Here is a 72,089-nt window from a genome sequence, read left to right on the forward strand (position 1 = left end):
GGAGCTGAATATCGTGAAGTAATAGCTTCTCTAAGAACTAGAGAAAATCCTATCGGATTTGATGATCTTCACGATCTCCTTTCTGATTTTGAAAGTTATTTAAAGAGGGATACACCTGTGCAAGAAACTCCTCTCATTGCCACTGCAAACACTGCACACAAAGGGAAACAATTCTACAACAAAACACCAAAACAGTACCACAATCACACAATGTCCAGACCAACATCACCGGGCTTCTCAAGGCGTGTAGTGTGTCAATTTTGTGACAAACCAGGCCATACTGCCAAGGTCTGCTACAAATTGCATGGCTACCCTCCAAAGCATCAACCACCTACTGCTCTTCATACTAGGGCCATGCCTTCAGGTGCAGCAGATTGGATCCTAGACTCAGGGGCTTCCCATCATATAACAAATGAGTTGGACAACCTGCACTTGTCTCAACCTTACACAGGTTCAGATCAGCTTCTGGTTGGTGATGGATCTGGACACACCATCTCTAACATTGGTAAAATTATTTTACAAACTCCCTCTCAATCATTTCATCTTTCAAATGTTTTACATGTGCCTAAAATTACTCAAAAACTATTGTCTGTTTCATCTCTATGTCACACTAATCCAATTTCCATTGAATTTTTTTCTGATCATTTCTTGATAAAGGATTTGAAGACAAGAGAACCTCTTCTAAAAGGGCAGCATAGCAATGGACTCTACCACATGCCCCATCCATCATCATTACCACAGGCATTTGTCACAACCACACACACTCCTCCACCATGGCATCACATATTGGGGCATCCATCTGATCGCATACTGAGACATCTCCTACCATCTCACAAAATAAAGAGCCACCAACAACCTTGTCTATCATGTAATAGTGTTAAGAGTCACAAATTACCTTTTTCCATTTCCAGTATCAAAACACAAAAACCATTAGAACTTATATATACTGATGTATGGGGTCCAGCCCACATCAAGTCTTTAGATGGTTTCTCCTATTATTTACTTCTTGTTGATCACTTCACCAAATATGTATGGCTCTATCCATTAAGAAATAAATCTGATGTCTCCAATTTATTTCCCACATTCAAAAATCTTGCTGAAAACTACTTCAAAGAAAAAATCATTTCATTGCACTCTGATAACGGAGGAGAATTCATCAAACTAAAATCATTTCTCCACACACATGGCATATCCCATTTCACCACAGCACCACATACACCTGAACTCAATGCTACAGCTGAAAGGAGACACAGACATGTAGTTGAAACTGGAAGAGCCTTACTAAATATGTCAAACCTACCACCCGAATACTGGTCCTTTGCGTTCAAGACAGCAGTGTACCTAATCAATAGGTTACCAACTCCTATCCTCAACATGAAATCACCATATCAAGTCTTACACAAGAAAAACCCAACAACATCACATCTTCATTCCTTTGGATGCCTTTGTTTTCCTTGGCTGCGACCTTATGTCTCAAATAAACTTCAATCCCGATCTCAACCTTGCATATTCTTAGGATATGCAGAATCCCAATACAGTTATTTATGTCTTGACCCAACAAATCACAAAATATACACCTCTAGGCATGTCAAATTTTTTGACCACATTTTCCCATACAACCAACTTGTCAAATCTACACCACCACCATCTCTAAGCATACCCAACATACCACAGCCCCCTCATACCATCATACCTATCCTTCAACAACCACCACTTGAGCCACACGCTATGCCCCATGAAGAGGAGGATCTCTTGGCTTCAAATACAATGTCAGGTAATGATACTCATCCACCTAATCTTGTTACTACACCTATTGTCACTCCTAATACCTCTACAGCCCCTACTACTGAAACAAACCAAATCATCACAAGGTCGAAAAATAATATATTCAAGCCAAAAAGGATGTACACTGCATCAAAACACCCTCTACCTGAGAATTTGGAACCTTCAAACATCCGTGAGGCAATGAAACATGCCCATTGGCGTCAGGCAATTGCAGATGAATTTGAAGCCTTAATAAGAAATGGCACATTCTCACTCGTACCACCTAAGGCAGGGCAAAACATTGTTGGATGTAGATGGTTATTTCGTATCAAGAGAAATAGTGATGGTTCCATTGCTCGCTACAAGGCACGTCTTGTTGCCAAGGGTTTCACACAATGTCCTGGCATTGACTTCAAGGAGACATTCGCACCAGTTGTTCGCCCACAAACAATTAAGATTATTCTTACCTTAGCAATCTCTCATCAGTGGTCGATGCACCAACTAGATGTGAACAATGCGTTCTTACAAGGAGCTCTTACGGAAGAGGTCTTCATGGACCAACCGCCAGGTATGAAAGATACAACACATCCCAACTATGTATGTAAACTTCACAAGGCCATCTATGGCCTACGTCAAGCACCAAGAGCATGGCATGACTCACTGAAGGAATTTATTATTGCATATGGATTTCAAACAAGCAAAAGTGATCCATCATTGTTCATTTATCACTCGGGTGATACCAAGGCTTACTTTCTAGTCTATGTAGATGACTTGCTGCTCACCGGTAACAACTCTACATTCCTTCAAAGCTTCATCAAGGCACTATCTCAACGATTTTCGTTGAAAAATATGGGACAACCTCACTACTTTCTGGGCATTGAAATCATACCAACAAGCTCTGGAATTTTTCTCTCTCAACACCGGTACATTCGTGACCTCTTACAAAAGTTTGACATGGAGGGGGCGAAACCATCTCCCACACCACTTTCCTCCACAGCAGTGCTACAACTTCACGATGGTACATCATCCACCGATGCAACGGAGTTTCGTAGAATTATCGGAGGACTTCAGTATCTTAATCTTTCTCGTCCAGACTTATCATACTGCATCAATAAGTTGTCCCAATTTATGCATAAACCAACCTCCCTTCACCTACAGCACTTGAAACGCATCCTTCGGTACATCAAACAAACCATTAATCATGGTCTCATGCTACACAAAACTGCTGCAAACAACTTGTTAGCATACTCTGATGCAGATTGGGGTGGGAACAATGATGATTGCACATCTACCTCAGCTTATATCATTTTCTTCGGAGGCAACCCAATTTCGTGGCTCTCAAGAAAACAAAGAACTGTAGCACGGTCATCTACTGAGGCTGAATATCGTGCAGTTGCTACCGCCACCACTGAGATCATGTGGCTCCAAAACTTACTGCATGAACTAAGAATACCCATACATGACCCTCCACGACTATTGTGTGACAATGTGGGTGCCACATACCTTTGTTCCAATCCTGTACTTCACTCAAGAATGAAACATATATCATTAGATTATCATTTTGTCAGAGAACAGGTTCAAACTAACAAGCTCATCGTAACACATGTGTCTACCAAGGATCAGCTGGCAGATTTACTCACTAAACCACTTCCCACAACAAAGTTCACTGAACTCATGTCCAATATAAAGGTCGTTGATGGAACCTTCATCTTGAGGGGGCGTAATGGACCAATGAAAGAAACAATTTGAATTGGTCATCAAATAATTAAATGAGAGTTATTGGTTATTATTAGCATTGATTCTGTCAAGTAGTTAACAAACAGTAGCTATAGTTTAGGCATCATTCTAGCTATTTCCATTCAATTATCATCATGTATTATAGTTATATATATACTGATGTAAATCTCTGTAAAAGCATTTCATACGAGTGAATAATATACTCTTATACTATTATCCCTCATGGTCAATTTCTGAAATCTAGTTTGAAAGGAGAAGACATAGCTATCAAAATTCCGGAGGAAGAGTACAAGATTAGTCTTGAATCATGTAAAAACCATCTTCATGGAAGGTTGATTTTGTCTAAAGGAGATCCTCTCCTCCCCTAAAACTTCAAGATTTGCGCGGTAAATTAGACACTTTTTGGAAGCCCTTAAGTAAATGGAGAATTGTTTCTTTATGAAGAGGTTTCTATGAATTTATTTTTTCTTCAGCTGAGGATGTACATCGTGTTCGTACAATGCTTTCTTGGAATTTTAAGCCAGGTTTTCTAAAACTTTTTGCTTGGACTCCTGTCTTTAATCCTCATAACCACAAACAAACAACAGTTCAATGTTGGATTCGTTTTCTTGATTTTCCACAAAAATATTAGAGTCCCAATATTATCTTTGCTATTGCTAGTTGTCTTAGAACGCCAATGTGTTTGGATGTTGCAACAAGTAAGTGCCCTCTAGAGAGATCTTTTGGACATTTTGCTAGAGTTTTAGTTGATATTAATTTATCTTCTAAAATCAGACATAAATTGTTAACGTTGAATATGAAAATTTGCCTCTTTTCTGTTCGCATTGTCATAATATTGGTCATAGTTTTTCGTCTTGTTAAAGTGGATCAAGAGAAAAGGGTATCTAAGGAGAAGCATAAACGCACGGCACGAGGAATAAGTCTCAGAATGAAGATTTAAGAAAGGAATCAGTTGAATGTGAAAATGCTACATGTGTTGATAATAATCCTCTTTTAGTATTTGTTGATTGTTTGAAAACCACTGTCGATGGGAATGTTGTGAGTATTGACGTGTTGCATCAATAAGACTTGGGTTCCCAAGGTAATGAAAATTTGCGTGGTTTAGTTGATATAGATATCATTGATCAAGGTAAAATTGACAAGAATCAAGATGGAGATTCAAATTCAGATGCTCAACAAGCTATGAATTTTCTTAGTGAATCTTGGGCTAACATGGATAAGAGAGATGAGATTCTTGATTTGGATGAAAACACTAGTCAACCATTTCAATTGGTGGTTCCAAGAAATAGGAAGCACAATAAGAAACTGCCTGAGGCATGCAAAGGTTTAAAGGTAGGTGCCTCCAACCGTACGCCTCACTAGTTTCTTTGATATGAATTATCTCATGTGTTTTTGTTGTCTATCTTTTATTTTTTTCTTGCTTTGTTCTTCTTGAGGGTTTTGATTTTGCCCCCCCTCCTCTTTGTACTATTTTCTTTTGTTTAATATATTTTGACCTTTATTTAAAGAATATCATCTCAATTAACAAAAACATTAAATTACTCAATTAATTTTAAACAATTATAGTAAATAGTCATTTTAGTTTAACTTTATTATTTAATATTAAATTATAAAATTTAATATGTTTTTGATCTTTTAATTTTTTACTTCTCTTTAAATTTTTTTAAATATTGAAACTATAAATATTTTATTACCAATTTTAGTATATATTTTTCTTATAAAAGGTTCACATTAAATATTTTAAATAAGAGAAATGCTATCGAGTGTTCTCGTACACTGGTTAAGAGATTAAAAAGGTAAGTTGAATATTGTTTAATAGATTAAAAAGATAAGTTTTATACTTAAAATATATGTATTTAATGCATTGAAAACATAAATAATTAATTTTTTTAAAGAGTATTGTGTGTATTCGATGTAATGAATATAAAATATTTTCTTTATTTAGAATGTTTAACCAACGCCCTAGGCACTAGTTAGCATGACCCTTTAAATAACTTTTTTATGACGGGATAAAATAGTTAGATTATACTATTAAAATTGAATTATTAATTAAATTAAATTTAATAGTTCTGTCAAAAAGATTTAATAGTTAATTTATTTTTTAAGCATATAATTCCTTTTTAAAATATAAAGGGGATAACCAATCGTTAGTTGGTCTAGTGGTGGTGATTGGCGCTGGACTTGGTAGGGAGAACCACGGTTCGATCCCCCGCAACTGCGATCGGGAGTGGGATGGAACCACTTGATGCCAGAACTCGCCCCCACAAAAAATTGGGTAGTGTATATTCCACCCATCACATTGCATCATTTAATTTTATTTTATTTAATTATTTATTAAATAATATACTTTTGTTGTTTCCAATGCATTTTACATTAAAGGTAACTCTACCAAACTTTTTGTGTTGGGTAGATAAGAATTCACCAAATATAAAATATATTAACTACGCTGAAAAATACTAAGACATGTTAAAATATAATTAATGATCGTGTTATTATTTTGGTATGAAATGAAACAAAATTTTAAATATATGGTAAAATGGTAGTATTATTTTGTATATTTTTTTACCATACAATTATTATAAGTTTATGTTTAATTAATACAAATTTTTCAGAGAACCTTATTACTTATTACATTATAATATGTACAATATATAAAAAATTTACAATTATAAATATCGTAATATATTAAAATATTATCGATTATATTAAATTTTAAATTTTTGATAAAATATTATTCTATATTTTATTCCATATCCTTCGATATTTGAAGCTATTTCTATTATTACAAATATGATAATATATTAAAAAATATTTATTTATATTGAATTTTAAATTATTGAGAAGATGTTAATATTATTTTATATTGTATATACTATATGTTCATATGATGATTACAATTTTGTGTAATTAGATTAACTATTGATACAAGGGAAAAGATGAACTATTGATACAAATATAGAAAAAATTGTGTATTAAATTAAAGATAATAAAATTTTAATAAATTTTGGATTTTCTAATTGTTAAAATTATTTAAAACAGAAAAAATGAAACTTACAAATCAAATATAGAAAAATGAATAAATTATCGGTCACTTTTAAATTACGTGAAAATTTTTTGGAAAAATTATATAAAGTTGCAATGATAAAAATTATATAAAAAGATAAAAATTATATAAAGTTTAGGAAAAATATAAATGTTTAGTATGAAATAATAAAATTAATATATTTATTTGTTTAAAATAGATTTGACTAGATCTTCAAAAATTAAATTTTAAATTAAAATTTATATATAAAAACAAGTTTATTATTGATTCAAATATTTTTTTATAAATAATTTTATACATAAAATACTATTTACATACGTAAAAAAATATTATAGTTATAAACGCGAACAACTTTATTATTGATTAAAATATTGAATAATATAAATTTATTGATTTTTTTTTCACATATGTTAAAAGATTAAGGGAAAAAAATATTATAGTTATAAACTGGAACAACTTTACTACTAATTTATTTTTATTTTAAAAAAACCACTTTTCCACACTGATTTAATTTTACTTCGAAAAAACTACTTTTCCAAACCTGCAGTGAGTCAACAAAATTTTATTGTTAGTCAACTTATAGTTTTATTAAAAAAAATTCTAATATTAAGGAAATTTTATGAAAAAGGGAATTCTAATATTAAGGAAATTCTATTTTTTATATATATATATATATATATATATATATATATATATATATATATATATATATATATCCGAAGAGTTACACTATGAGTTACACTTGCTTATAATTTCGTTTTAAATAATATTTTTTAAAAATCAATCGTTGGATTGAAACATACTATCATATAGATCATACCTATAAAATTAGAGATTAATCTATAATAATTTACTATGCCATTGAATTACATCAAAATTTACATTATATAAAAGATCATTTTAACTTTAATATTTGGATATCTTGATGGTATAGTAAATCATTATAGATTAATCTCAAATTTTATAGATATGATCTATATGATATTATGTTTCAATACAACGGTTGATTTTTAAATTTTTTTATTCAAAACAAAGTTATGAGCGAGTGTAACTCGTGGTGTAACTCTTCGAATGTAATTTGAGCCATCATCTCTCTATATATAATAGGTATGATCTATATGATATTATGTTTCAATCCAACGGTCAATTTTTTTTAAAAAATTATTCAAAAGAAGTTATGAGCGAATGTAACCCCTGGTGTAACTCTTCGAGTGTGTTTAGATCCATCCTATATATATATATATATATATATATATATATATATATATTTATATATATATATATATATATATATATATATATATATATATATATATATATATATATATATATATATATATATATATATATATATATATATATATATATATATATATATATATATATCATGAGAATTAGGGGTGGCAAAATGGCCCGGCCCGTTGGGCATGTCCATTTTGCCCGCACTTTTGTGCATGGCAGATAAAAGTTTTAGGCCTTTACCCTCTAGTTTGACCGTCTCGCCCCGTTTTTATGCAGACTTTTGCGGACACGAACATTAACATAAATTTTATATTTTTAAGCTTAAAAAATATAGTGTCTGTGCGCTTAACCCGCCGTCACTTTTTTGTAGGGCGGATCAAGGTTTTAGGTCCGCGCCCTCAACTATGACCGCTCCGCCCGCCCCTCCCCGTTATTATATAAGTGGAAATGGTTATAATTCAAAACTTGATTTTAAAATTATCTAATAAAATATAATTTGGTCAAAAGATATTATTAATTCAGAATGAAATCATCTAAGCCATGATTGTTTTTCCCAATTATGTCAATATATAGTATTTTGAAATCTACACATTTGGTTTGGCTATGATTGCTCACTTTACTATTTGACCAAAAAAAATATTAACCTTATTAGTTATTGTGTTAAAATATCATTTCTCTATATAAAAACCGCATTCGTGTGTCAAAATATCTTCCTATCTAAAACTTCTTTTATCTTATATCACATACCGAGGACAAGAAAATATGGTTTCTTCTCCATCAATTTATTCTCTCCTAGCCATCATTTCTTTACTATTTCATCTTTTCTTTATTTCATCCATTACAGCCCAAAATAATGGATTCACTGTAAAACTATTTCGAAAACCCTCTTCCTATTCACGTTCACATCTCAATGATGTACATGCACCTGTACATGCCTATATTGGCCATTATCTCATGGAGTTGAACATTGGAACTCCACCAGTGAAAATATCAGGCATTGCAGATACAGGAAGTGACCTCACATGGACCTCATGTGAGCCTTGCGTAGGGTGCTACAAACAAATCGAACCTCTGTTTAATCCTCTAAAATCTTCCACTTACAGTAATGTCTCATGCAATACTCCTTTATGTGACAAACTTGACACAAAGGAATGTTCCCCCGAGAAGCGTTGCGATTACACCTATGCCTACGCAAGTAGTTCCGTAACAAAAGGAGTTCTCGCACAAGAAACAATTACCTTAACATCAAACACAAACGAACCTCTTTCTCTTAAAGGTATTCTTTTTGGTTGCGGACATAACAACACCGGAGGTTTCAATGATCATGAAATGGGTATAATCGGTCTCGGAAGAGGACCGGTATCATTCGTTTCTCAACTAGGTCCTTTACTCGGAGGCTTAAAGTTCTCTCAGTGTTTGGTTCCATTTCTCACGGATATTAACATTTCAAGCAAACTGAGTTTTGGAAAAGGTAGTGAAGTTTTAGGGCAAGGGGTGGTTACTACACCAATGGTTCCTTCTCCCACACAAGACAAGACACCGTATTTAGTTACATTACAAGGCATTACTGTGGAAGATAGTTATTTGCCATTTAAGACTTCAGGGACTGTTGCAAAGGGTAACATGATGATTGATTCAGGCACACCACCAACTATACTACCTAATGATTTGTATGAAAGATTGGTTAATGAAGTTAAAAAGAGGGTTTCAATGGAACCTATTACTGATGATCCAAGTTTGGGAAATCAGCTTTGTTATCGTACAGACAGTAGACCTAATGGGCCAAACCTAACCTTTCATTTTGAAGGTGCGGATATTGTTTTAACTCCGATTCAAATTTTCATTCCACAAATAGAAAAAGTTGGTGTTATTTGCTTGGGAATGACCAATAATAGTGCTGAGGGAGGGATTTATGGTAATTTTGCACAATCAAATTATTTGATTGGGTTTGATCTAGAAAAAGAAGTGGTGTCTTTTAAGCCAACTGATTGTACTAAAGATTAGAGGTCATACAAAGTGAAAGTCATGTATTTGTATGAGAGGATTTTACAAGTGTTTGATGTTGTTTTAATAATGAATTATGTTTGAAAATTAAAGAGAAAATAAAACAACTTTATTACACTTGAATTTGTTAAGATATGCATTCAATTTGTGGTAAGACCTTCAAAAATAAATAATATGAAGAAAAAAATGTCATTTAAAAAAAAAAAAATCGAAGGAAAGCTGAAATGAATATTTGAGCCCTTATTTTAATAGAATATCAGACAGAGATAGATTGAGAAAGATAAAAATTTATTCATAATGGCTACCCATGGAATGGATACTAGTTCTCACTATCCACATCATTTAGTAAATATGATAATCGTACTCGTCTCATATCCGTGTGAGTATTCCTTAATTTTGAGATAGCCATGACTATTATTATTTAAATATTTTTTTAAAAAATAATATACTTAATTAATTTTTTATCTCTATTAAAGAAAAAAATATTTTCAAATTTAATCCATAATAATAATAATAACAAAAATAATCACATTCATTTTATTTCTTCTTTTATCAAATAAATGAATTCAACGAAATATAATAATTATATATTCAACTAAATATTAACGGAAACGGATACCCGCCAGTATGGATACCATCAAATCGTATTTGTGCCCTTAACATAACGGGTAATTAAATATCTATTTATTTTTATTATTTTTTAAACTTTAATTACTAAAATTTATTTTGTATTTAAAATTGGGATAGCTATTTTTTTTTTTTAAAGTTGATTGTAAATTGGTGTCATTTTAACTTTCAACAAGAAAAACAAGAAATATTAATTCTTCTGATCGATTTGTACAAATTGTTAAGATTGGTTCATGTCAATTTCAATTAGTTTGATTACATGACAATTCATTCAACAACTCAAAATAGAATAAATTTTTTATTTTAATGAGTTGGATTAGGATAATTTACTATTTACTATTTTTTAAATTTTTTTACTAAATAAATTTAAAAAAATTAATAGATAATTTATTAATTACTTTTTTTTTAAATTTTCTATTAAATAAATTAATATTTTTTAATTTAATATTTTAGAAATTAATTAATTAAAATTTTTAAAGTAAATATCTGGGCCAAAGCCCGTTAAGTTCCAGCATGAGCCCAATTATTCAAGACGAGGATGTATCATTCCACAAAGAGCTATATAAACATTATATTTGGTCAAAAATCAACGTGGAACTTATTTAGAAGCAGATGAGGCTGTATAAAAGGCTGTTAAGTGCTCTTCATGTCAATTCCAGATTGAGTACGCAACAGAAGAATTTGACCTCTACAACTGGATGTTTCCCTCACACTGCAGATCTTAGCATACATGTTCGAGGACAACACATACACATAATTATTATTCTATTTTTTCCCACATTCCATGATAATCATATTTTAAAACTTAACCTGCTATTTTATCACTTTCATTTTGCATTATAACACTTAACACTAAAAATGATGATCATTTTGCATTATATCACTTTCATTTTACATTGTACATTTGTTATTAAATTTGAGACTTGCTACCAGATGCTTTTAAGAGACTTCGATGTGTCTGCTTTAAGATACCTACTAGATAAATCTGTAGGGAATTATATTAAATCTATAGAGAATTTCGAATCAATCTTGATGAATAATAATCAATTATATTGATCGAATTTCTCTTGTTCTTCACTCTTCACTCGATCGAATTTCTCTTGTTCTTCACTCTTCACTCGAGTGATTCAACCAATCTTTGTTGTAAGATGATTTTGCGCAGCAATTATCAATGGGGAAGAAAAATATATATTTGGGAAGAAGAGGATTAGGGTTTGAACAAAAGGAAGAAGAATTTTCTGCAGAGTTTATCTTTGCTCACAAATTGTGAATTTTATTTGCAACTGCAAGTGTTCAATTGATTACAATAATATGGGGTTACTCCCTATTTATAGTTGAGCTTGTTTGCTCCATAAGCAAAACCCAAAATACAAAAGCCCAAAATACCTAATTTTGTTAACACTGTAAAATTAGGCCTAAGTCGAAATCCATGTCGAGGCTAACTCCTTCGACAATTCCACACACACACAAATTCGACACAGACACAATAGGCTATTTTGACACTACCTTGTTTCTATCGAGCAACCTGCTTCGACACAAGGAATTACAATCTCAACACACCACTTAATTCATTGTGTCTAGGCTATCTACATTTATCATAGATCTTAATTTCTTGAACACTTCGACCTGCACTCCTTTCGTCATGAGGTCTACAATCTGATTCTCAGTTCTGCAGTGTTCCAAGTTTAACTTCTCATTTGCTACCCGCTCTCGAAGATAATGGAACCTTATTCTGATGTGCTTGCTTCACACATGGGCTATCAGATTCTTCTCTAAATTGATAGCTGATATGATGTCAATCTTCATGGTAATTGCTCCATGAACTTTTGTTGTAATATCTTCGACCAAGTTCACCATCCATGTTGCTTGGCATGCACGAAGAGAAGCATCTATATACTTTACTTCACAGAAAGGTAGTGCCATTAGTGGTTCTTTTTATCCTCAACATCATTACACCAACTTGAGTCAGTGTAATCCACTAACTTACATTCTTTTACTTCATCAACTGCAGGAAACAAAATTCCATAATCGAGAGTTCCTTTTAGATACCTTAGTATCCTCTTCGTAGCTGCTAGATGTGATACCTTTGGCTTGTGCATGAATCTACTCACCATACCTACACTGTATGCTAAGCCAGACCTTGTGTGACAAAGATATCTTAATGAACCAATAAGTCTTCTATACTATGTTGGATCGACATCATCTTCATTTGAGTCTTTTAAAAATTGCAGTCTTGGTTCTGCATGTGTCGAAGTTTAGTTACATTCTTCCATCTCAAATATCTTGAGTATTTCACTTGCATATCTTCTTTGATGCATCATCAATCCTCTACTTCTCTTGTAAAATTTAATGCCAATGAAGTGTGAAATGTCTCCCAGATCAGACATTTCGAATTCCTTGCTAAGATCACCTTTGAAGTCTTCGATCTCTTTCTTGCAATAACATGTTATCAAAAAGTCATCGACATAGAGATATAGTATAAGCAATTCACTCTTGCTTCTTATTACATATACTCCATGCTCAGTTATGCACTTCACAAATTCCTTCTCCCTTAGGAAACTGCCAATATTCTTATTCCAAGCTCTTGGAGCTTGTTTAAGTCCATACATGGCTTTATGCAGCATGTACACCTTTCTTTCTTCACCTTGTTTCACAAATTCAACTGGTTATGCAACATAAACTTCTTTGTCTAAAGGGCCATTTAGGAATGCAAATTTCACATCCACTTGAGATATGTGCCAATTGTTCATGTTCTCTAGACCAACAACCAACCTGATTGTTTCGATCCTAGCAACAAGTGCAAATAATTCATCAAATTTGATTCCTTCTTTTTGAAGAAATCCTTTCTCCACTAGTCTTGCCTTGTGTCGAGTTACTTCTTCTTTGGAATTCAACTTCACCTTGTATACCCACTTCAAATCGATTACCTTCTTGCCTTGAGGAAATTCGACAAGTGACCAATGTTGTTGACTTCAATGGAATTCAGTTATTTATTCATAGCTTTCATCCACGTCGAATATTTTAATGTCTCAACTGCATTGACTGGTTTGACATCTGCATAGAAAACATATTGTACCAGCTCACCTGCATTGTCGAACACATCATTTGATATAATCACACATTCCTGCAACCTTGCAGGCATGCGTCTTGTTCTTTGAGGTCTGCTTAGGCCTGCTTGACTTCCGAATTCTTCTTGTCGAACTTCTCTTTCGACTTCACTTGCTAGTTCTTCACATAAGATTCTGACTGAATCCTTCTTTACATTTTCAGTCCCATCCCATTCCTCAAGCTCGTTTATGATCACATCCTTGTTGATCACAACTTGCTTGTTCACTGGGTCGAATAACTTGTATCCTCTAGTAGAATGATATCTTATTAGGACCATCTGACTCGACTTGTCATCAAGTTTTCTTCTCAACTTATATGGCACATGTCTATGTGTTATCAATCCAAATACTTTCAGATGACTCAAGATAGGTTTGACCACCTCATCCCTAATCCCTTCTTTCTTACATAACATGTTGAAGTCTTTCGACACATATTCTCCACCACCACCAGTCCTCAGAATCTCGAGCTTTCGAACTCTTTGTCTTTCGACCATAGACTTAAACTTGGAAAATACCTCGTTCTCTTCACTTTTCTTCCTGATCAGTTAATTCCATAATTTTTGATTAAAATCATCTATGAATGTGACAAAGTATCTATTTCCTCTAATCGAATCCATATGGATAGGACCACATGCATCAGAGTATATGATTTCAAGAATTGCCTTCGACTTGCTTCCTGTATCCTTGTTGAAGTTGTTTTTGTGCTGCTTTGCCTGCACACATTCTTCACACACTTTGTTTGGAATGTCGATTTTTGATAACCCTGAAACCATATTTCTTCTTTTCAAATTTCTGATATCTTTAAAGTTGAGATGGCCAAGTTGACAATGCTATATCCATTCTTCCATGCTAGCCGCAGTCGCAAGACACTTGTGTTCCATCACATTAAGTTCAATCTTGAATGTGCTGAAATATGTTTGGAAAACTAAGCTCCAACAATGACAAACCTTGTTCGAAATAATTACTAATAAATTACTAGTAAATCCCTATTGTTGTTATGTTGCTTTGATAATTCTGTTGGTTTTATTGCTGCAAATTGGCGATTTTTATGTATTGAGTTATTGCTTTTAGTTCTAACAGAGGAAATTATGTGGGTAGAAGGATTAGCTTAATGCATCATGAGGAAATTATGTTTACAGAGCATCATTACATGAAGTAATATATGTCTTTATTGTTTAAATACATAGCTAGTTATTTTTGAATTCCTTTTAATAAGCTTGATCTCTTGCTGAGAGGTGTGTCTGGAGACATATTTGGATGGCAATTTTTTTATAACTTATAAAGGTTGATATAAAGTTAATAAAAATTTATATAAAAATAGAAGGAAAATGGACAACAAGTTGTGTCGCTGCTCTATTTTGGATCGCAAAATTAATCCTCTTAAAAACTACATTCATAGATCTATGAGATACAACATTGCTATTCATAAGTCTTTCTCATATTTGATCTTGTAACATCCAAGATTGGGCCCTAAAAGCCAGAAAAGCGTATGAAACAACCTTTACTGCCGAGTACAGAAAAGCATAATGGGCTTTGAGCCCAAAATATTTATTTTAAAAATTTTAATTTATTAATTTATAAAAAAAACTTAATAATTTATTCAGTAAAAAGATATTAAAAAATTAAAAAATTAGCTTAGTTATTAATGTCATGTCAATAGAAATATATTTATTATCCTATTCATCAATATCACGTCTATAAAATTAGAGAGAGACCAACTAAATTTCAAGATATATAAAGTTGAGGGACCAAAAAATTAATTTTTAAAATGTGGAGAATAAAAATTAAAAACCATCTACGAGAATCAAAAGTGAATTTAAACCATTTTAAAAACATTTAGTTTTAGGGAATTGTTTAAGGAACCCAAATGATTGCTACCACACCTTGTAAAAAAAAATTTAAAATATTTTTATATTTCTGAGATGTATCTCCGAACGCACTCCAAAGACACGCAACTCATTGTTTTTTAGTCACGCTCTAATTTTATGAAATTTATTTCAGAAATACATTTTTAAAATATCTCCCTAAATACATTTCCTGAACTTACTGAATCAGAAAAAAATATAGCAACTTATATTATAGTCATCTTTGCAAATGATTTTCTTTTATAAAATTCAAAACTAAAGATAGCTTGTATTTTGAGATAAAACATATTTCACGTTGAATAAATAAAAATTTAGTATCTTGTCATCATTATTGTATACAATTTAAATTTAATTTATTAAAAGTAGAGAAAAAAAATCATAAAACGTAATTTAGCCATCAATTAATTGTTGCTATTAAAAGTATTTGTGAACCGTAGTCAATTCAATGGTGTATTACAACTAAAAAAAAAGTTTCATCATAAACTATAGTATAAGTTTTTGTATTTTTTTTCTGATTCAATAAGTTATATGTTCTAGAAATGTACTTTTAAAGTGTCTTTGAAAATACATTTTCGTAATAAATTTAATAATAAATTGAATCGTGATTTAAAACGAATGAATTATGTGTGTATAAGATATATAAAATGCCTCTGAAAATATAATTTCAAAATCAAATGAGCATTTTTAGATTTTCATCAATACTTTTCCACCGCTTAAAATAGAATAAACAGTTTCTTAGTTTTCCTTAGTTTTATACATTTGTGCTAAATTGGAATAAGTTAATAAAGAGATATACTGAAAGAGAGTAAAATTATATTATTTAGGTTAGTTTATTAGTTGCACTTTTATTATATTTTAGTTGGACTTTTCAATTATCAATTAAGTGGGCTTTTAGTGTTTAGGTATTTTGTTAGATTATCCATTAGTGACATTATATAATGTAGTGTCTTTGACACATTTGAGATATCAAAGAAATTAAAAGTTGTTTTATCTTTATTTTCTTAGTTTATCTTCTTCTGTTTTTTTTAAAACATAACTTTTGATTTCTTTGATATCTGAACGAAATCACCAATGTTAGGGATGCTTGAATAAAAACCCTAACAAAACTATTAAAAGTTGGAAAATCTAAACTATGAAGAAGATAAACTAAGAAAATAAAGATAAAACATAATTTTTTATTTCTTTTGATATTTCAAATGTGTCACAGACACTACATTATATAATATCACTAATGGATAATCTAACAAAACACCTAAACACTAAAAATCCATTTAATTGATAATTGAAAAACCCAACTAAAATATAATAAAAATGCAGCTAATAAACTAACCTAAATAATATAATTTTACTCTATATATATACTAATCTATATTTACAGTTATATTTAATAATACATAAAACTTAATTTTATGACAAGTATCATATTTGTCATATTTTTTAATTAATTTACTTTTGACAACAAAAATTATTAAAAACTTAACTTTATGACAAGTATCATATTTGTCATATATATAAAAGATAGCATTTCCTTGCATCTTCCAATATTATTTGATGTCATTGAGTTTAAATCCGTAGATTTATATTTAATATATTTGTATAATTATCAATTGAATTGATTTAAAAAAAATTTAAAAATTATTTTGTCTATTGTTTTTCTGATTAATTATCCTCCGTTCATTTCTTAATTGTTCAGCTAGAGTGTGAATTTAGGTAAAGCTAGAAGAGGAGTTGTTCTAAGGGTTTGGCATTTTTAATGGGCGATGAATGAAATCCTTTTAAACAATTTGTAAAGGTGAAGATGATTTTATTTTATTTTTACAAATTTTTTTATTTTATTTATTTATCTATCGTGCATGAAATTTATAAATAATACTTTTTAGTAAATGAGATTTAGATTATCAATTTCACATGATTCATTTATTAATACTTAAGTTTCTAATACGTTTTTTTTATCACACCAAATTATGAATTTATTAATTGGAAAATTGACAAAAGAATATTCTATAAAATAGTTGATGTTTATATGTTCGCTAATAAAATAATATATTTGTTAAAATTGTCATCTGTTCTACATTAGTATTATTGAAACTGTTTTTTTTTTAATGTATAGTTTATTGTTTAAAACATCAATAAATCAAGTTTGTAACTGATTACTGTGTTTGGTTATTGGTTACAGAGTGTAGTATTCTTGACTGTTGAAACAAGTATAATTGATTACTGCGTTTTGGTAATCGATTATTATTGAATAGATTTTAATTGTAGAAACATTTATAATTGGTTACAAGTTGATGTTATCAATTATAGGCAGTTAGTTTCAATTTTTCAGTTTTGTTACGTGTGTCTCAATCAATTGTAATTTATATAAATACTCAAGGGATATCTCAATCAATGTTAATGAGCACTCTCTCTCTCTCTCTCTCTCTCTCTCTCTCTCTCTCTCTCTCTCTCTCTCTCTCTCTCTCTCTCTCTCTCTCCACACTTAATTACTCCATTATTCACAAACTTTGTGATTCCAAATTCTAACACTTGCATCAAGAGTCCGGTTCGATCCGCCAAACACCTAGTATGCAACATGAATTATGTCCCAATGAAAGAATCCCTGCAAAGAATTACGACAAATAGTGTAACAAAATTACTGTGTTGTTTGGCTACCAAGATGTTCTTGAAGTGATCAAGAGCGGTGTGAATCCTATTGTCGAAGGTGCAACAGATGCACAATGACCATCACATAAGGAAGAAAAGAAAAAAAATTCAAGGAACTATTTTTAATCCATCAATATGTTGATACATATATTTTCGAGAAAGTTGTTGATTGTGAATCATCGTAGAAAGTGTGAGAAATCTTGGAGAAGGCATATGCAGGGACTGACAAGGAAAATGTTGTGAGGTTACAAACTCACAAACATCAACTTGAGTGATTCAAATGGTGGACAAGGAGAGCATCAACAATTTCACGACGAGAATTACTCGGTTGGTGAACCAAGTAAAAGCATGTGGAAAAATGATCACGAAGCAGTATGTTGTCGCAAAAATCTTGTGTTCTTTAACGACAAGATTCGATAACATAATCGTAGCGATTGAGGAATCGAAGGATCTTGCCATGATGAGCAAAAAGGAGATACAAAGCTCTCTTGAGGCACATGAGCAAAGAATGGAGGGGAGAAATAGTGGTAAGGCAAAGGTGAAGATCATTTTGCAAGCTCGTTTCAATAAGAAAGATAAGAAATCAAAGGGAAAATGGCCCATGAAGAGTAGAGGAATTTTCAGAATTTTGGTGGAAGATAGACCTAAAGTTATAAAAGTTCGAATTGTCAAAAAGGTGAGAGAAGCTGCAACAAGAATGGTGGTCAAGGCAACTTTAGAGGTGAAAGGATAAGGATTGACAAGAGCGAGATGCAATGCTTTGGTTGTAGAAAGTTCGATCATTTTACAAGAGAGTGCATGTAAACAAGAAGGAACATTAAGTGGATGAAGCCAAGGTTTCAAGACAAGTGTTTGATGAGGATAACAAATTCTTAGTCATGATCACAGAAGGGGAATGCAGCAGCTGGATGCAAGATCAGTGCCACATCAGTTGGGAGAAAACTACAAATTTGAGTTGTAACCGGTTACCTATACACACTATAACCGGTTACAAGCAAAACAACTTGCCATGTTACTACGAAAGAGACAATTAAGTGCAGCGGGAAATAGTATTTTGACTCTAAATGTTCTACTCATGTGACGGGGAGGGAATTTGGCTTGTTATAATCAATCGTCCCATGAAGAATAAAGTGAAGTTCGAAAGAAGGGAATAGATATGTGATGTATCGATCGAGAGAAGGGATGATAGACATTCTTTGATAAATGATATGTTGTATATTCCTTAAATCAAGTGTAACCTTATAATTGCCCAATTAATTGAGAATGGTTACAAGACTCATATGGAGAACTAGGCGCTACGCGTTATGGATGTATACAGAGTTTTAGTCCTAAAAGCTCCTATGGCTTCTAAACAGGATTATGGAGCATATGTGTCTTTCTACAACGGATAGTTGAGAAGAGTGGATATGACAATATAGTCTTGGGCATCTCAATTTCCGAGATCTCATTGCTTTGCAAAAGAATAAAATGGAGACAGGGTCGCCATTGATTAACATACCAGCTGAAATTTGTGAAGATTGTGTGCAACCAAAGCAGAATAAAGGAAAATTCAACAAGGATGCAAATTGTAGAACCAAGCATCACCTTAAGGTGGTATTTTTGGATATATGCGTCGATTAATGCAAGTTGATTTTATTGGTGGCAATAGATATTTTGTCAAATTCAACGATCATCATAGTATAGAGCTATGGACATACCTAATCAAGAGAAAGGATAAGGAATTCAAAGTGTTTAAGAAGTTCAACTCCATGGTTGAAAGGAAAAGCAATTACACGCTCAAAATTCTCAAAACGGATGGTGGAGGCGAATATGTCTCAAATGACTTTATAATCAAGAAGGCATAGTACATGAGGTTGTACCATCCTATATACCGTAGCAAAATGGTTTTTCCAAAAGGAAGAATCGATTGATTATGAACATGACGAGAAGCATGTTAGAAGGGAGCAACTTTCCGAAAGGGTTATGGGGAGAAGCGGTATCCACAACTGCATATTTGCTGGATAGGCACCTAACTGAAATGCTGACACTTGGAATACATATTATTACTGATGTCCCAACATCAGAACATAATATCAAGACAGATGTTACAACATCTGTTGACAGACAGAACCAACATATCAAAACTATAACGTATGCAAAAATAAATTGTAGAATGATAAATAACAAAGATAATTGTTAATCTTGCTCAGTGGAACGTCCCCTACTTTGGGGGCTACCAAGCCAGGAAGGAAATTCACTATGATAATATTAATTCAAAGCCTAAATAGTCCTAGTTTACAACTTCTCGCCTAATCACTATCTTGTGCAACTTCTACCTAGAACCTTCTAGATATGAGATCCCCCTCTCACTTCCTACAACCAATCACCTAAATGATAAAAACCAGTCACAATCCCAGTGACTATATCTAAACAACCAAAACAGAAGATTACACTTCCAATACAAAAACAACTCATATTTGCTTAAAAGCTTTTACTGAGAAAAATACTCAACTATATGCTTAAAAACTTTAAGAGTGAGAACAATAACTTGACCAACAATCAAGTAACAATTAGTCTACCCCACTGTATCAAAAGATACATGGATGACTTACAAAAACACAAGAGACTCTCAAAACCTAAGACTCTAAGCCTCCCTTAATTTTACAAATTGTGAAAGACTTGATTACATTAGGTTTAGGTTTCTCTTTAAATATACTCAACAGTCCATGGGCTTCAAAATATTCACCCAAATATCACTTGATCCACAAGCTGAGAGCTGCACCAACTATGCAGAAAAATCTCCTTAAATCTTAGAACAAAACATTAAGTTTCCTAATTTGTCTCAGCATCCAATTTTAGAAACTTATGTACAGCTGGAGATCAAATCACTTGTTCCAAATTAAATCTTCTTGACCTGCAAAAATGAGTGAAATATATCCAAAAGGAATCTTAACAAATAAAATCAAATCTGTCAAGAATTAAAACAACATGTACTGATGTTCTGGAACAACATGTCAGAACATCTATCTTCATTGAGCTTGACCAGCATGTTAGAACATCTTCCATAACATCTTGTTGTAAACCATATTTTAGCAAAATTGCTGCCAATCCTAAAACCATAACACTAACAAAGAAGCTTAGGAAAATAACAACGGAAGAAACTTAGTCTAAATTAAAACTGAACATGAGTCACTTGAGAGTGTTTGGCTCGGTGGCGTATCGACATTTGCTTGATCAAATTAGAAAGAAGCTTGTTGACAAGGGATAATTGATGATACTTGTAGGATATTACTTTACCGGAGGTTACAAGTTGTATGATGTAACAAATAGAAGAGCCGTGATCATCCGAGACGTCGTTTTTGATGAAATCAAGCAGTTGCAGCATCCTATAGCTGGTTACCATAAAGTTGTAACTGCTTACAGCAGTGAAAAACAGTTCATGGGGTGCTTGATAGTGTATAAATTCCCTTCATTGAAGCCTGAATGAAAGAAAATGTGATGAGATCAACAAGACAAAAAGGTTTGCCTCTAAGACTCCAAGATTGTGAAAGGTTCTAAGATAACAAGATCAATGATAATGGTGATTTCGCCCATTTCGCACTTATGGCTGAATCCGAACCCATTAAAATAGAAGAGGAATTAAGTGATCCAAAATTGAATTTGTGCTATGAAAGAGGAGCTGGAATCGATTGAGTTGAACAAGTCTAATAGGGGACTGCTCATGCACTAAAGAAGGTATGAACTTGATGTTTTGAAGAAGTTTGAAATGGAGCATTGTAATGTTTTCATTACTTCAGTTAATCCAAGGCTACAAATATCAAAGAATGAGGATAAGCAAGATATTAATCTAACTCACTATATAAGGCTGATTGGATCCTTGTGTTACTTGTGCAATATGCGATCAAATTTGGCATTTAGTGTCAGTATTTGAGAAGATTCATGGAGAGACCGAAGGTGTCTCAATTGGTAGAAATAAAGAGGATTATAAGATACATCAAAGGATCTATTGGCTGAAAAATTCTTTTTCCCGCAATTGACATAGGCAAAAAAATGCAATTTTCTCGGTTGTACCGATTCCAATTAGTGCGGAGATAAAGATGATAGAAATTCTACAGCTAGATATATCTTTATGTTTTTTGAAACACCAATATCATGGTGTTTGAAGAAGGAACCAGTAGTAGCACTCTCTTCTTGTTAGGTCGAGTACATTGCTGCTTTGATGTGCGAGTGTTAAGCCGTGTGGTTAATGAATCTATTGAAGGAGCATGACATCGAAGAGGCTCACGTTGTAACGCTCATGGTTGATAAATTTTCTGCTATAAACCTTTCTAAGAACCCAATTGAACATGGAAGGAGAAAGCATATTGAGATGATGTTTCACTACTTGAGAGAACTTGTTAGTTAAATAAGGTTGAGATTGGGATATTGTAGAATTGATGGCCAAGTGGCCGATTTGCTGACCAAATGAGTCACAGTTCAAGTGTTTAAGAGATTGAAGAAGAACATGGGCATGGAAGACTTGGAGCACTTGAATTATGGTGGTGTGTTGTGAAAACGTCAATAATTCAAGTTTCAAACCTGTTATAGCATTTTGGTAACTGGTTACAGGGTGTAGTATCTTTGGCTGTTGAAATAGGTGTAACTGATTACTGTGTTTTAGTAACTGATTACCACTGAGTTGATTTTAATTGTAGAAATAGTTGTAATCGATTACAGACAATTAGATTCAGTTTTTCAATTTTGTTACTTGTGTCCTAATCAATTGTAATTTGTATAAATACTCAAGGGGCATCTCAATAAATGTTAAAGAACATTCTCACCCTCAATTATACTCTCTCTAATTCTTTTTATCACTCTCTCCCTTTTCACACTCAATTACTCTATTGTCACCAATCTTGTATTTCAAGTTCTAACATTTATTAGTTGTCAATTCATGATAACAAAATGAAGCAATAATTTTATGCATTCTTTACTAGTGGCCAATTAATGGTAACTACTTCTCAGTATTACAATTTAGTAGTGGTAAAATAATCACCACATTTCCCCTCCTATCAATGTAATACATTATTTAATTGTAATATTCTGGTTAATATATATTTTCTAATAAAAATAATATATTGAATAAAAAATTAATGACATAAAATTCTCCCTATCAAAAAGTAGCAAAAATGATAATTGAACATTTTCAACCTATCTTTCAGAAAACTCTCAAAAGTATAAATAAAAAGTGAATCACATGAAATGTCATAATCAACAAAAAAAATGATACATTTGCTAATCTATCTACACATGCATTTCACTCTATGGAAATGTTAGATATCTTGAATCTAAAGAAGTGTATATTGTGTAAAGTATTTATCTATTTAATTAAAAGATGCCGAAGGGACTATATTCAAATTAGAAAATGTGTGAATGTCCAACAATGAGTCAGCTTCAAGCCAAATATTTATCTAATTCTTCATGTTAGTATATTCGATAACAAACATGATTCCATAAAATTCAATTTGAAAAGAGGTGTAAATTTCAATCTTAAATGAGAAAAATCCCAATGATGTTCATAAATTATCCCTAAATATGCCACAGCAAGTTGATATTTCATAATTTCCTCTCGAAACTCCATATGTGTTGCACTTAATTCAATTATCACTAAGAAAACATCAATAAAATTGTACGACTCTAGTTGCTAGAGGAGGTCAACATTTAATGCCAAGGAATTTAATAATTGTAAACTCGTGAATCGAAGAGTACATTTGTCCCTTGAAAGAATTAGATACCATAAAGACCAGTTATTTAAAATTGTGAGATATTAGATCGAACTCTAGTATGGCCGAAGGGTAGCTTCTTGGTTCGACAGGGTTAAGCATGAAGTCGAAGGTTGTTCACATGCTTGTGTCGAAGATGCTAGGGTTGTTAGCATGTTAAATTAGGTTTTAGTGCTTAAACCCTAATTTGTTAAGTTAGCTTGTTTATTAAGTTGGCTTGTGTAATGGGCTTTGTGGAAAAAGCCCATTAGTTAGTATGTTAGGTTTTATTATAAATAGCATACTAGTCTCTCATCATTGTTAAGCTGCAAATCCTAATTTAGGGTGAGAGAGGTTATTTGTTATTCTTGTAAACTTGTAATCTTGTTTTAAGAGAAAGTAAAAGAATAGCAGTTATAACCAATATTTTTGTTCTCCTCTTCTTCCTTGTCCTTTATTCATCCCTTATTTTATACTTTGTTCGTGGCATTGAATTCACAACAAATTGGTGTGGTGAGCATGGAGAAGATGCCTTCAACAAAGTATGAGATTGAAAAGTTCACCGGAGTGAATGATTTCGGTCTATGGCGCTTGAAGATGAAAGCCCTACTGGTTCAGCAGGGTTGTTTGGAAGCGTTGAAGGGAGAGGCAGCCATGAATGCAGAATTGACGGCAGCGGAGAAGACGGATATAATCAAGAAAGCACACAGCACAATTTTTTGAGCCTTGGTGATAAGGTTCTCCGGCAGGTATCAAAGGAGACGACGGCATCAGGGTTATGGGTGAAACTTGAAAGTTTGTATATGACCAAATCACTGGTAAATCGACTCTACATGAAGCAAGCTTTGTATTCATTCAAGATGATTGAAGACAAAGTATTGGCTGAGCAGTTGGATATGTTCAACAAGCTAATTCTTGATTTTGAAAATATTGATGTGAAGATCGATGATGAAGATCAAGCGCTGTTACTATTGTGTTCTTTGCCTCGATCACATGCTCACTTCAAAGAAACTCTCTTGTATGGAAGGGAGTCCTTGACGTTTGAAGAAGTTCAATCAGCCTTGTACTCTAAGGACTTGAATGAACGAAAGGAGCATAAACCTTCGACTGTTGGCGAAGGTTTGGCCGTTAAAGGAAAACTCTTACGAAAGGATGGTAAGTTTGACAAGAAGAAAGGCAAAAGCCAGTCGAAGTCTTACAGTGGCGAAGCATCTGGCATTCGATGCTACCATTGTAAGAAGGAGGGTCACACAAGAAAGGCGTGCCCTGAACGCCTGAAATATCATGGAGGTAAGGATAATGGCAACGCTGCCATTGTTCAAGATGATTTCGAATCATCTGATGTTCTTGTGGTTTCAAGCAGTGACTCTAAGAAGGAGTGGATTATGGATTCAGGTTGCACTTGGCACATGACTCCAAACAAAGACTTGTTCGAGGAATTATGTGATCAAGATGGTGGATCAATATTGCTGGGAAACAACAAGGCTTGCAAGATTGCAGGTGTTGGATCTGTGAGATTCAAGCTCCATGATGAGTCAATAAGGTTGTTGACTGAAGTCAGGTATGTTCCTGATTTGAAGAGAAATCTGCTTTCTCTTGGTGAATTCGACAAGAAAGGATATGTTTTCCAAGGAGAGAAAAGTATCCTAAGAGTCATGAAGGGTTCGAAGGAAGTCTTGAGAGGCGTGAAGAAACAAGGCTTGTATACCCTTGAGGCTGAAGTTGTAAGTGGTTCGACAAATGTTGCATCCACGAAACCTTTGTCGAAAACATAAATCTGGCACATGAGATTGGGCCATGTCAGTGAAAGGGGTCTGGTCGAATTAGGGAAACAAAATCTGCTTGGTGGAGACAAAGTCGAAAAGCTGAAGTTTTGTGAACCCTGTGTACTTGGAAAATCTTGCAGAGTGAAGTTCAACAAAGGCAAACAAAGAACACATGGATCCCTTGATTACATCCATGCTGATCTTTGGGGTCCTGCAAGGTGTCCATCACATTCAGGAGCAAGGTATTTTCTATCCATAGTAGATGATTATTCCAGAAAATTATGGGTATTCATCCAGAAGACTAAGGATGAAACTTTTGAGAATTTCAAAAGTTGGAAGACTCTGGTTGAAAATCAGACTGGCAGAAAGGTCAAGAGGTTGAGAACTGACAATGGCCTTGAATTTTGCAATGAGGCATTCGACAGTTTTTGTGCTGCCTCTGGTATTGCAAGGCATAGAACTACTGCAGGTACTCCACATCAAAATGGTTTGGCTGAAAGGTTTAATCGAACTATTTTGGAGAGAGTCAGATGCATGTTGACTAGTGCGGGGTTAACGAAGGTGTTCTGGGCTGAGGCTGTTTCGACAGCAACATATCTGATAAACAGATGTCCTTCGACAGCGTTAGATATGAAGACACCTGAAGAAGTTTGGTCGGGACATCCACCAGATCTCGACAAACTGAGAGTATTTGGCTGCGTAGCCTATGCTCACATTAGGCAAGACAAGGTCGAACCTAGAGCTCTGAAATGCATGTTCATGGGATACCCAGAAGGAGTCAAAGCTTATAGGCTATGGTGCCTAGAGCCAGGTCACAGGAGGTGTATCACCAGTCGAGATGTAGTTTTCAATGAGGTTGAAATGGCTTTTAAGAAAACTGATGATGTTGGTCGAAGTACAGAAACATCTGACGAAGAGCTGAAACAGGTAGAGATTCCTGTTGAGGTGGAGCATGTTGATGCTGAATTGCATATCCCTGATGAAGTCGAAGAAGAAGCAGAAGATGCTGAGGAAGTTGAGGAAACTGACGATGACTACCTATTGTCGAGAGATAGGTCGAGAAGAGTTATAAAGGCACCTCAGAGGCTTGGGTATGCAGATCTTATAGCTTATGCCTTAATCTCTGCAAGTGAGGTTCTAGACGAAGAACCTAGAGACTACAAGGAAGTTATGAGGAGTCGAAATAAGACTGAATGGTTGAAGGCCATGGATGATGAGATGAAATCTCTTCATGATAATCATACTTGGGAACTGATCAAGAAACCTGTTGGGGCAAGGTTAGTCAGCTGTAAATGGATTTTCAAAGTTAAGGAATGAATTGAAGGAGTGACGTCGAAAAGATATAAGGCAAGGTTAGTTGCAAGGGGTTTCACTCAAAAAGAAGGTGTCGACTTCAATGATGTGTTTTCTCCTGTTGTGAAGCATAGGTCTATTCAAATGTTACTTGCCATGGTAGCACAGTTCGATCTTGAACTGGAACAGATGGATGTGAAGACTGCGTTCTTGTATGGTGATCTAGATGAAATGATCCTGATGAGGCAACCTGAAGGGTATGTCGAAAAGGGGAAGGAAGATTATGTGTGCAAGTTAAAGAGATCTTTGTATGGGCTGAAACAATCTCCTCGACAGTGGAATAGGAGATTCGACAAGTTCATGGCACGCATAAGTTTCATTAGAAGTCAGTTCGACCACTACGTTTACTTCAGATTTCGACCTGGTAATTCATTTGTTATTTTGTTGCTTTATGTGGATGATATTCTCATAGCAAGCAACAATGTTGAAGATGTGACGAGGGTGAAGGCTGAACTCAATAAGGAGTTCGATATGAAGGATCTGGGAGCTGCTTCCAGAATTCTTGGAATTGACATTCGAAGAGATAGAAAGAAGTCTAAGTTATATTTATCTCAAGAGGCATACCTACGGAAGATTCTTGAAAAGTTTGGTATGTCGAATTCGAAGCCAGTTGTGACTCCAACAAACCCTCAATTCAAGCTAAGTATTGATCAGTGTCCCAGTACTAATGTCGAAAGAGCCTATATGAATAGCATCCCATATGCTAATATAGTTGGTTCTTTGATGTATGCTATGGTCTGTACTAGACTCGACATAGCATACGCAGTAAGTCTTGTAAGCAGGTACATGGCGAATCCTGGAAAGGCTCACTGGCAAGCATTGAAGTGGATTTTAAGGTACATAAATGGGTCTCTGAAAAGAGTCCTAATTTATGGTGGAGCCTTGGGTGAAGATGGTAAAGCAGCAATTGGAGGATATGTCGACTCTGATTATGCAGGTTGTATGGATTCCAGAAAATCTATTTCTGGATATGTTTTCACTATGTTTGGCATATCAATTAGTTGGAAAGCAACACTTCAGAAGGTTGTTTCTCTATCAACCACTGAAACGGAGTATATTGCATTAACTGAAGCTGTGAAAGAAGCATTGTGGCTTGAAGGTTTTGCGAAGGAGCTGAAACTTCAAGGTCGAGGTATCACTGTTAAATGTGATAGTCAAAGTGCAATACACCTGTCGAAGAATTCAGCCTATCATGAGCGAACTAAGCACATTGATGTGAGGCTGCATTTCGTCAGAAGAGTAATCGAGCGTGGAGAAGTCCAAGTGCTGAAGGTTTCGACTGAAGACAATGCTGCTGATATGATCACCAAGACATTGCCGAGTTGCAAGTTTTTTCACTGTATACAGTTGCTAAAGTTGCATGAAGAAAGCTAGTTTGTTCCCTTGATGTTGTAGAGTTAGATCCAAGGTGGAGATTTGTGAGATATTGGATCGAACTCTAGTATGGCCGAAGGGTAGCTTCTGGGTTCGACAGGGTTAAGCATGAAGTCGAAGGTTGTTCACATTCTTGTGTCGAAGATGCTAGGGTTGTTAGCATGTTAAATTAGGTTTTAGTGTTTAAACCCTAATTTGTTAAGTTAGCTTGTTTATTAAGTTGGCTTGTGTAATGGGCCTTGTGGAAAAAACCCATTAGTTAGTATGTTAGGTTTTATTATAAATAGCATACTAGTCTCTCATCATTGTTAAGCTGCAAATCCTAATTTAGGGTGAGAGAGGTTATTTGTTATTCTTGTAAACTTGTAATCTTTTTTTAAGAGAAAGTAAAAGAATAGCAGTTATAACCAATATTTGTGTTCTCCTCTTCTTCCTTGTCCTTTATTCATCCCTTATTTTATACTTTGTTCGTGGCATTGAATTCACAACAAAAATTATTTAACATGAAGAATGTCTCTATCAAAATCTGTTTAGATTATATAAATAATATATCATGATAAAAAAATGAAACATATATAAAAGAAAAAGAGCTTGATGTTTCATTCTACTTAGTACATCATTTTTTGTATTACCAGCGAATTCAAACAAAAGAGGGAGGAACAATTCAAATGTGAAAAATATGCATTATTACCTGCATAACTTGTAGAACATTTAAGATTTAATCTTGTAGGTCACGTTGTATTAACCAATATGTTAAGTGTTTTTTTCACAAATAATGTAATTATAACATTTTTAATTCACATGATCAATCAATCAAATAAATATTGTAATGTAATTATAACATTTTATTATTTTTCTTTATTTTATGTATTCCTTAGTTAACTAGTTTAAAACATCAAGAAAATTATACTTAACACTTTTCAGAGGAGTTAACAAACTCATAGCTAATGCACAAAGTATATTCATCATTATAATTGCTTGAAGAAAATATGTACATCAGATAACATTCAACTTTATCATAATAAATTTGGCAAACTCGAAGGGACTTTATGACCATAACCATTGGAAAATAAAGTTCCCCAATACATTAATATGTTCAATGTATGCATTGATGTGCAATTAAAGTATGAACAATATGAATCAACCATCATCATTATGATCAAAGAAACCCGACCAATATTGACCTAAGGGCTCTCCATCAATATTGGAAATGTCAACATATGTATAATCTCCAAATGCTTTTGAAAACATATTAGTTGATTCAGTTGAATAACTAATGGTTATGACAATGTACTTTAATAGCCAATATATCAATATGAGGATATGTGACATAATGTATCAAGTCTAATTAAAACTAGATGACAATGTCAAACATATGGTTCACAATGAAGCTCATTAAGCCACAATATTATTAGGCCAAACGAGCTAATTTTGGTGATAACCCAATCATCTCTACAATCTCATTAACTCAGATATAGTTCATCGTTTCAACGATAAGACCTTCACAGCCCAAGGTAAGTCATACATCTCAGGTACCTTTTATTTCGTTAATTTTATGCCTTATAATTTTGTCAGTGTTAAAGTTAGAGGTACCCAATAGTGAATGATATGTTAACTAATATAGTCTTCAATTTGGACATGTACATATGTAAAAAGGGACATCTAAAGCAACAATACAAATTGGTATTATGTAAGTTTCTCTTTTATTCAATGTTTTGCGAGTAAACAATATGATATACTATTGAGGACGAGCCTTTAGCCTAATACCAAGAACACAAGTCAATTTCGGTTTACTCGTCTTAACAACTATGAGGTTACTTTTAAAAGTGGCAATTTTATTCTCTAATACATTAATCCTTCAATTATTTGGGGTCATGTAGCCTAGTGGCTGGAGTTCACCTTTTAAAAATGAACATATGGGATATCGCGAGTTCAAACCTGCGCCCCACACTTGATGTTCCTGCACAACTATCAACTGAGTTGTCTTAACCGGAGATTATTCCTTCAATTTATCTATTAAATAATTCATTCAATTCATCCACTCTAAAAAATTATGTTAATAGATTGGATATAATCCATCTATTTAAAGTTACAAATAAATCTCATTTATCCAATATATTTTATAACTCTAATAGATAGAATGTGCAAAGCTTTACACGTCGACTAAAACTAGAGATATTTTTTTTAGACAAATCATTATTCGAAATTAAATTTTAAGGGGACTAAAATCTAATTTTAGAATATTTAAAGGGACCACAACCATATCTTTCCCATAATAAATATTAAGTTGTCGTTCACTTGTAAGAGTCAATAGAAGTTAGAGAAGAATTCTACACATTTTAGATCTCAAAAGCCTTCATCAATTGACCAACCTCGGATTAACCTGTTACTATGAAATCTAACAAAATAGTATATAATTGCAAACAATTATCATTCAAAACTTTCATTTAAAAATGGGTAATTTAGTCCCAAAAAATAATAATTGAAAGTTAATCACAACAAGAATGTTTTTCTTTTAAGTCACTTAGTTAGCCAAATATTATATGATTAATAACATGTATTCAATATTCAAATTTAAATGTCTAAATTTAATGTATACAAAATATAAATATAAATTTAATACTCAATTTCAAAGGCTATATAATAACAAATATTAATTTCTGCGGTGTATATGTCTACTTAAAAGCATATCAAACTAATTTGCTAATTTCAACAAAATTAAAACTATTTTTGTCATCAAAATTTTAATGTAAAATACATTATTATTTAGTTTTTATCTATAACTTTAAATTGTGTATAAATTATAGAAGGCCAAATTCAAATTGTGTATAAACTGTAGAAGGCAAAAAATAATTAAGTTATAGAAATAAACATATGTTTAAAATGTATGGTGTTTATATTTTGAGAAATCACAATTGTTATAAAAGAAACAAATATTATAATGTGACCATGTTACTATAAAATCCAACCAAATATTATATAATTGGAATTATTTATTATTAAAAAACATATTCTTAAAAATATATGATAAACTATAATCCAATCAGAAAAAAATTAGTTTAAAATAAAATTATGCCAGCCATTTTTTTTCATCAAAATTTTAATGTAAAATACATTATTATTTAGTTTTTATCTATAACTTTAAATTGTGTATAAATTGTAGAACGCAAAAAATAATTAAGTTAGAGAAATAAACATATGTTTACTATGTATGATGTTTATATTTTGAGAAACTACAATTGTTATAAAAGAAACAAATATTAACATGTTACCATGTTACTATAAAATCCAACCAAATATTGTATAATTGGAATTAGTTATTATTAAAAAAAACATGTTCCTAGAAATATATGGTAAAATATAATTCAATCAGAAACAAAAAATATTAGTTTAAAATAAAATCAATCAAGTTATGATTTTTTAAAAAGAAATTTAAAGTCACTTAATAATATATTATTATGAAATCTACAAATCAATGCTCACTTGATAGTACAACTTTATTCGCCATATATAAAAATCACATTACTTTGTCCAAATATCCTCATACCTAGCCAAAGAAACATATAGAAAACAAGAAAACATGGGTTATTTCCCATCATTTTATTCATACCTAGCCATCATTTTGTTATGTGTTCATCTTTTCCATATTTCATTCATTGCAACCCAAAATGATGGGTTCACTATCAAACTATTTCGAAAAACCTCTTCCAAATATATTTCAAATATTGTACAAGCACCTATACATGCTCATATTGGTCAGCATCTCATGGAGGTGTATATTGGAACTCCACCAATAAAAATATCTGGTATTACAGACACGGGAAGTGACCTTATATGGACTAATTGTGTGCCTTGCGATGGGTGCTACAAACAAATCAACCCATTGTTTGATCCTCGAAAATCTTCCTCTTATACTAATGTCTCATGTGATTCTTTGCAATGTAACAACCTTTACTCACACGAGTGTTCTCCAGAGAACCAATGCAGTTACAACTATGGCTATGCAGATAATTCTGTTACTCAAGGAGTTCTTGCACAAGAAACAGTTACCTTAACATCAAACACAAATGAACCAGTTGACCTTAAAAACATTCTTATTGGTTGTGGACATAACGACACGGGAACTTTCAATGACCATGAAATGGGTATAATTGGTCTTGGAAGAGGACCAGTGTCACTCATTTCTCAAATAGGTCCTTTATTTGGAGGAAAAAAGTTTTCTCAGTGTTTGGTTCCATTTCACACTGATATTAAAATTGCAAGCAAAATGAGTTTTGGAAAAGGTAGTGAAGTATCTGGGGAAGGTGTGGTTATCACACCTATGATTACAACACAAGACCCAACATCATATTTAGTTACATTAAAAGGTATTAGTGTGGAAGATACATATCTTCCTTATAATACTAAAAAGGGTAACATAATGGTGGATTCAGGGACACCACCGATTTATTTACCTAATGATTTCTTTATTAAAGTGGCTAATGAAGTTAGAAACAGGGTTTCAATGGAACCTATTACGGATGATCCAAGCTTGGGTACTCAACTTTGTTATCAAACAAACACTAATCTTGATGGGCCCAATCTAACATTCCATTTTGAAGATGCAGATATAGTTTTAACACCAATCCAAACCTTTGTTCCACCAAAAGATGGTGTTTTCTGCTTGGCAATATATAACCAAACTGAAGAGGTAGGAATTTATGGTAATTTTGCACAATCAAATTACTTGATTGGGTTTGATATAGAAAAAGAGTTGATTTCTTTCAAGCCAACAGATTGCACCCAACAATAGAGGCCAATCAAATTCAAGTCAGTATAAGAGTTTTTTATAGTCGATATTTTGTTTATCTTGTTTTAATAATGAATTGTGGTTTAAGAGGATGAGAATAATATTTGGGTTTAGTTTTTGTTTTCTTTATATTTATTGTGAATGTTGTAATCTCTTTATGGTTTAAGGGGATGAGAATAATTTTTAATTTCAATAGGAGTCATTTTTATTTGCCTCCAGAATAAGTAATCAAGAATCAAAATTGAGATGAAAAATGACTACTTTTGAAGTCTATTTTAATTAATTAAAGATAAATATGTGTTATAACACTAATAGGAAAAGATCTAAAATGCATATGGGTTTTAGAGATTGATATATTTTGGTCTCTAACAAAGAGAAATTGAGACATAATCAAATTAAGACAATATTTTTTTTTATATTGGAGACAGCTTTTAGAGACGAACATCATGGTCTCAAACTTTTTCTATCTCTAGTTTTGTCTCGTAGAAATAAAAAAATTATTTTCAAAGATAACATTTAGAGACGGGAATTATTTATATAATATAATATCCATCTCTATTTTTATCTCTAATTGAACATGTGTTTAGAATCCGAATTTATCCTTCATTAAATAAAATTTAATTTTATAAATATATATAAATATCAATATCAATGAATCACCAAATAGAATTGCCACATAATTTGGGCCTCATGAATACTTAAATATAATCTTGGTGTGTGAATTTCTTTTTCTAATTATTATGAAAATAAATCTTCTTTTAAAAGTTTAAAGAATATTGCATAAATGAAAGAAAAATACAAAGACAAAGATGGGAAAATAACCTAATAAAAAATGAACAAAAACAAAAATTAGTTAAACCAAGTATATCCCTAATGAAACCATCCCATAAATTGGGATATATACCCTCCAAATCGCATCTTGAATGTGAAAATCTATATTTTCTATATGATCGACATAATTATTGCCTTCACGGTAAATGTGAGACACCATAAAACAAAAGAACCTAGTGATTTTCATTTAGATAGAAGCTTTCAAGGGACAATGATAATATTAGTGAATACTCGTATGGAGGGAGTCACTCTTAAGCCAAAATTGTCCCCTCCTCTCCTAGAAGCATGTTATATATCCATAATGATACTTATAAGTTCATCATAAATAGAGGTTACAATACCCCAGTTTGCTGAAATGCACCAAAGTAGGCGCCCAATGAATCACAAAAAGCTCTTTCACAAGTTGCTAGTTAGAGATGCCTCATTTGTGTTACATTAAACTTGATGAGGATGTGGATATTTCAAATTGTTTTATTTAATGCAAGATGCAAGGGGGTCAACATTTGATATCAAAGTGTTTCAAGATAGTGAATTCATGCATCAATGAGTACATATCCCCTTTGAGATAAGTAGATACAATGTGATTCAAGTTTTTTATGTCTCTAAGTTCCTTTTATAAGTTTATATGTTCGTCATTGAATCTAAGTTAATTTCTTGTGTGCCCAGTTTTCCTGATGATTAAGGCAATGTTTACAATAATAAGATTCTTCAGCTAATGTATGAAGACAAATTTTTAATTTGATAGAAGTTTTCAAAGGACAGTGGTAGTTGTTAAGAGTCCCACATCGGATAATATATGGCCTGAACATGTCCTTATAAGTGGAGGCAATCCTCACCTTACAAGCCGGTTTTGTAGGGTTGAGTTAGGCCTAACCACACTTCTTAACATGGTATCAGAGCCTCGTTTAAGATTTGGTGGACCACTTTCTATGGTTTCCGCTATCGGGTGGGCCACCCACCGTTTATTTCCACGCTCCAGTTGTCTAGTCCTGGGCGTGAGGGGGTGTGTTAAGAGTCCCACATCGGATAATATATGGCCTGAACATGTCCTTATAAGTGGAGGCAATCCTCACCTTACAAGCCGGTTTTGTAGGGTTGAGTTAGGCCTAACCACACTTCTTAACAGTAGTAATAGTGAATACCCGTATGGCAATAAGAAAGTCACTTTCATATCTCATATGGTGTCTTCTCAATTTCTTTGGATGGAATGAGGTTAAGTGTGTAATCTACTGTCAATAAAGCATGTCCCCAAAAGGAGTTTGGAAGATATTTGTGACTCATCATGGATTGAACCATGTCTAAATGGGTTTGGTTTCTTCTATCAGAAATTCCATTCCATTATGGAGTTCCAGGAGGAGTAAGTTGGGAAATAATCTCACACTCTTTCAAATGGTCATCAAATTCTAGGCTTAAATATTCTCCATTATTCATTTGTGGAGTAGTATAGAGTATACCATTTAAGTAAATAGAGCAACAATTGTTCTTTATTACAAATGCAAAACCAAACTTGCCCAAACAATAAACAAAAATAATATTCCTGCTACTAGTATATACAAATAGAAGTTCTCTAATTGGATTATTAAACTACTAGGTAAAGTCAAGACTTAAGTTCCTACTTCTAAAGCATAAACCTTTACTCTATTTCTAACTCGTAGATCAACTTTACATTTTTCCAGTTCTCTACTTCTTTTTAGCCCATGGACATTAGTACAAATGTGGGAACCACATCTAATATCCAATACTCATAATGTAGAAGTAGATAAGTTAATTTCTATAGCAAAATATCTAAACTTGAAGTTTCAACTCAATTTCTTTTATCTTCCAAGTACTTTAGGCAGTCTTCCAAGTACTTTAGGCAGATTCTCTTCCAATGTCAAGTCTTAGTGTAGTAGAAACAACTGCCCCTTTTAGTTATACCTCTGATAGGCTCAAAAGCGTGAATAATAGACTTGGGCTTGGAAACTTCCTTGCCTTACCATTTACTACCCTACTTGTTGGGCCTTTTGTTCGATTTCTTTTCATTATTGAATATGATAATGGTCTTCCCTTTTGATTTCAGATTCTACTCAGCAGTTCTCGACATGCCTAGCACCTCTTGTAGAGTTTTATCCATACAACTCATGTTGAAATTAAGGACAAACTGACTGAAGCACTCTAGAAACTATTGCAGGATCAAATTATTTGCAAGCTCTTTCCCGAGGGGAAAACCCATACTTTCAAAGTTCTCTACATACATAATCATCCTTAAAACATGGGAACCTACATGTGCTCCCTCGGCAAACTTGCCTTGAAATGGGCTTTAGAAACTTCAAACATCTCATGCATAGTCTGCTTTTAATATAATATCTTTAGGTTTTCGATCATATCGAACAATGCCATGTTCTCGTGTTACTTTTGCAATTCAGAGTTCATGGTAGCTAACATGAGGTAGGAAGCTTATGTGGTATCATCAACATGATTCTTATAAGCATCTATTTCATCCTAAGGAGCAGAACTTGGAGGCTTCTCTTTAAGAACGGGTGTCTCTAAGACATATAACTTTTTCTCATGTTTGAGGACAATCTTTAAGTTTGGTGTCAATCCAAAAAATTTGTCCCTGGAAATTATGCCCACATGTTTTTCCCTGTGTTTACTCACATGTTGTTTTTGGAGCTATAAGTATCATTAAAAACATATTTAATTAGGGATTTAATTAAATATGCTCCAACTATTTTTCTCTAATTGATCGAGATCCATATTTCACTTTGTTTTATGTCAGCGGTAGGTTGATTACATAAAACTAAATTGTTTAGGTAGGAACTCCTTCTAATTGAATCTCATACAAATCTCAAATATTATCAATGAGGTGAATAACTCCTTATTCTATCTAATCTATCATATAGATTATTCTCAACTCTTACTTCTCAACAATTATAACTAGTTTAGTTAAGTTACACCCAATTTTTTAGTAATTGGATATTACATTTTTTCCATTTCATCTTATTAATATAGAATATGCATCTCGTAGTGGATCAAACCTACATTATTCAATATTAGTCTTGATGAGTGCTAAATATTGGAAAGTTAAACTCAATATTTGTTTTGAAAAGTTTGCCACTAATTTGATCTCACAAACTTATTTTTCATGTATCAACATGTATCAACATACATTTGCATGCATCAACATACATGTAAAAAATGATATGGTTATGGATCCTAGGGGAATTGTTCCTTCAAGCCAATGAAAGAACCTGAGCTAAATCTGAGAACGATCTATGCTTCTCCAAATCAGGTCTCCATAGTTATCCTTCTTTAATATCGTCTTCTTCTCTTTCTTAATCATATTACATTACATAAAAAATACTCATTTTACACGTCAAGTACATTATATTTCATATAGTTCTCAATCATGTATTTTGTTCGATGTTAACCTTGGATGTATCCAGTTGTGAATGATATGTTAACTGTTGTGAAAATGATGACAAGAATAGAGTATAATAGGGAATACAATAGGAAGCAAGAAAACCAACAAGGAATTGGCTATAACTGATATTCTTTAATTTCTATTTGAAACAGGATTACAAGTGTTACAAGAATAACAAATAACCCTCTCACCCTAAATTAGGATTTGCAGTATGCAATGATGAGAGACTAGTATGTTATTTATAATAAAACCTAACATACTAAGCTAATGGGATTTTTTACGAATACCCATTACAAGATAACTTAGGGTACAAGCTAACTTAAACAATTGGACATAACAAACATGCCCAATTCAAAATACTAACAACCCTAGCATTTCGACACCCACATACTAGAACACACTTCGACTATATTATGCATGTCTTCAACACATTATCTATCGAAACATGAAGCTACTCTTTGACCCACTAGAGTTTGATCCAATTCTCATAAATCTCCACCTTGGAACAAACTCTATAACATCAAAGAACAAACTAGATTTCTTCATGCAGCTTTATCAACTACATACATTGGAAAAACTTGCAACTTGGCAATGTCTTAGTAATCCTATAAGTAACATTATGATCTGTCAAAACCTTCAGCACTTGGACTTCTCCACTCTCGATTACTCCTCTGAAGAAATGCAACCTCACATCGATGTGCTTGGTTCGCTTATTATATGATGAGTTCTTTGACATACGTATAGCACATTCATTATTACATTGAACAATGATACCTCGACCTTGAAGTTTCAGCTCCTCTGCAAAGCTTTCAAGCCACAATGCTTATTTCATAGCTTCAGTGAGGGAAATATATTCCGCTTCAGTGGTTGATAAAGAAACAACCTTCTGAAGTGTTGCTTTCAAACTAACAGTTGTGTCAAACACATTGAAAACAAATCCATAAATAAATTTTCTGGGATCCATACAACCTGCATAATCAGAGTCGACATATCCTTCGATTACTACTTTACTATCTTCACCCAAGGCTCCACCATAAATTAGAACTCTATTCGGAGACTCATTTATGTACCTTAGAATCCACTTCAATGCTTGCTAGTGAGCTTTTCCAGGACTCGCCATGTACCTGCTTATAATACTTACTGCATATGCTATGTCGGGTCTAGTGCAGACCATAACATACATCAAAGAACCTACTATATTAGCATATGTAATAATATTCATATAAGCTCTTTCGACATCACTACTGGGACCCTGGTCAATAATCAACTTGAATTGAAGGTTTGTCAGAGTCACAACAGGCTTCGAATTTGACATACCAAACTTTTCGAGAATCTTTCGATGGTATGCCTCTTGAGATAAACATAATTTCGAATTCTTTCTATCTCTTTGAATGTCAATCCCAATAATCCTAGATGCAGCTCCTATATCCTTCATATTGAACTCCTTATTGAGTTCAACCTTCACCCTCATCACATCTTCGACATTTTTGCTTGCTATGAGAATATCATCCACATAAAGCAACAAAATAACAAATGAATTACCAGGTCGAAATTAGAAGTAAACACAATGGTCGAACTGGCTTCTAACGAAACTTATGTGTGCCATGAACTTGTCGAAACTCCTATTCCATTTTCGATTAGATTGTTTCAGTCCATATAAAGATCTTTTTAGCTTGCACACATAATATTCCTTCCTCTTTTCGACATACCCTTCAGGTTTCCTCATCAAGATTGTTTCGTCTAGATCATTATACAAGAACGCAATCTTCACATCCATCTGTTTCAGTTCAAGGACGAACTGTGCCACCATAACAAGCAGCGTTCGAATGGATCTATGCTTCACAATAAGAGAAAACACATCATTAAATTCAACACCTTCTTTATTTGCGACCAACATTGCCTTGTATATCTTCGATGCCACTCCTTTTATTCCTTTGTTAACTTTGAAAATCCATTTACCGCTGAATAACCTTACTCCAGCGGGTTTCTCGATAAGTTCACAAGTGTGATTATCATGAATAGATTTCATCTTATCATCCATGTCCTTCATCCATTCAGTCTTATTTCGACTCCTCATAACTTCCTTATAGACTATAGGTTCTGCGTCTAGAACCTCACTTGCAGAGATTAAGGAATAAGCTATAAGATTGCATACCCGAGTCTCTGATGTGGTTTGATGACTCTTCTAGACCTATCTCTCGACAATAGGTATTCATCTACAGTTTCCTCAACTTCTTTAGCATCTTCGGATTCTTCTTCGACTTCGTCTAGGATATGCAATTCTGCATTAACATGCTCCACCTTAACAAGAATCTCTACATGTTCCAGCTCTTCATCATATATTTCTGCACTTCGACCAACATCATCAGTTTTCTTAAAAGCCTTTTTAGCTTCAATGAAAATTACATCTCGACTGGTGAATACCCATAATTTTCTGGAATAATCATCTACTATGGATAGAAAATACCTGGCTCCTGAATTTGATGGATACCTTACAGGTCCCCAAAGATCAGCATGGATGTAATCAAGAGATCCATGTGTTCTTTATTTGCCTTTGTTAAACTTCACTCAGCAAGATTTTCCAAGTACACATTGTTCACAAAGCTTAAGCTTTTCAACTTTGTCTCCACCAAGCAGATTTTGTTTCCCTAATTCGACCAGATCCCTTTCACGGGCATGGCCCAATCTCATGTGCCAAATTTTTGTCTTCGATAAAGGTTTTGTGGATGCAACATTTTTCGAACCACTTACAACTTCAGCCTTAAGGGTATACAAGCCTTATTTCTTCACTTCTCTCAAGACTTCCTTTGATCCCTTCATGACTCTTAGGATACTTTTCTCTCCTTAGAAAACATATCCTTTCTTGTCGAATTCACCAAGAGAAATCAAATTTCTCTTTAAACCAGGAACATACCTGACTTCAGTCAACAACCTTATTGATTCATCATGGAGATTGAATCTCACATATCCAACAGCTGCAATCTTGCAAGATTTGTTGTTTCCCAGCAATACAGATCCACCACCTTGATCACATAATTCATCGAACAAGTCTTTGTTTGGATTCATGTGCCAAGTGAAAACTGGATCTATAATCCGCTCCTTACTAGAGTCACTGCTCAAAATCACAAGAACATAAAATGATTCAAAATCATCTTGAACAATGGTTGTGTTGCCATTATCCTTACCTCCATGATCTTTCAGGCGTTCAGGGCACACCTTTCTTGTGTGACCCTCCTTCTCACAATGATAGCATCGAATACCATATGTTTCACCACTGTAAGACTTCTGTTAACTTTTACCTTTCTTCTTATCGAACTTACCATCCTTTCGCAAGAATTTTCCCTTAACGGGTAAACCTTCACCAACCGTCGAAGGTTTATGCTCCTTTCGTTCGTTCAAGTCCTTAGAATACAAGGCTTATTGAACTTCTTCGAAGGTTAGAGACTCACTTCCATACAAGAGAGTTTCTTTGAAGTGATCATGTGACCTAGGCAAAGCGCATAACAACAACAATACTTGATCGTTATCATCAATCTTCACATGAATATTTTCAAGATCAAGAATTAGCTTGTTGAACATATCCAACTGCTTAGCCAACACTTTGTCTTCAATGATCTTGAATAAATACAAAGCTTGCTTTAGGTATAGTTGATTTACTAGCAATTTAGTCATGTAAAAACTTTCAAGTTTCATCCATAACCCCGATACCACCGTCTCCTTTGATACCTGTCGAAGAACCTTATCACCAAGGCTCAACAGAATTGTGCCACCGCTCCCTTCAACGCTTCCAAACAACCCTGCTGAAACAGTAGGACTTTCATCTTCAAGTGCCACAGATCGAAATCATTCACTCCGGTGAACTTTTCAATCTGATAATTTGCTGAAGGCATCTTCTCCACGCTCACCGCACCAATTTGTTGTGAAAACGATGCCAAGAACAAAGTATAATAGAGAACACAATAGAAAGCAAGAAGAACAACAAGGAATTGGTTATAACTGATATTCTTTACTTTTTCTTTGAAACAAGATTACAAGTGTTACAATTATAACAAATAACCCTCTCACCCTAAATTAGAATTTGCAGTATGCAATGATGAGAGACTAGTATGCTATTTATAATAAACCTAATTAACATACTAAACTAATGGGTTTTCTCAAAAATACCCATTACAAGTCAACTTAGGGTACAAGCTAACTTAAACAATGGAGCATAACAAACAAGCCCAATTCGAAATACTAACAACCCTAGCATTTCGACATCGACATACTAGAACACACTTCGACTATAGTATGTATGTCTTCGACACATTCTCTGTCGAAACAGAAAGCTACTCTTCAATCCATTAAAATTCGATCCAATTCTCACATTAATCAATAAAATCTTCAATTTGGACGTATACATATGAAAATAAAGAGATTAGTATGAAAATAAGTTTCAGCTTTATTATATGCTTTACAAGCGAACAATGTTTTACTATGGAGAACAAGTCTTTATCCCCATAGTAGAAAAACAAAGGTCAATTATGTTTTTCTCAACTTAGCAACCTCAAGTTTATTGTACCAATTTTATCCACTGAGTCAATATTCATTCAATTCATCCATAAAATAATTAATCTAATTGATCCCCTATAAAAATTTATTTAATTAATTGAATTCAATCAATCCATTTAAATTTATAGATGAACTTAATCCATTCATTTAAAGTTATGGATGAACTCAATCTATCTAGTATATTTTAAAAATCCAATAGATAGAATTTGTAAAACTTTAACTAGAAACTAAAATTGGAGATAAAAAGATTAGAGGGACCTCTATTTCAAGTAAATTTTTTGAGAAACAAACAAAATTTAAGAATATTTAAGGATACCACGAACATATATTTAATCTTTTAATAAATATTAATTGAAAAAATGTGATAGAAACATCTGTGGTTAACTCAGTATTTGTTCGTAGGACCAACTAATTTAGGGACAAATCTTATCGCCCACAAATGAGGGTCAATCAAAGTCAATTCCTAGAGATTCATTGATTTTCAAATAACACAATTGTTACAAAAGCAACAAATATTAACATGTTATTATGAAATCTACTTATAAATCTAAGGTTGTCATGATGACAATCCTAAATAAAAACCCTAATCTTTGTTTATATGTCATCCTCACATAGTCACATGCTTATGTATCATTCTCACACAATTCTATAAAATTCTATTGATTAATAAAACTTCATTTCTAATCTAATACATGAAGAAACTAAATTATAAAAATATTAGATAAAAAACTTTTATATATATTAGATTTATTAAATTAGCATTATATTAATAATTATTAATAATATTAATAATTATTTTTATTATTATGAGAATAATAATAATAATAATAAGAATAAAAATAAAAAATAATATTGAACCACCATATTAAATATAATAATAATAATAACAATTCTATATTCACCTTCTAATTTTTTTTATATATTATACAATTCTATATTTTTTTTTTATATATTATACAATTCTATATTTTTTTCAAATATAACTTAAATAAATTTTACCTAAAAAAATCAAATAAATTTACCATTAATTTTTATAATTTAATTAAATATTATATTTTATATAAATAATTTACATATCCTTATAGTTATAATAAAGATAACATATCAAAATAAAAAATACATAACTCTAAAAAATATTAATATATATTCCGATAGTTTAACTTTATTTTTAATTTTAATATTACTCTAATTCTAATAATAATAATAATATATTTTAGTATAAATAATTATAAATCTATATCTATCTCTTTTCTATTCCATAATCTCATAAATAAAACATAAACTCTTTTTCAGAGTAAGAACATTTCATCATTCTCTATTTTTATTTAAATTTTACAAGCATCTAATAATATATTAGATACAAATGATTTTATGAGATTTTCCATTCTCAGTGAGACTTCCATAAACATAAAAGTGATATGTGTCTTTTTCTTCCATAATACTAAAAAAATTCTAATATTTTTATATGTTTAGTATTTTTTTTTATGTATAACTCTCTAAAATTTTGTCACATTACATTCTAAAATAATACTGACACTCTTTTTTTTAGAGTAAAAACATTTCACCATGCATCTAATATCGACCTATTTATGTATATTTATTTTATCATAAATTCAAATTAATCTCGCCATTTGAATATAAAAATAGAGAAAGGTCAAAGAATTAGAGTAAATATAATATCATAATAATAATAAAATTTTAGCTAAAATTTTTTATATAAAAGAACTTCTTTTAACTTACTTAATTTTATATATTTTTCTATATTATAAAAATTTATTCTATTAATATGGATCATATATTAATATACCAAATAAATATTTGAACTAATTTTTTTCTTCTTTTTTGTAACTACTATTATATAGTAATAATGAATAGGATAATTATTTGAACTTATTTTGTAACTTCTATTATTTAGTAATGAAGAATATAATACTAATAAATTGAAATTAATTAATAACTTGAAACCTCCTAAATAAATACAAAAAAAAAAATCCTATTATATAGTAATAATGAATAGAATAATTATTTGAACTTATTTTGTAACTCCTAATATATAGTAATGATGACTAAAATAGTACTGAATTGAAATAAATTAATAACTTGAAACCTCCCAAAAAATATGAAAAATTAAATAATAAAGATAAAGTAAATATAACATTATAATATTAATAAAATTTTATATAAAAATAATTTTCCTATAAAATAAATTCTTCTAAATTACATAAATATTTTGTAATATAAAATTCATACGAGACTAAATTAATAAAAATATTTTTTTATAGTTTATAATAGTAATAATCAATTGAATAGCTCTGAATTTCTGAACTGAAGTTCATGAAAAACTTGAATCCCTAGAAAATATGAAGAAAAAAATGAATAATAAAGATAGTGAAAGGTTAAAAAATTTGAGTGAATATAATATCATAATAATTTGCCCTTCTATTCATAAAATTAGAATATAATATAATAATAATAATTTAAAAATGTCATTAACATAATTCTTTAAATTATATATCTTTTTCTATTCCAAAACTCTTATTATTTAATTATTATTTATTAGGAGTATTCATTCAATATTTAATTGACTATTCACTTACTTAATATATCAATGTGAATTTAGACTAATAATTGTCTAAATATAATTAGTTATTATTTTATTATTTTATTATTTTAGTTATTTTTCTATGCATAATCACGTCATATATATATATATATATATATATATATATATATATATATATATATATATGATACTAATTTATTATCTTTTCTCTTATATTTTTATATTTAATAGTAAAAATAATGATTAAAATAGAAACGAATTGAAATTTTATTTAAAAATAATTTTCCTATAAAATAAATTCTTCTAAATTACATAAATATTTTTTAATATAAAATTCATACGAGACTAAATTAATAAAAATATTTTTTTTAAAGTTTATAATAGTAATAATAAATTGAATAGCTCTGAACTGAAGTTCATGAAAAACTTGAATCCCTGAAAAATATGAATAAAAAAATGAATAATAGAGATAGTGAAAGGTTAAAAAATTAGAAAACACACACTAAATAAATAGTTTTCTATACCTCATGAAATAACCAATCCATTAATTAAGTCACAACATATTTTTTAGAATAAAGTCATCCAGAGTATCAAAATATCTTATTTGAAAACACTAAAGTTATCCATATCCTCTGTGAAGACAAATTAAATTGCAAATTTCATGGCAAAGCTCGCATCCACTAACAATAATCTTCTGATTCACAACTCCCTTCCATTCGAAAGAAATTTTTATTTTTATGTTTATGGTTTTTTATCTCTTTTTTTTTAAACATTATATCCAATAAAATAATTAATTTTTGTTACACATCATTTTAATAATATTATCTTTTTATATGAACAATAGGTATGATTTCTATTTTATTTTATATATCAATTAAATCCTATTACTGTTATTTTAACTTGTATTAATATGATACTAATTATTAACTATGTTTATATAATCTCTAAAATTAAATAATTATTTACGAAAGTGAAATTGTAAATTAAAATTTAGTTGTAAGTTATAATTGATTTAGGGTCTGTTTGGATTGATGGAGAGAGATGGAATGGAATGGGATGAAGTGGAATGAGTTGTGTTCCATTGTTTGGATTTACAAAAAATGAATGGAATGGAATGGAGTGTGATGGAACCCATTCCATCCAATACCATTATTTTAGCCCAATTTTCATTCCCCCCAAATTGGGGTGTACCCAATGGAATGTAATCAATTCTTAATACAATTACAATTTTATCCTCTAAATTTTCATTTCTATTCCTTATTTTAATTAAAGTGATATTCTTCTTTTCTTCCACTGTAACTCTTCTCTCTCACGGACCTTCTTCTAGCAGTATCAAACTTTTCAATTTATACGCCTCATATTTTGATGTTGCATTATGAATATTCAAAATTTTGACAATATGTTTTACTTTTTTTTCAAACGTAAAGCTTATATTTTTCTAGGATGATATATATTTTCATGTTATAATAATCATGTAGTTTCTAATAATTTATATTTGATAATTAAAATATGAGGATTTCTCTTATTTGTATATAAATTAAATAGATAATTAATTAATAATATTTTTAAAGTAAAGGGTAAAAATGGAATAAAAAAGTTATAGTGCATTCCGCTCCGTCCAATATCCAAACAGTGGAATGAGATATTAGTTCCGCTCCATCGTAAAATATCCAAACAATGGAATGAAACTTATGTTCCGTTCCGTTCCGCTCCACTATATTTCATTCCACTCCATTCCGTTCTGTTAGTTTTAAACTATCCAAACATAGCCTTAGTTTGAAGTTACTAAATTCTGAATATTATTTAAGAGTTATGTAATGATAGAGTATTTGATTTATTATAATATTGAAATAATATGTATTATAAATAATTGATTTATTTTGTTAAATGGAAGAGAAATATGAGAACTAATCTAACATTTTATCATAAAACTATATTTAAGAATCTAAATATCATTATTAATAAAATATTTAACATAGTTTGGCTAAAAAAATTAATAACTTAAATTAATAGATATTAGAATCATCAATTATAAAATTGAAAAAAAGTTCATTTTAATTTTCAAATTTTTTTCGTTAATTTAATTATTGATGTAAAAATAAATAATTTATTCAGATGATTATATAAAGTTTTTTAATTCATTAATGATATTCATTAACCCATAATAAATAATAGTTTTCTATACCTCATGAAATGAACAATCCATTAATAAAGTCACAACATATTTTTTAGAATAAAACTTTGGGTCATCCAGAGTATCAAAGATATCTTATTTGAAAACACTAAAGTTATCCATATCCTCTGTAAAGAGAAATTAAATTGCAAATTTCATGGCAAATCTTTCATCCACTAACAACAATCTTCTGATTCACAACTCCCTTCCATTCGAAATAAATTAATTTTTATGTTTATAGTTTTTTATCTCTCTTTTTCTAAGCATTGTAACCAATAAAATAATTAATTTTTGTTACACATCATTTTAATAATATTGTCTTTTTATATGAATAATAGGTATAATTTCTATTTTATTTTATACATCAATTAAATCCTATAAATTATATTATTTTTATTATTATTTTTAAATTATTACTGTTATTTTAATTTGTATTAGTATGATACTAATTATTAACTATGTTTATATATTCTCTAAAATTAAATAATTATTTACGGAAAGTGAAATTGTAAGATAAAATTTAGTTGTAAGTTATAATTGATTTAGTTTGAAGTTATTAAACTCTAAGTATTATTTAAGAGTTATGTAATGATAGAGTATTTGATTTATTATAATATTGAAATAATATGTATTATAAGTAACTGATTTATTTTGTTAAATGAAAGAGAAATATGAGAACTAATTTAAAATTTATCATAAAATTATATTTAAGAATCTAAATATCACTATTAATAAAATATTAGAATCATCTATTATAAAATTGAAAAAAATTCAATTTAATTTTTAAATTTTTTTTCGTTAATTTAATTATTGATGTAAAAATAAATAATTTATTCAGATGATTATATAAAAATTTTTAATTCATTAATGATATTCGTTGACCCATAATAAATAATAGTTTTCAATACCTCGTGAAACAACCAATCCATTAATCAAGTCAAAACTTATTTTTTCCACAACAATAAATAAATAAAATCATGAAAATATGAATGAAGTTACTGAATTAACATAGGAACACCAAAAAAAAATCAATATTGTAATATATAATATAATTTTAAAAAGTTAATTTTTTTTAAAGAATTTATAATTAAAACAATTCTAATTAAACCCGTGCAACGCACGAGCCATATATCTAGTCTAACCAAAATTATAGAATTGAAAGCAATTATTATTCAAAACATAATTTTAGAAATATATAATAAAGTACAATTTATTCAAAAATAAATCTTAATTTTAAATAAAGATGATTATGTTATGAATAATTTTCTTTTTAGTCTCTTAAAAAATAGAACTATGAAATCTAACAAATATTGTATAATTAGAAAGATTTATTCAAAGCTTAATTTTAGAAATTGAAAGCTGTATAACAACAAATATAAATTCCAAATTATACAAATTTAGTCAAAACAAGTAGTAATAATAATAATTTAAAATAGAACTAATTATTTCATACCTAGTTTTTTTTTTTTTTTTGTGGTAGGTATTTCATACATGGTTTTAGTTTAAGTTAATAATATAGGATTATGATATTTACATATCAATGCTCACTTGATGGTATAACTTTTTTGTTGGTATATAAAAACCACATTGCTTAGTCTAAATTCATTCATATAAAAAACATACTTTATTTTATCACATATCGAGTACAAGTAAGCATGGTTTCTTCTCTGTCATTTTCTTACCTAGCAATCATTTCTCTATTATTTTATCATTCATATTTTTCATCCATTGAAGCCCAAAATGATGGGTTAACCGTGAAACTATTTCGAAAAACCTCTTTCAAATATATACCAAATATTATACAGGCACCTATACATGCTCATATTGGTCAGCATCTCATGGAGGTGTATATTGGAACTCCACCAATAAAAATATATGGTATTGCAGATACAGGAAGTGAACTCATATGGACTAATTGTGTGCCCTGCGATGGATGCTACAAACAAATCAATCCTTTGTTTGATCCTAAAAAATCTTCCTCTTATATCAATGTTTCATGTAATTCTTCTCACTGTAATGACCTTCACTTACATGAGTGTTCTCCTGAGAACTATTGCAGTTATAACTATGGCTATGCAGATAGTTCTGTTACTCAAGGAGTTCTCGCACAAGAAACAGTTACCTTAACATCAAACACAAATAAATCAGTCGCCATTAAAAATATTCTTATTGGTTGTGGACATAATGATACGGGAACTTTCAATGACCAAGAAATGGGTATAATTGGTCTTGGAAGAGGACCAATGTCACTCATTTCTCAAATAGGTCCTTTATTTGGAGGCAAGAAGTTTTCTCAATGTTTGGTTCCATTTGACACTGATATTAAAATTGCAAGCAAAATGAGTTTTGGAAAAGGTAGTGAAGTATCAGGGGAAGGCGTGGTTACAACACCTATGGTTATAACACCAAACCCAGTTTCATATTTAGTTACATTGCTAGGTATTAGTGTGGAAGATACATATTTTCCCTATAATTCTAAAGGGGATGCTTCAAAGGGTAATATGTTGATTGATTCAGGGACACCGCCAATTTATATGCCTAATGATTTGTATGATAGAGTGGCTACTGAAATAAGAAACAAGATTTCAATGAAACCCATTATAGATGATCCAAGTTTAGGTACTCAACTTTGTTATCAAACGAATACTAATCTTGATGGGCCAAATCTTACATTCCATTTTGAAAATGCAAATGTAGTTTTAACACCAATCCAAATATTCGTTCCGCCAAGAGATGGTGTTTTCTGCTTGGCAATAAATAACCAAACTGAAGAGGAAGGCATTTATGGTAATTTTGCACAATCAAATTATTTGATTGGGTTTGATATAGAGAAAGAGTTGATTTCTTTCAAGCAAATGGATTGCATCAAACATTAAAGGCTAATCAAGTTCAAATCATGTATTAGTATAAAAGTTTTTCATACTAGATAGTACTTGATCTTGTTTTAATAATGAATTATGGTTTAAGATTAAAGAGAATTTATAAAAACTATGTTACAATTTATGATGTTGATATGCATCTCATTTGTTGTAGTTGAGTTATAATACCATATTTAATATATATATATATATATATATATATATATATATATATATATATATATATATATATATATATATATATATATATATATATATATATATATATAGAGAGAGAGAACCATCTACTAAGTGAGATTTATCGGTGTACCACTTTTATATACCATTAGATATATTTAAATGGTTTAGATGAACTAAACTAAATTGAGAACAGGTAGAACTTTCCGCATATAATTACCTACCCCACCCTCTCTCTCCCTTCTCATCTTTTGCGGTTGGTTCAAATTCAACAGCAACTTATCTTTCTTTCTTCTTTTTTTTAAATTCAAATTTGCTTCAAACCACCTCTACCACCCCTCCACCATCCATCCCCTTATTGTTGTACCTAGGCATGACAACGAAACTCGTACCCGTGGGAACCCACCCGAATCTATCCCGAAGTTGACGGGGAAAACCCGTTTTGACTGAGTTTGGGTTTTCCCCGATTACAAAATATGAGAACGGGTCAGGTAATGGGAACACTAGTACACACCCCGAACCCGCCCCATTTTTCATTGTGTATATTATTATATATTTTTGATAATTTAGAATATTAAATACGTGGCAAAAGTTTTGATATTTTGATTTGTATTTATCATTTAAAATATTTGAAATGTATGCATGAATTTTTTTGAAATTGTTTCATAATTATTATTTATAAAGTAATTTAATTTTGAAAAAAATATGTATTTCTATTTAACAAATGATTTCATTAAATGGATGGTGGCGGGACGGGGATACCCGAACCCGTTTGGGTTGGGTTTGGGTTTTAATTCTTCATCCCCGTTTAAGTTTGGGGTGGGGAACGGAGATTGTTTAGGGATTTGGGTTTGGGTTTGAGGGAGGTAATAATCGTCCTCGACCCGTCCCGTTTCCATCCCTAACTGCACGCACCTATTCATCTGCCATAATAATATCCTTCTGCCATTATTTTTCATAATAAGCTTGATTATTTTTAGAATTGATAACAAAAACTGTGAATTTTATAGGGATTTAGACTTACTTTCTCTTTCACGGTTTATTGCAATTGCATGATATTTCTTATTGAAATAAATGAGACTTCATAATTAACAAATTTTTGTAATTGACTCATTTAACATTCATTTTGTTAAATAAAAGTTTAAATCCAACTTTAGACATATATTTGTAAACATAAAGTCAATAATTCATAATATACTAGAAATTTACCGATCATGGTGTCGTTACCTATGCTTATCAGTTATCACCACTTGCAAAAGCGGAAAAAAACATTTTCACACAAAATCCAGTTTTGATTTAGAAGTTGGGAAACACTACGCCAAAAATGGTTTTTAAAAGCGCCCTTACGAAAGCGCTTTATAGTGAAAGCGCTCTCATAGCCTTTCAAAAAAAAATTGCTAAAAAAAGTGCATACCCTACGAAAGCGCTTTAGAAAAGCGCTCTTATAGGTGGAAACTTAAAAGCGCTTTTTAGTGAAAGCGCTCTCATAGCCTTTTTAAAAAAATTTCGCTAAAAATGTGCATACCCTACGAAAGCGCTTTTGAAAAGCGCTCTTATAGACTGACTTGTGAAAGCGCTTTTGAAAGCGCTCTTATAGCCCATGATACGACGGCGCTTTGTAGTTAAAAAACGCTCTGGTACCCCATGCTTTGAGAGAGCTTTTTAAAAGCGCTCTGGTACCCCATGCTATGAGAGCGCTTTTTAAAAGCGCTTTGGTACCCCATGTTATAATTAAAATTAATAAAATTGAGGGTTTATTCTTTCAGATACGCTTCTGTTCATTATCTTCGATCTCCAGCATTTCATCTCTTCGTACCAACTCCGTCTGTCTACTCGCTCTGTCTCGTCACCGCCGTCCGTCTCATCGCCGCCGTCCGTCTCGTCTCCGTCCGTCTCTCCTCCGTCCGTCTCCAGCCGTCGTGGCCGTTACCTCTCTTCTCCGGCATCACTGTTTTCAGGTAAAATCTTCTTCTCCATATTTAGGGTTTTGTTCAAGCTTATTGTCAGTGTCAAATTTATCAATTTAGATAATCATGTTATGTTGAGTTATTAAGTTACTCAACAATTTAGAGTAGAAGATTATTTCAGAGCCAAAAGTGGTGCACCTTCCCCACTTGTGACAGCAGCAACACCATACATTGGTTGTAACTGTTAGAGTAGTCATGTTGATTGAGTCTAATAGAAGGTTGTTCCAGTAGTTACATTGTTCTCCAATGAGTTGAAGCTTTTCAACTCTGTCAGATACAACTTCTAATATGTTTTGGAGTTTTTGAAGATGAATTTATGCATTAATTACTCTCTTTGAAGATGTTAAAGAACATGATATTGACAATGGATTCTACTAATTTATGTGTTATTGTTAATAAGTACATGTTATTGACAATGGATTGAAGATATACTAAAATTTGGTTGCATTATTTTAAATTGAAATTATAGTTTTCCATTGACACAATTTCTAGTATTGTCAATGTTATAGATTTGTGACTTATTCTTTTTGTATTGATGCTCTTACATAAATATCTTGTAGTTTATGTTAGCATGCATTAGTTACATGAGTTTTGTTTGGTACAGTGGAGCATATATGCATTATTTATATAAATGTCTATTTATATGTAACTAGATACATGCAATTATATTTGTGTATATTTATTCTCAGTATCCCTAAATCTCAGATTCTTCCCTAAATCAATTTCAGTTCCTCCGTCCTCCGTCTCCGCCGCCGTTTCCGCCTCCGTCTCCGCCTCCGTTCGCCGATTCCGCCTCCGTCCGTTCTCCGTTCTCCCTCCGTTCTCCGTTCTCCCTGCATCCCTTTAGGTAATTTCTAAGTTTTTGAATATGCTGTATGTGGGTTGCTATATGTTCTTATTCATACTGCTATATGTTTTTGAATATGCTTATGAGAATTTGTTTGGAATTTTATATGGAACATTTAGAATCTTTAGAACTGACATTTAGAACAACACTGACATTTGGAACAACACTGAGTTTTGGTGGAAAGATTGAGGAAATTCTGAAATTCTGGGGAGTTTCATAGTTATGGTGAATTGATGAAATTGGATGATCATGTTTTGTGTTGTTGTTTGGATAATCATGGTAGAATTATGATTTAGTAAATCTTACATGTATGATTATGAGTTTTGAATCTTCCTTATTAGTTTTATGAGAGTTTAGGTGGTTTGAGTTGTGACATGTGTTTCTCTATCTTTATTTATAATATAAGGAACATGTGTTTCTCTATTTTTTAGTTCAAATTTGCTTTCATGAGAAAATGTTTGAATTTTAATATAAAAAGAAATTTCACTTTTTAAATTTATAGTTTGTTATAGTTTGTTATTTTCTTCTTTTTAAATTTTAATATCAATTTAGTGTCTCTCAACCAATTTTTTGGTTTGTGGACTTATATTACCTTGAAATAAGGTAATGTCTTCTTTAAGAAATCAGGTATTCTGATTAGGTATTCTATTATGATGATAGCTATTTATTATCTTGACAGAATTCCTTAGTACCTGATAGAGAAACCAAGAAGCATTTGTTTAGCTTAATTAAGTCATGGATAAGACATGGATGAGATCAAACCGATTGTCGAAAGAGTACGAGAAAGGGGTATGGAAATTCGTTGAGTTTGCGGTTGCGCACTCCGAAGACCCGCTTCGAATGCCGTGTCCTTGCTTGGGTTGCTGTTATGGGGATAAGGTTGACGGGAAAAAGTTGGGATCCCATTTACTACGGTTTGGAATTGATAGAAGTTATACATGTTGGACAATGCATGGTGAGAAAAGTAACGGGAATGCTGGGTCGAGTTGTAATAGGAAGTATGCTTCAAACGACGATTGCACAGACACATACAATTGCGATCGAGTCGAAGAGATTGCAGAAGCGCTTGAAGAAGATCTTGCGGATTGTCCCAAAATGTTTGAGAGGTTGGTAAGCGATGCAGAGAAACCGTTGTATGATGGTTGTTCAAAATTCACAAGATTGTCTGCGGTGTTAAAGTTGTACAACTTAAAGGCGGACAATGGATGGTCGGATAAAAGTTTCACAGAGTTATTAGCCCTTATGAAAGATATGCTACCAGAGGATAATGTTCTTCCCAATCGAACGTATGAAGCCAAAAAGATGTTGTCCTCTATTGGCATGAGCTATGATAAGATACATGCATGTCCAAACGATTGCGTTTTGTTTCGAAACGAGTATGCAGCGTTGAATGAGTGTCCTAAATGTGGTGCCCCTCGATATAAGAAAAAGTTGTCTCCTGCTAAAGTCTTATGGTATTTTCCTATAATTCCGAGATTTAGACGCATGTATCGTAGTGAGACCGATTCAAGACACTTGACTTGGCATGCAGATGAAAGAATTATTGATGGAAAGTTGCGACATCCGGCAGACTCACCACAATGGATGAAAGTTGATACTGAATATCCTGAATTTGGAAAAGAAGCAAGAAACCTTCGGTTGTCATTGTCTACTGATGGAATGAACCCGCATGGTATTCAAAGTATCTCGCATAGCACATGGCCTGTGATTCTTATGATCTATAACCTACCTCCGTGGCTATGTATGAAGCGTAAGTACATGATGTTATCTATGCTAATTTCTGGGCCTAAACAACCAGGGAATGACATAGATGTATACTTGGCACCCTTAATCGAAGATTTAAAGTTTTTGTGGGAGAACGGTGTGGAGGTTTACGATGGGTATAGGAAGGAAAGTTTCAACTTGAGGGCGATGTTGTTTGGAACAATTAATGATTTTCCAGCATACGGAAATTTATCCGGGTACAGCAATAAAGGTCAAAAGGCGTGTCCCGTTTGTGAAGATGAAACCGATACGACACGATTGGAGCTTTGTCAGAAGAATGTCTTTCTCGGCCATCGTAGATTCTTAAATTCTAATCATCACTACCGTGGGTGGAGAAAAGCATTCAACGGAAAGGCCGAACACGGTACAGCATATATCATAGAAGCTAGCTGACTTCTGCCAATACTTCTAGATAAGAACTTCCTGAAACTTAAATCATATTCTTTCAGAATATGGTTTAGACTAGGAGTGGATTTTTCTGAATCAGAAGAAGATCCAACATTATTGGATAATTTTAAAAGTTTTTCTTTTAATTCAGAATTCTCCAACTCAAGCTTCTTTGTTTCAAATTCAAATAGCTTTTTCAGCTTTTTGTATTTGAGACTAATCTGAGACTTGAATTCCAGAAGTTCTGTTAGACCGGAAACTAACTCATCTCTAGTAAGTTCAGAAAATACCTCTTCAGAATCTGATTCTGACGTAGATTCTGATCCGTCATCTTCTGTCGCCATCAGCGCACAGTTAGCCTGCTCATCTTCAGAGTCTGAATCATCTTCTGACTCATCCCAGGTTGTCATAAGACCTTTCTTCTTATGAAACTTCTTCTTGGGATTTTCCTTCTGAAGTTTTGGACATTCATTCTTGAAGTGTCCAGGCTCATTGCATTCATAGCACATGACCTTCTTCTTGTCAAATCTTCTGTCATCAGAAGATTCTCCACGTTCAAATTTCTTTGAACTTCTGACGCCTCTGAACTTCCTTTGCTTGGTCTTCCAGAGTTGATTTAGCCTTCTGGAGATCAAGGACAGTTCATCTTCTTCTTCAGATTCTGATTCTTCAGGATCTTCTTCTCTAGCCTGAAAAGCGTTAGTGCATTTCTTGATATTGGATTTTAATGCAATAGACTTACCTTTCTTTTGAGGCTCATTTGCGTCCAGCTCTATTTCATGGCTTCTCAAGGCACTGATAAGCTCTTCCAGAGAAACTTCATTCAGATTCTTTGCAATCTTGAATGCAGTCACCATAGGACCCCATCTTCTGGGTAAGCTTCTGATGATCTTCTTTACATGATCAGCCTTGGTGTATCCCTTGTCAAGAACTCTCAATCCAGCAGTAAGAGTTTGAAATCTTGAAAACATCTTTTCAATGTCTTCATCATCCTCCATCTTGAAGGCTTCATACTTCTGGATTAAAGCGAGAGCTTTAGTCTCCTTGACTTGAGCATTTCCTTCATGAGTCATTTTCAAGGACTCATATATGTCATAGGCCGTTTCCCTGTTAGATATCTTCTCATACTCAGCATGAGAGATAGCATTCAGCAAAACAGTTCTGCATTTATGATGATTCCTGAAAAGCTTCTTCTGATCATCACTCATTTCTTGCCTTGTCAGCTTTACGCCACTGGCATTTACTGGATGTTTGTAACCATCCATCAGAAGATCCCATAGATCACCATCTAGACCAAGAAAGTAACTTTCCAGTTTATCTTTCCAGTATTCAAAGTTTTCACCATCAAATACCGGCGGTCTAGTATAACCATTGTTACCGTTGTGTTGCTCAGCAGAGCCAGATGTAGATGCAGGTGTAGACTTTGCAGTTTCATCAGCCATCTTTTACTGAAGCGTTTTTCTCTTCCTGAATCTTTTCTAAACACGGTTAAGTGCTTGCACCTTAGAACCGGCGCTCTGATGCCAATTGAAGGATAGAAAAACACTTAGAAAGGGGGGGTTTGAATAAGTGTAGCTTTAAAAACTTGACAGATAAAAATAAATTGCACAGTTATTTTTATCCTGGTTCGTTGTTAACTAAACTACTCCAGTCCACCCCCGCAGAGATGATTTACCTCAACTGAGGATTTAATCCACTAATCGCACGGATTACAATGGTTCTCCACTTAGTCAGCAACTAAGTCTTCCAGAGTCTTCTGATCACACACTGATCACTCCAGGAACAACTGCTTAGATACCCTCTAAGACCTTCTAGAGTATTCTGATCCACACGATCACTCTAGTTACAACCTGCTTAGATAACCTCTAAGACTTCCTAGAGTATTCTGATCCACACGATCACTCTAGTTCCTTACAACTTAATGTAATCAATTCTAAGAGTATTACAATTGCTTCTTAAAAGCTATAATCACAAACTGTGATATTTCTCTTAACGTTTAAGCTTAATCTCACTAATATATTACAACAGCAATGTAGTGAGCTTTGATGAAGATGAAGATTCTGAGCTTTGAATAGAACAGAGTTTCAGCAAGTTAATATGAGTTGTTTTGTTCAGGATCGTTAACCTTGCTTCTCATCAGAACTTCATATTTATAGGCGTTGGAGTAGATGACCGTTGAGTGCATTTAATGCTTTGCGTGTTCCGTACAGCATCGCATTTAATGTTATACGCTTTTGTCAACTACCTCGAGCCTTGTTCACGCTGTGTCTACTGACGTTGCCTATTATAGCTTTTAACGTTCCTTTTGTCAGTCAGCGTAGCTTGCCACTTGTACTTCCTTCTGATCTGATGTTTGTGAATACAACGTTTGAATATCATCAGAGTCAAACAGCTTGGTGCAAAGCATCTTCTGATCTTCTGACCTTGAAGTGCTTCTGTGCGTGATACCATCAGAACTTCAGTGCTTCTGATCTCATGTTCTTCTGATGCTTCCATAGACCCATGTTCTGATTCTGCTTCGACCATCTTCTGATGTCTTGCCAGACCATGTTCTGATGTTGCATGCTGAACCCTTGAGACAAAGCTTCTGAGCGCTGAATTATGCATACTCTTTATATATTTCCTGAAAAGGAAATTGCATTGGATTAGAGTACCATATTATCTTAAGCAAAATTCATATTATTGTTATCATCAAAACTAAGATAATTGATCAGAACAAATCTTGTTCTAACAATCTCCCCCTTTTTGATGATGACAAAAACATATATAAATGATATGAATTTGCGATCAGAAAGAGCAGACGGCAAAAGACAAATTACACAGCTATAGCATAAGCATATGAATATGTCTCCCCCTGAGATTAACAATCTCCCCCTGAGATAAATAATCTCCCCCTGAAATAAATACTCGAAGAACTTTAATAAAAGACTTCCCTGATTATTTCGGTAGAGACGATCACATAAGCTTCTGTCTTCAGAGAGTTCATAGCTTCTGACTTCTGCTTCCATTGGACAGCTTCAGAACTAGAATTTCTTTAGATCCCTAGAACACTCACAGCTTCTGATTCCTGCTTCCATCTAGGACAGCTTCAGAACTTGAATTTCTTTGATCTTCAGAACATTCACAGCTTCTGATTTCTGCTTCCATTTAGGACAGCTTCAGAACTTGAATTTCTTTGATCTTCAGAACATTCACAGCTTCTGATTTCTGCTTCCATTTAGGACAGCTTCAGAACTTGAGTTTTCTGGATCTTTAGAACATTCACAGCTTCTGATTTCTGCTTCCCTCGGATAGCTTCAGAGCTTTGAATTTCTACCAACATCACTTCATGCTAGATTTGTATCAGAACATTGTTGAATGTACCAGAGCATCATCAGAGCATCTCTACATCCTGAAATGTTACAGAACAAAAACTAAACGACAAAAGTCAGCATGAACGAGTCAGAACATAAAATGTATATTCGAACACATGATATGTATCAGAGCCATATAGGCTAAAATAATGTATCAGAGCAAATAGAATTTTGTCAGAGCAAATAGACAAATATGGATCAAATTCTATTATCTGTGCTTCTGATTCATTCTTCTTTCTTGCTTCTGATTTCTGAAGCTTGACAGCACTCAGCTTGCTTCAGTTTCCATGAGCTTATTCTTTTTACAGAATAACACTTCTTATGGTTTTGCTTCTTGTGTTTGCTTTGAAGATTCTCTTCACTTCTTTATACCTGCAAAACACTTAAACCATATAGAACTTGCAGTTCTTGTTAGTAAATAGCAACTGACTAAATCAAATCATTTATCATTTATCTTTCTCCCCCTTTTTGTCATATCATCAAAAAACAAAAAAGATTCAGAGACAAACAAAAACGAAACACACAGAGGAAGAAGATGATTTCATTGAAGTTCAAACAGCAGGTACAGAAGTACATGAAGATAAGTAAGATCAGATGCACAAAGACAGATGCAACGAAAAGAAAGAAACAACACAGACTCAATCTAAGATGGCCCTAGCCTTGACAAGATCTTGGCCAGCATCTCTTGAACCTCATTGTTGTGTCCATCTTGCCTCACCATGAAAGCTCTATACTCAGCATTGAGTGAGCTTTGCTCATCCTGTCTCTTCTGAATTTCTTCCAGAGTCCTTGCAAGACGAGAAGATTCATCAGAAGAAGCTTCACCGCTTTCAACCACAGGAATAGCAACTGGATCTGTAGCTTCCATGGATAGATCATTTGCAGGGATTTCCTCAACAGGATCTGATTCAGCAACATGATCTTCAGCATCTGCTTCTTGCATAGAAGCATCTCCATATTCTGCAGCAGGAATTTCCGAGTCTCCATTCTCAAGTGCCTGAAGAATGGCAGCTAGATTCCTGGGAGCAGAAGGACCTTCAACTTCTGGTGGGTCAACAACTTCTGGAATGACCAAGCTTGGGTCTTTCTCAGAAGGGTTTTCCCTCAGATAGTCAAAGAGAGTCTTGAAGTCTCCGAGCAGAACAGGATAATCAGGAATAAAGATAACGATATCCCTGCATGGATTTGCTTCCATTTCAGCAGCCAGTCTTGCTACTTCCAATTCATCCACAAAGGGCTTCTCCTCAGCAGCAACACAATTTCTGAGAGGATGGTAGTATATACCATTATCATCCTCCAGAAGGTAACCAGGGTAACCAGGGGCAGCAGCCACTAGTCTTTTCTGTACTCCCATTGCTTCTACTTGAAAATCCTTGCGAAATCTTCTCCAGAGATTTCTTGTAGAAACATCATCCAGACCATTTAAAAATGCATCCTTCAGAAGGTCTAGACTGCTAATCACCTCATGTCTGAAAAGTTCCAGGTAGGTATAGGGTTCAAGTTCAGGCGGATTGAAGGTGAATTTGTAGTCAGGGTAGAGAAGACAGTAAGGTTTGGATTTTCTGGTAGGTAAGGGATGGGATATAGAAGGTGGAGGTGCGGTGGATGAGGAAGAAGGGATATCTGAGAGAATGATTGATGAGGATGGAATATTTGTAAAGGGAATTTGTGAGAAAGATTTATCAGAAGGAGTTGGGGGAAGAATACTTAAAGGTGTGGGGTTTAGAATGGGAGAGGAGAAGGATGATGGAGAAGGATTTGGTAAGGTGAAGTTTATTTTTGGTTCAGATGGAGGTGATTGGAAAGATGGTTTAGGGACAGAAGGAGGTGGAGTAAAAACCTGTCTGGAGATTTGTACAGAAGAAGAAGATCTGGTTCTGCGAAAGGAATCTCTGATCCTTTTATCTCTTCGTTCTTCAGAGTCCACCTTGTCAGGATCATAGGTGACCCTCAACTTCTTGGCTTTCTCAGCCTCATCTTCTCGAGCTTTTCTTTTTAGCCTAGCCTTTAGTTCATTCTGATCCTTCTTCAGAAGATCAGCCTTGGACGGAAGTACTCTGCCACGGATCCAAGCAGGATCAATATCTGATTGCTTCCTAACACAATCTTCCAGGTAAGACTTGACAACCTGATGCAGTTCTTCTTGAAACAAGGAGGCAAAACCTTCAACAGCAACTCTTCTTGAGAGAATGTCAGGAAAGCTTGGGCACACAGAAGGTACATTTTGAATGAGTTCTAATCTGAACAAATCCACACCATTAAAAATGGGACCTTGAACTACTCCAAGCAAATGGGATGCATTGAGTTTTCTGATGGAGTCCAGCACTTTGCTTTCAGTAAGAATGTCTGAAATCATTCTTCCAAACGGAATAGTCGTTCTTGAAAGATGAGGGTACTTCGCCCTTTCCTCTTCTCTTGACTCAAGGATTGAAGTCTTCAGATTCTCAAACAGAATGTGAGAAATGTTGATCTCAGTCTTTTTGCCAATGCAGAAAAGAGTGTGCTTGTGATCTGGACTGATGTAAGAAGAGGAGAGCATTCTTTTTCTGTGGTGAAGAGAACCCAGAATAATCTCAACCCATACTCTATAAAATGGCCTCAAGGTGCCTGTGTTATTCGAGTCAATCCCAGAAGACTGAGAGATTTGTTTTTCAACTATCGACCAATCAACAGATGCATGTCGAAAACCAGACCAACCTTCTTCATCATTCAGATTGTATAGCTTCCTGATCAGTTTTTCAGAGATAACCACTTCATGCCCTAGCACGAATGAAATGATGGCAGTTGGGGTAACCGTTGCATGTACCCAGAAATCCTTCACAAGATCAGGATAAATTGGACCAACCAATCTATTAAGGTACTTGGACCATCCTTGCTCAAGGATTCTTGCATCACACTTAAAGCCATTCGCTTTAAGATTGTTTAAGTCCACAGCAGTTTCATATAAAACCTCCAAGTCCTTCGTGGGTATCAAGCAAGTTTTTAAAGGAGCATATTCATAATTTCGTAGAAGGATTTGTGAAGAAGTAAGTCTTTCTTTTGAGGAAGATGAACAAGAGGAAGAGTTCATGATGATTATGTCGTAAGATTAGAACAAAGACTAGGGTTTGAAAAAGAAAAACAGATGCAGCGAAAAAAAATGTACAGCAAAATAGAGAGAAGGAGAAAAGAATGAAGTTGAAGCGGGCTATTTAAAAGATTTGAAAATTCTTTAAATCATTTTGCATTAAATGTGAAATGACATTAGGAGAGATAGCATGGTAAATGAAATGATTTAATACAGTTACCTAGGTCGGCGTCTTTTCAACTGCACGCTTCGTACTGACCGTAGAGACACGTGTTCGTCATCAGATAATGGATGACAGGTGTGAAATATTCAATAGGCTTTACGCCTTCTGATTCCAATCACTGCTTCTGAATTGATCAGGTTTCTCTTCTGGAAACACTCCTTCTGAAATGTGCTGATATAAATCTGAATGATCTTCTGATCCATTACTTCTGATATACACAGCTTCTGGAGATTCACTTCTTTGTTCTGCAGCTTCTGATAGGACAAAACTGTATCTGCAGAAATTCTTAAGCTGCTTTGTTTCATTAGAAACAAGTTTATCATCAAACCAGATATTTATTGATTCGTCCACGATCAATGTTTCAATATTGTATATTCTGTAGCATTTAGAGCATTCAGAATAATCAAGAACGAAACATCAATGCTTTAGAAACAAACAAAACAGATGGTTCCAAGCTAATAAACTTTCTTTTCTGATCTCCTACGAATATAGTTTCTTCCACAGATTTAAGTACCAGAACTTGGAAGACAGTCCTTCTTCCCTTCAAGTGTTGAGACCAACTTGAGTCCAGGTGACATGTCATGTTGACTTTTATCTTCTTTGTCGCCAAGAGAATCTGCAAAAGAAATAGTCTTTTTCTTTGGTACCCACATTTTCTTGGGTCCTTTCTTGTTAGATTTTCTCAAGTTCTGATTGAACTTGGGTTTAACATTGTAAGCAATAGGAGGAACAGCATGATAATTTTTAATGTGAGTTTCATGATATTTCCTAGGTTGTGTCACATGCTTTTTGGTGTGTGTTATGTGAAAACTTTGAGCATGTGAAGTGTGCCTAATATCATGGGAGTGGCCATACTTGAACTGATCATACAATGGCTTGTATGTGAATTTCATTTCATCAACAGGTTCAAGTTTGTATGGGGTTTCACCCTTAAAACCAATGCCAACTCTTTTGTTTCCAGACACAGCATATATCATAGAAGCTAGCTGACTTCTGCCAATACTTCTAGATAAGAACTTCCTGAAACTTAAATCATATTCTTTCAGAATATGGTTTAGACTAGGAGTGGATTTTTCTGAATCAGAAGAAGATCCAACATTATTGGATAATTTTAAAAGTTTTTCTTTTAATTCAGAATTCTCCAACTCAAGCTTCTTTGTTTCAAATTCAAATAGCTTTTTCAGCTTTTTGTATTTGAGACTAATCTGAGACTTGAATTCCAGAAGTTCTATTAGACCGGAAACTAACTCATCTCTAGTAAGTTCAGAAAATACCTCTTCAGAATCTGATTCTGACGTAGATTCTGATCCGTCATCTTCTGTCGCCATCAGCGCACAGTTAGCCTGCTCATCTTCAGAGTCTGAATCATCTTCTGACTCATCCCAGGTTGCCATAAGACCTTTCTTCTTATGAAACTTCTTCTTGGGATTTTCCTTCTGAAGTTTTGGACATTCATTCTTGAAGTGTCCAGGCTCATTGCATTCATAGCACATGACCTTCTTCTTGTCAAATCTTCTGTCATCAGAAGATTCTCCACGTTCAAATTTCTTTGAACTTCTGACGCCTCTGAACTTCCTTTGCTTGGTCTTCCAGAGTTGATTTAGCCTTCTGGAGATCAAGGACAGTTCATCTTCTTCTTCAGATTCTGATTCTTCAGGATCTTCTTCTCTAGCCTGAAAAGCGTTAGTGCATTTCTTGATATTGGATTTTAATGCAATAGACTTACCTTTCTTTTGAGGCTCATTTGCGTCCAGCTCTATTTCATGGCTTCTCAAGGCACTGATAAGCTCTTCCAGAGAAACTTCATTCAGATTCTTTGCAATCTTGAATGCAGTCACCATAGGACCCCATCTTCTGGGTAAGCTTCTGATGATCTTCTTTACATGATCAGCCTTGGTGTATCCCTTGTCAAGAACTCTCAATCCAGCAGTAAGAGTTTGAAATCTTGAAAACATCTTTTCAATGTCTTCATCATCCTCCATCTTGAAGGCTTCATACTTCTGGATTAAAGCGAGAGCTTTAGTCTCCTTGACTTGAGCATTTCCTTCATGAGTCATTTTCAAGGACTCATATATGTCATAGGCCGTTTCCCTGTTAGATATCTTCTCATACTCAGCATGAGAGATAGCATTCAGCAAAACAGTTCTGCATTTATGATGATTCCTGAAAAGCTTCTTCTGATCATCACTCATTTCTTGCCTTGTCAGCTTTACGCCACTGGCATTTACTGGATGTTTGTAACCATCCATCAGAAGATCCCATAGATCACCATCTAGACCAAGAAAGTAACTTTCCAGTTTATCTTTCCAGTATTCAAAGTTTTCACCATCAAATACCGGCGGTCTAGTATAACCATTGTTACCGTTGTGTTGCTCAGCAGAGCCAGATGTAGATGCAGGTGTAGACTTTGCAGTTTCATCAGCCATCTTTTACTGAAGCGTTTTTCTCTTCCTGAATCTTTTCTAAACACGGTTAAGTGCTTGCACCTTAGAACCGGCGCTCTGATGCCAATTGAAGGATAGAAAAACACTTAGAAAGGGGGGGTTTGAATAAGTGTAGCTTTAAAAACTTGACAGATAAAAATAAATTGCACAGTTATTTTTATCCTGGTTCGTTGTTAACTAAACTACTCCAGTCCACCCCCGCAGAGATGATTTACCTCAACTGAGGATTTAATCCACTAATCGCACGGATTACAATGGTTCTCCACTTAGTCAGCAACTAAGTCTTCCAGAGTCTTCTGATCACACACTGATCACTCCAGGAACAACTGCTTAGATACCCTCTAAGACCTTCTAGAGTATTCTGATCCACACGATCACTCTAGTTACAACCTGCTTAGATAACCTCTAAGACTTCCTAGAGTATTCTGATCCACACGATCACTCTAGTTCCTTACAACTTAATGTAATCAATTCTAAGAGTATTACAATTGCTTCTTAAAAGCTATAATCACAAACTGTGATATTTCTCTTAACGTTTAAGCTTAATCTCACTAATATATTACAACAGCAATGTAGTGAGCTTTGATGAAGATGAAGATTCTGAGCTTTGAATAGAACAGAGTTTCAGCAAGTTAATATGAGTTGTTTTGTTCAGGATCGTTAACCTTGCTTCTCATCAGAACTTCATATTTATAGGCGTTGGAGAAGATGACCGTTGAGTGCATTTAATGCTTTGCGTGTTCCGTACAGCATCGCATTTAATGTTATACGCTTTTGTCAACTACCTCGAGCCTTGTTCACGCTGTGTCTACTGACGTTGCCTATTATAGCTTTTAACGTTCCTTTTGTCAGTCAGCGTAGCTTGCCACTTGTACTTCCTTCTGATCTGATGTTTGTGAATACAACGTTTGAATATCATCAGAGTCAAACAGCTTGGTGCAAAGCATCTTCTGATCTTCTGACCTTGAAGTGCTTCTGTGCGTGATACCATCAGAACTTCAGTGCTTCTGATCTCATGTTCTTCTGATGCTTCCATAGACCCATGTTCTGATTCTGCTTCGACCATCTTCTGATGTCTTGCCAGACCATGTTCTGATGTTGCATGCTGAACCCTTGAGACAAAGCTTCTGAGCGCTGAATTATGCATACTCTTTATATATTTCCTGAAAAGGAAATTGCATTGGATTAGAGTACCATATTATCTTAAGCAAAATTCATATTATTGTTATCATCAAAACTAAGATAATTGATCAGAACAAATCTTGTTCTAACACAGGACAGGATTACTCCAATATTATTTGAACACCTCGTGACAAGACTCCTCCTGAGTTTGCGGAGAGATTTCCTCCACCTGATAAAAAAACTAAAAACATAAACTAAAACAATACAGTTTTAGATAACAATGGTAAGACATCTGCTATGATGTTCCAGTCACATGTCACATCACTCTTCATAACATTTGCTGATCAGAATGTTTTACCAAAATTGCTGCCAACACATAAGCAAACATATATATATATATATATATATATATATATATATATATATATATATATATATATATATATATATATATATATATATATATATATATATATATATATATATATATATATATATATATATAACACCAGTTAGAGGCATGTGTTTTGAAACAGAAATGCAATGTTAGAGACGTAACCGGTTACGATATTTGCCTTAACCAGTTACACTAAAGCTGAGCGGTTTTATTTTTTTGTTTTAATTGTTTTGAGTGATTTCAATCATTTGTAACTTTGTTGTATATAAGGGACTCACTACTCCCTATTGTTGTTAATGCAAATTTCACTACTCACCCTCAATTACTCTCTCTTATTTTTTTCTCTCAATTCTCTAAACTTCATCTTCAACAATTGAACTTATTTCTCCATTGGTTCACCTTAATTGATTTTGTATGTTCTAATATTTGGCATCAAGAGCTCTGATTCTGATCTAATTCCTACCAACCTACCGATTCTTGATTCGAAGAATTATGACGAAGGTTTTATTTAGATATCAAGAATTTCTCGATATCGTCAACAATGGTGTTACACCACTTGGAGCTAAACCTATCCCTGCATATCAAGCTACACTACAAAGCACTCTTCTTGATTCATTCTTGTGTTGATGATGACAATATCGAAAAGTTCGATGATTACGAGTCGGAAAAGCAAGCTTGGGTAATTCTGGAGAAAGCTTATGTTAGGGCTGCAAAGGCGAAGGTGGTGAGGTTACAAACTCACAAAAGGCAATTCGAGTTAACGCAAATGGAAGAGAAGGAAATGATCAATGATTATGTGACGCGCATTACGCGGTTGGTAAATCAAATTAAGGCGCGTGAAGAAACCATTCTAGAGCAGAATGTTTGTGAAAAATCTGACGTTCTTTAACGACAAGATTCGACAATATTGTGGTGGCTATCAAAGAGTCGAAGGATCTTGCGACATTGAGCAAGGATAAGCTATAAAGTTCTCTAGAGGCGTATGGACAAATAATGGATGAAAGAGGAAATGATAAGGCAAATATGGAGATAGATTTGCAAGATTGTTTCAATGGGAAGAGTATAGGATCGAAAGGAAAATGGGTTTCAAAAGGGAAGCAAAGTCTTCAGAATTTTTGTGGAGGTGATTTACAAAATTCGAAATTTTTGACAGGGCAAAAGGGTGAGAGCATCTAAGGGTGTACTTGGGAGTTAGTAAGTCTACCTCTTGGAAAGAAGCCAATTGGTGTGCGTTGGGTCTATAAGGTGAAGGCGAATCCTCAAAGGTGAGATAATCAAGTATAAGGCTCGATTGGTAGCGAAGATATTTTTGCAACGTAAAGGTATAGACTTTGAGGAAGTGTTTGCACTTGTGGTTAGGCTTGAGACCATCTGATTAGTTATTGGTATTGCTACCAACAACGATTGGGGCATTTATCAAATGGATGCCAAATCTACATTTTTAAATGGTCCGCTCGATGAAGAGGTTTATGTAGAGCAGCCCCCTGGATTTGTAGTGGAATCAAGAGATGAGATACTACAAGTTTCATAAAGCACTGTATGGTTTGAAACAAGCTCTAAGATTTTGATTTACACAAGCTCTATGAAGATCATATCAAGGTTCAAGAGTGAACTCATGAATGAGTTCGAGATGACAGACCTTGGAAGCATGACTTATTTCCTTGGCATAGAGTTCTAACGGTAAAAAACGGGACTTCTCATGCATCAAAAGAGGTATGCACTTGAGATCTTGAAGAGGTTTGAAATGGAACATTGCAATGCGGAAATTACACCATGCGAAGCTAGGCTATAGTTTTCCAAGAGTGAGGATGAGAAAGATATGGATCCAACTGATTAGTGGTTTTTATACAGTTATTTACCATTGATTTTAGTTGTATTTGATTTATTTTAGTTAGTGTTCTATTGCATTATTCTCTATTTTATGCTTTAGTTTTGTGTTTGAGTGTTTGTAGGCTCAGGTGAATGAAATGGGAGAAATCAGTGCGAAAAAGTGCAAAACAGAAGAAAAGAGCAAAAACTGGCCAAACGCGTCCCCAGACGCGTTGAAAGTTGAAATGTACCAGCTGCTGGGTAAACGCGACCCTAGATGCGTGTGGAAGAGGAAAAATGCAATCTACTGATGAAACGCGTCCCAAGATGCGTCCCAGGCTGGCCAAGCATGCCTAGACGTATTCCCTGTCAAAACGCGTCCCCAGACGCGTGTCTCTTGCCAAAATGCGTGCCCAGATGGAGGAAAAACAAAGAAAATCTGTCCCTCTTCCCAGACGCGTCCCAAGATGCATTTCACTGGGCCATACGCGTCCCTAGACGCATGTCAAACTCTAGGACGCGTCCCCATACGCGTATGTACGTGCTATTATGGGCCTAATTGTTTGAAAAGCCCAGAAAGGAAGAAATAATAGGAGGAAAACACATTGGCACAAGGGTTGGACGATTTTGGAGACGAAAAAACACTGTAGAAGACTGGAGAACTCATATTTTATGCAAGGATTTAAGATTTCAATGAGCTTTTGCCATTGAAGATCTGATTTCTTTGATTTATCTGTAATGTCTACAATCCAAACTATGTTTTCTGTTATTGTTATGAGTAGCTAAACCCCCATTGCTAGGGGGTGACCCTGATTATGAATGTAATGATTTTATTTACTTGATGCAATAACATTTTGGTTTTTATAATCATTGATTTGTTCTTTGTCTGTTCTTAATGCTTTACTAAGCTGGACATAATAAAAAACCCCATTGCTAAGCTGGACAACAATTGTTTGTTGACTTGACTAAGAACATATGGTAATAAAAATCACCTAGTACTAGGGGTACTTTATCGTAACCAGAAATTCTTATTATTGGAATGCTTAATCATAACCGTGATTGTCTATAGACATAGTAATTAGGGTGTGATGTCAAAGATCTTTTCACTAAGGCCTTATGATTAGATACTATGGAGAACCGGTAATCAATTATGAAAATTATGTTGTTGTATTGAGAGGACAAGTTGTTATAGGAAGAATCATTCACCAAGCCCTAGCAATCTACTCATCTTTGTTCATCGTTTCAACATTTTATTTGTTTATTTTAACTGCAATTTTATTCCCAACCAAACAAAACCCCTTGGAACTTTTGTTTAATTTAAATTTTGATAAAACTCTGTATCGTCAAGCAGTCCTTGAGATTTGATACTTGGGATTGTCCCGTTACTACTACATAGGCAGAATAGTACACTTGCTATTTTCCCTATCACCAACTTTATATTGGAGATTGATTAGATCATTGCGGTACTTGTGCAATACGCGACCGGACGTGACATTTAGTGTCGATATTGCTAGTATATTCATGGAGAGACCGAAGGTGTCTCATTTGGCAACAGTTAAGAGGATCCTTATATATGTCAAATGAACTCTTGGTTGTGGAAGTCTCTTTCCAGCATCGCATATGGACCGAAAATGTGATTTACTTGGTTTCACTGATTCCAATTGGTGTGGTGAAAGAGATGATAGAAAATCAACAGTTGGATACATCTTTATGTTTAGTAAGACAACAATCTCTTGGTGTTCGAAAAAGGAACCGGTGGTAGCACTCCCATCTTGTGAGGCCGAGTATATTGCAGCGTCTTTGTGTGCTTGCCAAGCCATATGGCTTATTAATATATTGAAGAAGTTGGGTAGAAATGAGAGTGAGGCCGAGTATACTACACTTCTTATTGATAATGTTTCTTCTATTAATCTTGCAAAGAATCCGATTGCACACGGAAGGAGCAAGCATATAGAGATGTGGTTTCATTGTTTGAGGGAGCTAGTGAGTGAAGGAAAGTTACGATTGGGATATTGTCGAAGCGAGGACCAAGTGGCTGATTTATTGACCAAGGGAGTAACAAATGAGGTGTTCAAGAGATTGAAGATGAGCTTGAGCATACTGGACTTGGACCAACTGAAGTGAGTTGGTGTGTTGAAAACACTATTTTCCTGCACTTCAATAGGCGTAATCGGTCACAGGCCTGTGTTTTGAAACAAAAGTGTTATGATGGAGGTGTAACCGGTTATGCTATTTGTCGTAACCAGTTACACTGAAGCTGAGCAGTTTTATTTTTCTGTTTTAATTAGAATATAATTAGACTTTGTTCAAAATATAATTAGACTTTGTTCAAGACTTATTTGAAACAATTTTCCCTCTTAGAATTAAATTTATTAGACATTGCAATTATTATTTTAATATTCAATTTATGTTGCAATTAGATTTTGTTCAAAACTTATTTGGATTTGTATTTTGTAATATTTTATTATGTGTGATGACTATGTTTAGAATTTCAATTTAAAGAATGAACTTGGGAAATTATGGTTTTTTAAATATAGTACGTCTTTCGTATTTTTTCCGAGACATAATCATCTGGTTTGACCGGTTTAATAACTACATAATTTTTTTATAGAGATTGATTTATTCAACGAGTTATCTAATTTACTCATGGGGTTTGACTAGTGACCAAATAGTTTAACCAATAAACTAGTGACCCAATATCCTCACCAGTTTAATGATCGATCCAATTTTTAAAACATTATTGCCAAAATACAATATATTTTCTAATTATACACTTTAAATCGTCTTCTACTTACCCTTGTCCACTGCTCGTTTATTTGTAAGAAAAAGAAACTACATGGCGTGAGAATTAAAACTCAAGAAAATTATTTGACTAAAATCATTCGTACCTTACACTTTAAATATTCTTACTTGATATCATGTTACACATACTTGGTAAATCACTTACAACACTCAATAAACATCAAACCGGTCCAACAGAAAACCGCAAAACCAAACCAAACTAAATTGAGGTTGCAAAAAATTGCATTTGGTTCAGATGTGTTTGAGCCATTTCTTAACAAACTGCGCGATTCAGTTTGGTTCGGTTCAGTTTGCGGCGTGAATTTTACAAACCGAACCAAACTGCATTATGTTACAATCCCCAAACTTCACTTAACATATATCCAACCCAAACTCAAACATATCATGCCTTAGCCTTTTATGATTACAAATGATTTTCCCTTCCCCACACTTAAGGTTTCAGTTTAAGTCTTCTCAAATCTCTCCTAGCGGTATTGCGCCTTCTTCTCATCTTCTTTTCCAAGTACATATCACCTCTTCTTTTCTAATCTTTCATCTCTTAAGTTATTTCTTTTTCATCTTATTATTTTTATTCTACTGTTTTCTCTTCCAATTATATTTTTTCATGTTCCTCTTCTTATATAATCTCTCCTCTCTTCTGTTTTTTTTTTATCTTCTATAATATTTCATCTCCTTTTTTTTTTCTATTTCATTATAATGTTTTTGATATTGTTTTATACTACTATTTTATGTTTTTTATTCCACTTTTATCTAATCTTATTTTTGTATATTAAATGGAAAATTGTTATTCAAATATGATGAATTTCGTTGTTAATTTATAACGCATAAATGAATAAGTACAAAGTTATGTTGTCGTCTATATGTGTATGTATGGCTCAATAAATTTTTGTAAAAAAACCGAACCAATCCACACCGCATTGGTTTGGTTTGATTCGGTTTTATTAATAAAAGTCAACCAAACCAAACTGAAGTGCACACATTTTTCTCTTGCGATTCGGATGATTTTTTAAGTTAAAACCACCCAAACCGCACCGCGAACACCCCTATGAATACATAATAAAATATAAACATTATATTTTCTACCTCAGATTTACCTATCTTAAATGTAAGAGTTTATTCACATTTTTCTATGATAACAAGATGTATGAGACTTTATTGGATTTTTAAAAATCCGGTATGAGTTTTTACAAGGTTTTTAAAAATTCGATATGACTTTTTACCAAAATCTTTTAAAAAAACTGGTAAAATGCAAATAGCATGAATATTTGTGAAGTTAAATTGATTTTTTTGGATACTTTAAAAATCCGATATATCATATTTTTAGGTAACCTCTAAAAAATTTGGTAGTTCAATACAATATGATTTTTTTTATTTACGCTTGAGGTGGATGTTTCTTCTACATGTTTTATCCGGTTCTTCACCACTGGCGATGTGTGTTTTACTTGCATTTTTTATCTTGTGAAATATTTAATCGAATTTTGGTATCTCTAGCATAAATCATTCATTATATATTTTAATTGATAAATATTTCTCTCCCGGACTGGAATGTTATGATGGACATAGTCTATTGGGAGACATCAATGTATTATTGTTACTTTTTGTTCCGATACAACAAGTGGACTCAAAAGGAGGAAAAATAAATTGATTATGGACTGTGAGAGAGGAGGAAACTACAAGAATGATAATTCCTCTGAAGGATTTTTTTAGTAGAAAATTTAAATGTTCATTTATGTTGAGATCTATGTCAATCAGTAGTGGCGGAAAGGTCTCAGTTATATGTGGTATTCACAATCATGAACTAGCTAAGAATTTAGTGGATCATGACACATTAAGATGTTTAAAACCTCGTGAAAGATATCTTGTGAATGAAATGACAAAATATAACATGGCGCCGACGTACATAGTTCCCGCTTTGAATGATAGAGATCCTAATAATCTGACTAGTACAACGCAGGTGTATAAGGTAAGATATACATATCGGTCTACCATTAGAGGTTCATTCACATAAATGAAATATCATTTTAAAGTAATTCATGATAATAAATACATGTGTTGGACTAGAAATAAGGAGGAATCACATGTTATTGCTGATATATTCTAAAGACATCCTAAGTTTGTGAAGTTGTTGACCATGTTTCATTTGGTGTTACATTTTTACTATACATACAAAAAACATGTAATTCTCCCACTATTGGTGTTATGTCACCGAAGTTGACATTTTGGGTTGGTTTTCCTATTTAGAATATGAAAGGGATGAAAGCTTCACATGGGCACTGGAGAAGTTGGAGAAGCTGAA

The 72,089-nt window shown here is 33.1% G+C and overlaps 4 protein-coding genes across 4 annotated transcripts; all 4 read left to right on the top strand.

The window, feature by feature from the left end:
* Window positions 1-4,177: 4,177 nt before the first annotated feature.
* LOC131650371 (aspartic proteinase CDR1-like) lies at window positions 4,178-9,820 on the top strand. The gene is made up of 3 exons (XM_058920085.1): window positions 4,178-4,199; window positions 4,568-4,833; window positions 8,531-9,820. Exons 1-3 carry the CDS (start codon window positions 4,178-4,180, stop codon window positions 9,788-9,790), a joined length of 1,548 nt encoding a protein of 515 aa, XP_058776068.1. The 3' UTR covers window positions 9,791-9,820.
* Window positions 9,821-21,282: 11,462 nt separating this feature from the next.
* On the top strand, window positions 21,283-33,037 carry LOC131650372 (aspartic proteinase CDR1-like). Its single transcript, XM_058920086.1, has 2 exons — window positions 21,283-21,436; window positions 31,797-33,037. The coding sequence occupies exons 1-2, from the start codon at window positions 21,283-21,285 to the stop codon at window positions 33,035-33,037; spliced, it is 1,395 nt and encodes a 464-aa protein (XP_058776069.1).
* A 15,155-nt stretch (window positions 33,038-48,192) lies between these two features.
* LOC131647104 (aspartic proteinase CDR1-like) lies at window positions 48,193-49,522 on the top strand. The gene has a single exon (XM_058917017.1). The coding sequence runs from the start codon at window positions 48,211-48,213 to the stop codon at window positions 49,429-49,431; it is 1,221 nt and encodes a 406-aa protein (XP_058773000.1). The 5' UTR covers window positions 48,193-48,210; the 3' UTR covers window positions 49,432-49,522.
* A 16,201-nt stretch (window positions 49,523-65,723) lies between these two features.
* On the top strand, window positions 65,724-69,115 carry LOC131650373 (uncharacterized). The gene is made up of 3 exons (XM_058920087.1): window positions 65,724-65,906; window positions 67,135-67,252; window positions 68,787-69,115. The coding sequence occupies exons 1-3, from the start codon at window positions 65,724-65,726 to the stop codon at window positions 69,113-69,115; spliced, it is 630 nt and encodes a 209-aa protein (XP_058776070.1).
* Window positions 69,116-72,089: the final 2,974 nt, after the last annotated feature.

Source organism: Vicia villosa, linkage group LG2 (genome assembly GCF_029867415.1).
Source record: "Vicia villosa cultivar HV-30 ecotype Madison, WI linkage group LG2, Vvil1.0, whole genome shotgun sequence".
Classification (NCBI taxonomy): Eukaryota; Viridiplantae; Streptophyta; class Magnoliopsida; order Fabales; family Fabaceae; genus Vicia; species Vicia villosa.

Bases quoted from the DNA above. Each gene is read 5' to 3' on its own strand.
- LOC131650371 (XM_058920085.1), top strand. From the start codon at position 4,178: ATGTGTTTGGATGTTGCAACAA. The intron at 4,200-4,567 runs GTAAGTGCCCTC...TGCATCAATAAG, and splicing joins GTGTTTGGATGTTGCAACAA to ACTTGGGTTCCCAAGGTAAT. The intron at 4,834-8,530 runs GTAGGTGCCTCC...TCTTATATCACA, and splicing joins AGGCATGCAAAGGTTTAAAG to TACCGAGGACAAGAAAATAT.
- LOC131650372 (XM_058920086.1), top strand. From the start codon at position 21,283: ATGATACTTGTAGGATATTACTTTACCGGAGGTTACAAGTTGTATGAT. The intron at 21,437-31,796 runs GTGAAAAACAGT...CCTCATACCTAG, and splicing joins AGTTGTAACTGCTTACAGCA to CCAAAGAAACATATAGAAAA.
- LOC131647104 (XM_058917017.1), top strand. From the start codon at position 48,211: ATGGTTTCTTCTCTGTCATTTTCTTACCTAGCAATCATTTCTCTATTA.
- LOC131650373 (XM_058920087.1), top strand. From the start codon at position 65,724: ATGGTGTTACACCACTTGGAGCTAAACCTATCCCTGCATATCAAGCTA. The intron at 65,907-67,134 runs GTGAGGTTACAA...GAGTGTTTGTAG, and splicing joins GGGCTGCAAAGGCGAAGGTG to GCTCAGGTGAATGAAATGGG. The intron at 67,253-68,786 runs GTAAACGCGACC...AGTATATTGCAG, and splicing joins TGAAATGTACCAGCTGCTGG to CGTCTTTGTGTGCTTGCCAA.